Source organism: Silurus meridionalis, chromosome 4, assembly GCF_014805685.1.
Source record: "Silurus meridionalis isolate SWU-2019-XX chromosome 4, ASM1480568v1, whole genome shotgun sequence".
Lineage (NCBI taxonomy): Eukaryota > Metazoa > Chordata > Actinopteri > Siluriformes > Siluridae > Silurus > Silurus meridionalis.
The window spans coordinates 26,168,513-26,229,460 of NC_060887.1; the positions used below are offsets into that span (position 1 = coordinate 26,168,513).

General features: G+C 39.2%; 1 protein-coding gene and 1 pseudogene across 1 annotated transcript; one reads left to right on the forward strand and one right to left on the reverse strand.

The window, feature by feature from the left end:
- The first annotated feature begins 1,952 nt into the window (after positions 1 to 1,952).
- LOC124383805 lies at positions 1,953 to 4,956 on the forward strand (annotated as a pseudogene).
- Positions 4,957 to 26,016: 21,060 nt separating this feature from the next.
- emc2 (ER membrane protein complex subunit 2) lies at positions 26,017 to 55,278 on the reverse strand. Its single transcript, XM_046848041.1, has 11 exons — positions 55,184 to 55,278; positions 52,511 to 52,624; positions 48,548 to 48,612; positions 47,003 to 47,088; positions 42,636 to 42,693; positions 36,620 to 36,705; positions 36,399 to 36,458; positions 32,512 to 32,593; positions 32,238 to 32,348; positions 30,788 to 30,892; positions 26,017 to 26,642 (listed from the first exon to the last, which is right to left on the reverse strand). The coding sequence occupies exons 1-11, from the start codon at positions 55,221 to 55,223 to the stop codon at positions 26,556 to 26,558; spliced, it is 894 nt and encodes a 297-aa protein (XP_046703997.1). The 5' UTR covers positions 55,224 to 55,278; the 3' UTR covers positions 26,017 to 26,555.
- Between the last annotated feature and the right edge of the window lie 5,670 nt (positions 55,279 to 60,948).

Genomic DNA, 60,948 nt, shown 5'->3' on the forward strand with positions numbered 1-60,948 from the left:
TTCTAGACTGAGATATTCTTCTCACCTCTTATCATCAATGTAATGGTGCTTTTAGTGTGCATGCCTCAGGCTTAAATGCTATGTTAGCAGCTTTGTTGCCTTGTCATGGTTAGTTTAACAGCAGTGTGGACAAGGCTTGAGCAGCCCCAGCCCCCAACAATGTGTGCACACAGCAGAGGAGGCTGCTTGCGGGAATCACTGGTGAGCTATCGTATCTGAGCCGCTCTCAGGTTTCTCAGCCACATCGAGACCTGATGTACTGTGTTGCTGTTCACCTTGGACTCAATTTTGTGTACCTGACTAGGGAGAGACAGAGAAACAGAAGTGTGGGTACACAATTGTAATGTGAGTTTGAAAGAAGGAGAAAGGGATATGTCCAAACACAACACCACATGAAAAGAGATTTCAGAAGAAAGAAAAAAGAAAGGATTCAAGTGGAATGGCTTCAAGCTTACATCACAAACAAGCTATAGAGTGAAGATGTTCACTGATAGAACTCTCCTAATTGACGCTCTATTTTGACCCATCTGAACAGTCAACCAAGAACATCTGGAGCTGATGGAAAACAGCTGAGGATGCTTTGCCACACAAATCTCGTTCACTTGGGTACATTTCGAGTGTGTGCACTATAAGGTTCTAACAGGACCAGGAAGCATATTCAACTACCAGACTGGAAAGGTTTTAACACTGTTTGTCCAATTGATGTAGGTCACAGGGGTACTGTTATGTACGGGGGAAAAAAACATTACTCTGTGCTGTTATAGGAAAATAATCCACAACGGAATATATATTTACTGTTACCATCACAAAGTGGATTATCTTTTTGTAAGTGTTTTATTCCCTTTGTTCCAGAGAGAATTACCAACAATTACCAGTTTGAATAATTAATGAATGATTTGTCATGCTTTTGGTTCCATTTAATGTTATGGAACATCTGCAAGACAAGTTAGCTCTTTTTATTGCTAATGTTATGGTAGATATAAATAGTCATTCCATCACCAGCCTCTCATTTTTCTGTCTCTCCTCTGCATCAGAAGACTTCTGTTGCAGCAAACTTGGTGACTGTTACAAAGCCTCTGGCACTGGAGACTCATTCCTGAAATAAAACTTTACCAACAAGTTGCGATTTACATCTTATATATAATTATTATCATAGCTGTTATAGAAAAATTTGCCTTCTGCCCAATCCTGAATGAGAGTTCAGTAGTACTGTGGAATAATTCATCTTAACTTCTACAAATCCTATGAGGCAGCTATATTTATTGCATAAAAATGCAGCTTGGACCAAGACTCACCAAAAAGTTCCTCCTGTCTAATCTTATAAATCTTGATTATTATTTGCCTGTCTGACTAAAGGACAGCATTACCTCATCGTAAAACACATTTCTAATTATCAGCAGAATGCAGCCAGACTTTGCATCAAACTACTGATGAAGGACTTCATTTATTATGCAGTGGAATGATATTCATCATATTCCACTATGGCTTTCACTGAATTGAATGCAAGCATAGTCTGAATTATGCCTCTGTACTTTTTGTGCTGCATCTCTAAATATGGTTATCACTAACGGTAGTTATCCTCCAGACACTATGTAATAGTGTCCAAACAAGCCCAGAGGACAGTGAATATACTTGAAGGATGCTGTGCAAGATTGACAGATGTTTAGTATGCAGAACACTGCTCCCTTGGCTTCCTGTCCCCATACTTGGTGGCTCTAGACTCATTTAAATCTATGAGTGAGTCATCGCACAGAAGGCAGAGGCTGAGGTGGCTCCCTCCGAACCCTCTCATTAGATTAATCTGCCATTGCCATGTTTATTGGTATAAATAAAAAGACTCATCCTTCTGATTCTTCCGGGAGGAGGTTCATCTACATCCAGTTCTGGCAGGCCTCAAGGTTAGCCTGAGTCGTGCCAGAAAGAAAGCTATGAGCTGGATGGCTGGTTGGGGGATGTCTAAACAAATCTCTGTCCTGACAGGTGTCCTCTTTGCCAAGGGTTGTCTGGGGCTGCTGGTGAAACAGGGTGCACGGAGAGGGAAGAAGGTATGGGGGGAGTGTTAGGGCTGTGAATAAGGATGACGTGATCCTTTTTTGCCCAGCCAATAAAACAGAGTGCCCAGCAAGACCTAGCTCTGTACGTGCTGTCAAATTCAATAAGGTAGTGCTTTAATGTTTTCGTTTAATCAACTAAATTGCATTATACACAGTGGCCTGAGAGGAGAGGAAGAAGAGAAAGAAGAGGAGAGGAGAAAAATGAGGGTAGAGAAGAGATGAGAGGAGAGGAGATAAAAGGAGAGGAGAGGAGAGAGGAGAGGAAGGAGAGAAAGTAGAGGTGGAGACAAGATGAGAGGAGAGCAAGGAGAGAGAGAGGAAGAGAGAGGAGGAAAGAAGAGGAGGTGACAAAACAAGACAAAAGGAGATGAGAGGAGAGGAGAGTTGAGGAGAGAAGAAAGGAGGAGAGAAGAGAAGAGGAAAGCTGCGAAGAGAAGAGGAAAGAGGAGAAGAGAGGAGAGGAAGGAGAGAGAGGAAGAGAGAGAGGAAGGAGAGAAAGTAAAGGAGAGGAGATGATAAGAGAAAGGAGAGGAAAAGAACACAATGAGGGTAGAGAAGAGATGAGAGGAGAGGAGAGGAGAGGAGAGAAAGAAGAGGGAGGAGTGGAGATGAGGTGAGCTGAGAGGAGAAGAGAAGAGGAAGAAGGGATAGGAAAGGAGAAGAGGAAAGGAAGGAGAGAAAGGAGAGGAGACGAGAGGAGACGAGACGCAAGGTGGGAAGAGAAAATAGAGAAGGCGAGAGGATGGAGAGAAGGAGAGGATCGAAAAGGAAGGAGAGGAGAGGAAATGAAGAAGAGGAATGGAAGGAAAAGAAAGGAGGCTAAGTAGAGAAGAGGAGAAAAGAGGAGACTTGCTAACTTTTGCAATTTTGCATGTGAGGAGAGGAAGGAGAGAGAGGAGAAAAGATAAGAGGATATCTGAGAAGAAGAGGCGTGAAAAGGAAGGAGATGAGAGGAAATTAAGTAGAGGAAAGGGAGGAAGAGAGAGGAGAGAAGAGGAAAGGAGGAGAGCAATTAGAGGTGAGGAAAGGAAGGAGAGGAGAGGAGAGGAGAGAAGAAAGGAGGAGAGAGAGGAAAGGAAGGAGGAGAGGAGAGGAGAAAGGAGAGGAGAGGTGAGGAGAGGAGAAAGGAGGAGGAGAGAAAGGAGGGAAGAGGAGAAAAGAGTAGAGGTGAGGAAGGAAGGAGAGGAGAATAGAGGAGAGAGAGAAGAGGAAAGCTGCGAAGAGAAGAGGAAAGAGAGGAGAAGAGATGAGATGAAAGGAGAGAAGATAAGAGGAGAGGAAGGAGAGAAAGTAAAGGAGAGGAGATGATAAGAGAGAAAGGAGAGGAAAAGAACACAATGATGAGGAGAGGAGGAGAGAAAGAAGAGGGAGGAGTGGAGATGAGGTGAGCTGAGAGGAGAAGAGAGAAGAGGAAGAAGGGATAGGAAAGGAGAGAAGAGGAAAGGAAGGAGAGAAAGGAGAGGAGACGAGAGGAGACGAGACGCAAGGTGGGAAGAGAAAATAGAGAAGGCGAGAGGATGGAGAGAAGGAGAGGATCGAAAAGGAAGGAGGAGAGGAAATGAAGAAGAGGAATGGAAGGAAAAGAAAGGAGAGGCTAAGTAGAGAAGAGGAGAAAAGAGGAGACTTGCTAACTTTTGCAATTTTGCATGTGAGGAGAGGAAGGAGAGGAGAGGAGAAAAGATAAGAGGATATCTGAGAAGAGAAGAGGCGTGAAAAGGAAGGAGATGAGAGGAAATTAAGTAGAGGAAAGGGAGGAAAGAGAAGAGGAGAGAAGAGGAAAGGGAGGAGAGCAATTAGAGGTGAGGAAAGGAAGGAGAGGAGAGGATAGGATAAAGAAGGAGAGGAGAGAGAGGAAAGGAAGGAGGGAGATGAGAGGATAAAAGAAGAGAGGTGAGGAGAGGAGAAAGGAGGAGAGGAGAGAAAGGAGGGAAGAGGAGAAAAGAGTAGAGGTGAGGAAGGAAGGAGAGGAGAATAGAGGAGAGGAGAGAAGAAAAGAGGAGAGTTGAGGAGAGAAGAAAGGAGGAGAGGAGAGGAAAATAGAGGAGAAAAGAGTAAGGGAATGAGAACAGAGGAGAAGAGAGGAGAAAAGAGGAGAGGAGAAAGCAGGAGAGGATAGGAGAAAAGAGGAGAAGAGTTGAGGAGAGGAAAAAGAAGTGAGGAAAGGCGAGAAGAAAAGATGTGAAGAGAGGAGGATATCTAAGAAGAGGAGCAAAAGGAAGGAGAGGAGAGGAAAGGAAGGATAGGGAGGATAGGGAAGGAGGGGAAGAAGAAAAGATGGAAAGGTGGAGAGGAGAGGAGGAGAGGAGAGGTGAGGTGAGGAGAGGAGAGGAGAGTTGATGATAGGAGAAAGGAAGGAGAGGAGCAGAAAAGGAGGAGAGAAGAGGAGAAGAGAGGAGAGGAAGGAGGGAGAAAAGAAAGAAGAGAGGTGAGGAAAGGAAAAAGGAGGAGAGGAGGAGAGGAAAGGAGAGAGGAGAGGAGAAAGGAGGAGAGGAGAGTAAAGGTGAGGAGAGGAGGAGAGGAGAGGAGAGGAGAGGAGAGGAGAGGAGAGGAGAGGGGAGGGAGGGAGGAAAGGAAGAAGGTGGGAAGAGGAGAGCAAAGGAAGGAGAGGATAGGAGAGGGTGGGAGAAAGGAGGTGAGGAATGAGAGGTAAGGAGAGTAGAGCAAAGGAAGGAGAGGGAAGGAAGGAGAGGTGAGGAGAGGGGATGAGAGGAGAGGAAAGGAAGGAGGAGAGAGAGAAGAGGAGAGGAGAGAGGAGAGGAAGGAGAGGAGAAGAGATCAAAGGAAGGAGAGAGAGGAGAGGAGAGGATAGGAGAGGAGATCAAAGGAAGGAGAGGAGAGGAGAGGAGGAGAGGAGAGGAGAGAGGAGAGGAGAGAGGAGGAGAGAGGAAGGAGGAGAGGATAGGAGAGGAAGGAGGATAGAAGAGGATAAGAGAGGAAGAATGTGAGGAATGGAGACAGTAGGAGAGGAGAGCAAAGGAAGGAGAGGAGGAGAGGAGAGGAGAGGAGAGAGAGGAGAGGAGAGGAAGGGATAGGAGAGGAGGAGAGAATAAGAGAGGAAGAATGTGAGGAATGGAGACAGTAGGAGAGGAGAGCAAAGGAAGGAGAGGTGAGGATAGAAAAGGAAGGAGAGGAAAGGAGAGGAGAGAAGAGGAAAGAAAGGAGAGGGAAGGAGGAGGGATAGAAAGGGGCAGGAGAGGAAAGAAAGGAAGAGAAGAAATGAGGAGAGGAGAGGAGAGGAGAGGAGAGGAGAGGAGAGGAGAGGAAAAGAAATAAAAGAAAAGGAAGGAGAGGTGATATCCACCACTGGCAGGAAAACTGGGAAGTTCAGTTAAACATATCTAAATATAAAACAAAAGTAAAACTGCAGCTTTTCTCTACAATAAGTAACTGGCAGTATAAGAAACTTTAGAATTACATGGATATAAACATGATGAGATTTTTCACAAGTGAAACAGACATGTTGATTTTATAAATGTTACCTCTCACCACATTTTCACATGTAATGCAGTTGGTTTGATTTTCACAATTTGTGTTTATTCACGTTTCATTTGTTTTCATGTGTTTATTTTCACATAAATGGTATTTAAATTTTTCACATGAATGATTCTTTTTCATATATGATCACGTTATTCTCACGATTCGTAGTGTTCAAGTTGACATGTAAGATGCACAGTCTTGCAATCTGCTCCTTTTTCTATTAGTAATGTAGGTCTGTACTGTTACGGTGATCAACTCATTGGCCTTCATTGAATGCTGCTGTAAATAATTATTCTTACTCTATTAAATCCAGCTTCACAATAGTTTGACAACTCCATTGTCAATCACAATAACCTTTGGTTTGGTGATCTTACCACTAAGCACGGCTCTACAGGAATGCTCTGAAGAACCTTCTAGAAAAGTTCCATAAACAGTAATAGATGAGGGAAAAAATGAACATCACACTGCAGTATGTTTGAGTCACTGAGAGCACAAAAATTTTCCACATAAGTTGTGTGTGGGTTTGCCATTTTGAAATAAGATATATGGAAGATTAAATTATTCTGTGACTGTACTGTTCTGGTTTGAAGATAAGCAAGAAAAGGAGAAAGCGAGAAAACGATGACCAGAGATGGATGCTTGTTCTTAAAAACTTACTCTTAACTGACTCTGGCATAGCCTGGACAACTCTAACTGCATGGCATATCGGTCAACATTGAGATGATGGAGCAAATGTTCAGTCCCGCAGACAGTGTTAAAACATTTGAGATCACACTCCACGCTCAGCAAAAACATCTGAGCCCCACAGAAGATGCAAAGAAGAGGAGAAACTAAAGGGATGACTTCAGCCACAAAGTCACTTTGACACAGCCAATGAGGAATCAGGTAACGGGATCAGGCTTCATTATGTGACTTCAGGCGAGCTGGCAGGCGGCCAGGTGAGCTGGACGCACAAATGGACATTGATTTTTCAATAAGGGCTTTCGGAGCTGTCAGCCAACCACAGCACACTGATATCTTCCCCCTGAGGAGAGAACCTCTGCTGCCCAAAGCCAGGGCCTAACAGGGCATCCAGATTCAGCCTCTGCTAAGAAACTCACTCTTAACCTTTACCTACAGCGCTTGCAGGTGTGTAAGCAAATGTTGGTACCATAAAAAAACAGAAAGCCATGGGAAAGTCAATTTGTTCATCAGTCAGCAGGACACAGCCCAGTGGTTAGGCTGTAGGTACAAGCATGCTTGTGTTTAGAGTGAGCGAGGTTATAATATTCTCTCTCTGACAGCTCGGTCATATTTCCCAGCTCCCTGTAGGCTGGGGTATGGGCCCCCTGCTCCATGGCCAGACACATTTAGTGCTCCCCATCCATCAGAGCACTGAAGGCCAGCACACACAACGCTGCCCTGCTCCTGAACCCCCTCAAACCAGCCACTGGTCTGAGGGGACAACAAATACAGGATCTAAAACATGTGGCAAATACACACAAATACATATTTTCTGTTGAGTCGATTCCCACACTTGGCTAATATCCCTACTGCTAAGTGCTTGCCAAGTCATTATTATTTGATAGATCCACTTATCTTTTGTTAGGGACAGCCAGTAATATGCCAGTGGAGTTAGCAGATGAGAAAGTCGATATTTGCAGTGTTGCGAAAGGATCATACAAATACATGTAGTTATCAGGTTTCGAAGCCATTGTCTTCGACACCAATTTAAGAGACTGAGTAGGTGTCTGCTGTGTTAAATAATCCATATTCAGCCCTGCCATTTCATGGTAAAATGAATGGAAAAACAGCTAGATTTTCTTAAAAATAATTTTTTTTGAAAATGCACATATAAGCCAAGCAGTAAAACTCGACTAACGAGTTGCTAAGCAGTTGTTATTAACAAAAGGACACTCGTCAACAAAGAACTTCAAATGGTATTACCCAGTTGTAAAAGCAAAAACATGATAGTCTAGGCTCTAGAAAAAGTTTAGGGTGGTGACATTAATAGGGGGATTGTGGGTCTTTCTAAAGGTATAGACAAAGCTCACAATCTATTTAGCATGGCTTTTGATCATATACACACACACACACACACACACACACACACAATCAAACATCATACACCACCCCCTTTTACTTAGCAAGAAGCAGTTGTGTAAATTTGACATATGTACCCTTGTGGTTTCAATGCCTCTCCAAGTGCCATAAGTATGTCTCTCTCATGGCTTCATATACAGTCTGGCTACATTACAAACAGTGTTTTATGACAAAACATAACAGGAAGCATCAATCATCAGCTCTTGCTATGCATGTTTTAGGAATGCAGAGTTTCCTTTTGTGTTTATTTTAGCCATTTCGTGTATTCTGAATGAGAAGCGAGGAAAAGCACTAAACAAAGTGAAACTTAATAGTAGTGAACGGGTGTAAATCCTGCACCCCTACTGACACTCTAGATACACAGCTTCTCGTATAGGAAATGAGCAGGCTTGTGTCAACAGTCTTCTGTTCGTAAAAACTGCAAACTCGCATTAGATGTCAGGTCATAAACGAATCACCTGCAGGCTTTTGGAACCAATCGAGGCTCTGACATCAACGAAATGCACAGTGTATGATACTGCTTTAGTCCGACTAAAGAGTGTTTCACCACATTTTATTTGAATAGGATTTGCCAAGATAAAGCAAAAGCAAGCAATCATTTTCCCCTTTCATTACCCATTCTTTCCAGTAAACTCATTGAAATAGCCATAGCAAACCGCACCTGCCTTTTACTGTATTTATGAATCAAACGTTTTATGACCAAATGCTGTATTCCTTTTACTTCATGGAGTCAATACCATATGACTTTGAATGCCAGTTCTACTCTTTGCTGTCCTATCCTCTGTCAAAGCTGGGCTTTATGCATAATTCATTCAGGCATGTCCCCAGAGAGCAGACAGATCAAACTAACCTACCGTTTCACTGCAAGCAAACGCTATGCAACACAATCTCCAAAAGTGATCTCAACCCATCAGAAGGCAAACAAATGCAGTTCAGTGGGTTCAGAGCTAGGAGAATGCTCTTCACTGGATCCCTGAACTGTTCATTTTAGAATTAGCAAAGCATTCTGATGTGTTCTGCTGAGCTCCCAGCACATGTGCACGCACTCAGGATAAAGACAGCCCAATTCCATTAGGTTGCTGGATAGAGCCCATTTGCCTCGCCTTGTCTTGTTAACCACACATTTCTCATACGCGTCAACCCTTAAACTGTCTAGATTCCTCGAGCAATTAAATTGTTTCTCTCTTTCCTTGTCTGCTTTCTTCCCTTTCTCTTTGGCAGGAGAGGTGACCATGTTGGTCAAGTTGTCTCAAAGCTTGCATTACAAAACTTCCAGAGTCGATTTGCAGACACTGGTGTGATTTGTCAAACAAAAGGAGTGGCGTCTTATTGTGAGGGGAATGTCTGGGATTCGGTGGGTGTCAAGAATCACAAAATCACAACAGGGCATGCCATTGTTTCCCAAACCCCAATGCTTTACAGGCAGCTCTGTCAGCCCCGTTTTTTTTCTGCGAAAGCAGTTAGTCAGTTTGTCAAAATACTCACAGAGAGGACATGAATGGAAAATAAGAAGCATTTGTGTCCTTTGGGGGATGTTAAATAAAGTGACAGCCAATGATGAGGTTGTACATAGAATAAGTGTAAGGGATTCTCTCCACATCACATATAACTCAGACTTCTATCTGAATGACAAAGTAGCCAAGACATGAATACCAGAGAATCATTCAGTCTCTTTCTGGGTGAAAGGGGGTGTTTCTTTAATTGGTTGAATTATCTAAACATGCATAAAGGCCACACTTAACTACATCTGGTGTATTATTCCGCTCATAAAATTTTGTAGTTTATAACAAAAAGATTTGCACTAATACAGGATATGGGCTTTATATGGTACATGCATTCGAACCTTTCGAGCTGGTAGTCACAAATCAGTTTGGTTAAAATAATAATAAAAGTTTTATTTAGGGTTATTTAACTTTTTTCATGTGCCAATGGAGAATGCTGAACATAACAGAAGAACATATAGCTTGACCCTAGCATTCTGTGTTACGTTACAAATGCTAATTATTATTTTTATGGCTAATACTGGGCAAAATGATGATTACATCATACCTGCTTACACTCGAGTAAAATAAACTTTTAGCACCAGCCGCACAACCTAAACAATATTCCTTATGCTCAGTAATGTACTTCCTCAAGACATAGCCTTTCGTGTATTTTCTATGTTACTGTTTCTCCTGGGAAAGCTGAAATGGCCAAAAGACTTACAAACGACCTTGCCTTAATGTTTGAGTAAATATCGAATGATGTTATCCTGGAAATCATAATGTTATGAAAGCAGTTAAAAAAGCAATCACGACAAAGATAGATATTTGCTAAGAGATATTGTGAAACTGGGCTGAAGATACAATATATTCTTGTAAATTGTTGAAAAGTGGAAACACAGACGATGCCAACCCAACACAAAATGTGTTTTAACATCTTCCAAACCCATGTGCTCAAGTGAATTGGGTCATGTGAGCTATGATTGGGTTTAGCTTTTATTTTACAGTTGGGTCTGGTAAATGTAAGTATCTGTAGCTTCTGTAACTTGATGTAGCTACACATATTCATTCATCTATTCATTATGCACTGTAGTAATCATTTAATAACATGAATTATAGAGACAGCTCCTGATAAATAAAGACAAAAATGGGACCAGGAGGACAGTATGCAGAGTAATCAGGATTTGTTATGTCATACATCTGTTCTTCCATAATCTGCTCTGACTCCAGTTTATTTTATTGAGTTAAATATATGACTACATTTCCAGGATGTTACTGCTTCTATGTGGAATTTGAAAACTGGATATTCTATATAGGAGATACAATAAAACACCTTTTGCTGTGTTTCAGATGCCTGTGTCCTCAGTTGCAGTCATGTGTGCATGTAAAAAGAACTTTTATATGACAGCTATATCACTTAATGTTTTATTATTTTGATACTTACAACTTATTGATCGCAAGATTAGAAGTTTAAAGCACACAAAACTACCATGCCTTCAGATTCTGTTCTCATGCTTTATTCCTGCTGCCTGGTTATACAAGAAGCACAATGCGGCTGCATTTCTGGCTTCACATGCTCCTTCTGGACTCCATAATCCTCTGTTAATTCTGGAAGGCATCATGGACAGGAAGAGTCACCCGAAAACACTATTAGTCCACAATCCAATATGTGGGTATGACTATGACAGCTAATATCTTGGCCCTTTGCCCCGGACCACAACACCCACAGAAGGACGGAGGTGACTGTGTGCTCTCACACAATCCAGCTGAATAAGCTTCCACTGAGGTAAAGTCATGGATCAGTAAAAGGCCATCAATGTGGGCCACAAAAAATTGCTCTCCTCCTGTAACAATTTGCCAACACAGATACCCTTTAAACACCCGGGGTACTAATTAATTATATTTACAAGTGAACTTGGAGGAAAACTTAATATTTGTCTCTTTTAGCATTTGTTTCTAGTTGGAAGCTGCATTGTTTTCCTTTGATATCATTTTAAGTATGTTCTTTTTAGGTTCCCACTGGGATTTAAACATTTATGATATGAGCTCCTATTCTCAGAACATTGGATTAATGGCTATACAGGAGTCTCATGGCAATAGCTCTGAGTTAAGGTTTCGTGTAGGAGATGTGTGCAAATAAAACGTCCTTTCACAAAGTCATCACTGATGTCAGACTGATGTTTACAAGGACATTTATGGGAAAGCAAACAGTCCTTCCTAATCTATTCCACTTTCAGTAGGACAAGTGCATTGAAGAAAACACTTATCAAACCAAAGGTAAAAGCCACAGAGGATTCAAAATATACACAATAAAAAAATAGACAATTAGATTCTAAACAGTTAAATGGGCACATCAATAGGCACATAACTATATGGTTCAAATCCCTGCCACACCAAACTGCCACTCCTGAGCCTATGAACAAGGCCCTTAACCCCATAACCTGCTCTGCTCTGTTGTATGAATAAGATAAATGTCACAAATCAGTTTGGTTAAAATAATAATAAAAGTTTAAGGGTTATTTAACTTTTTTTAATGTGCCAATGAAGAATGCTGAACATAACGGAAGAACATATTGTTTGACCCTAGCATTCTTTGTTACATTACCAATGCTAATTATTATTTTAATGGCTAATACTGGGCAAATGGTGATTACATCATACCTGCTTACACTCGAGTAAAATAAACTTTTAGCACCAGCCGCACAACCACAGTGGGTTCAAAATATACACAATAAACAAATTAGACAATTAGATTCTAAACAGTTAAATGGGCACATCAATAGGCACATAACTATATGGTTCAAATCCCTGCCACACCAAACTCCCACTCCTGAGCCCATAAACAAGGCCCTTAACCCCATAACCTGCTGTTATATAATATATAATATAATAATATAATATATAATAAATGTAAGTCGCTCTGGATAAGGGCGCCTACCAAATGCCATAAATGTAAATATATCATATGTTCCAAGCAGCTTAACATTACTAGAATTATTTTAATTACTGTATGGAAGTCATACTCATGTACTCAGGAGTTTGTAGAGCTAATTTCCTGTAGACACACACTGGCGACTTTAACTGGATCACTTATACACCTGCTCATTTAAAAACGGCTGATCTTCTAGGGGTTTCACAGAAAAAAGTCTCACACCAAACGATGGGAAAAAACAAAAAATCTATTGAGTGACAGTTTTATGGGGAGAAATGCGTTGATAATGAGAGAGGTCAGAGGTGAATGAATAGACTGGTCACTTTAATAACCACACTTTACAACTGTAGTGAGTAAAAGTCTACCAAAACCGAGCAGTGGAAAACCAGCCTGTCTATTCTCCTCTGATCTCTTTCTTTCTGCTGAAATTCCACATGCTGTGTGAACTCTAGAGATCTAAAGTTTGTCTGTGATTCCCTGGAGATCAGCAGTTTCTGAAATTCTTAAAAAAGCCTATAGGGCACCAACAATCACATAAAAATCCCTGAGATCACATTTTTCCCCCATACTGATGAGCATGATAATTGTTGATAATTGTATTTTTTGCATTGCACTAGTGGCCTGTGATTGTCTGATTGAATAAAACATGGTTGTATAGGTCTGCAGAGGTTTTTAATAAAGTAAACAGTAAATAAATACACTAAGTGATAATGAAGTTGCATAAGCACAGATACTGAACTAGAAATAAAAATGAAAAGGTCCAAATACATGATTATTTTGGCTTGTCATTATTTGTGGTTTTCTTCCTGTAGCTTATTAAATTTAAAAATGTTGACATTTTTATGTTTTCTAGTGTGTGTCTTATATAAACATGGAGGCCATGCAAGATCTTGGGAGAGCACACAAATTTTTGATCATCGCCATCTTTTTGCCCTTTGGCTTTACTATGTAACACTTATCCACAGTCAGCAGCAGTGACAAAACAAACATTCTTATCATATTTTTTGACTATACTGAGTAAGAGTGAAAAATACATTTACCTCCTCCTATCTGGAAACTCCTGAACACTATTACATAGTGTGCGCAGTTTGACTTGGAATTTCCCATCTGCAGTCGGCTCAGTGGCAGGGAGAGAGAGGAAACATAAATAACAAGAAGCCAGAAGCTATGGAAAAAAATTGATCTTCCTATGTTCAACTTCCCCAGTGTCAATCATAGCCCACAGGCATTTATGTATTCATTCTTTATTTAGATTTAGAAAGTGTAAGGGGATATTAGCTTTCACCTCCAAACTACGCAAAAGAAAAAAAAGTTTGATCGTTAGAACGTCACAACAACATATTCAAATGTGCTTGGATTTCCCATGTAAGGACCAGAATCTAAACATTTCAGCAAGTAATGTGCATAAACTATGATGTGCTCTATAATTCATGGGTGCAACCACTGAATCAGCATTGTGTTGTACTCGCAGAACTGTTATGCTGGGTAACCAGCAACACAGCTGGGCAAGAAGTCATCAAAGTGACCTCACTTTAAAGTGACAATTCGACGAGCCACAGCAGCTCATTTTCTTGTCCAATTCTCTACAACACTCATTCCAACCTTTCTTTGAAGCTTAAGCTTAGATGTAAGAATGGGAAGTGATGAAAACACAGTTTAAGTGGTCAGTGAGAATGCTATATGGACAAAAGTATTAAGACACCTTAAATTTTACCTTCACTTGAACTAGGAGATGCAAATCCTGTTCCGGCATAACAGTGCCACTGAGCACAAAGCCAGTTCCCTGAAGATCCTGAGTAGCCTGCTATAGAGCTCTGACCTCAACCCTACTGATCACCTTTAGGATAATTTGGAACACTGACTGCACCCCAGGCCTTCTCACCCTACATCTGTACCAGACTTTACCAAAACCCCTGTGTCTGAATGAACAAAAATCTCCACAAACACACTACAAAAACTGGTGGAGCATCTTCCCAGAAGATGAGCAGCAATTAGAGACTAAATGTGGAATAGAATTTTCAGAAAGCACATACAAATCTTAAGCTCAGGTCTCCATAAACCTTTGTCTATGTAGTGTATGTCTCTAGGTGGTGCTGAGGAGTTTTTATGTATAAGGGGCCTCAGCTTTCAGTATCAGTAAACAGTAATTAGTACTGCAAAATCCAGCCTAATAGTTCTTGTTCTGCAGAAAAAAAAGACAATCTGGAACAATCTAAAAATAGAACCTGGATCATCAAATGGAAATGCTACTATAGTTACTGAGTTAAAAATTCCTAAATTCCTGAAAATGTTTCTGTGGTAGAAATGTTAACAAAATGATGGACTTGTCTAAATAGGGATATAATCATGAACACCACACACATTACATTGGCCTAGACAGTGGCAGTACCTTAGTCATACAGTTCACCTCGTGCACAGCAAAGCATTTAGACAAAACCACATCCCAATGAATAATATATTGTATGTTTCCACATGTATATATGTGGTAGGGGTTCATCTAAAATAGACCAGGATCATGAACAAGGGATTTTAGTGTATTAATTTGTTTCTGAGTTGCAAGCCATTATCATGGGATTACAAATCATTACAGTTGTACAGAGGAAAATGCAATAAATATGTTGAAAGAATACAAAAAGGTTGATGATCAAATTGTGAATAGTGAGTCCTGAGATGACCCGCTTTATGATTAAAGCAGCAGCTCTTAGGAAGCGCATGTCTCTGTTGTATTGAGATGAGATTATCCACTTAAGCAGGAAGATAAGTCATATGCATAACTCTCTGGAGCAACAGGAGGCGAGTCATAATGCAGAGAGTGGAACAGATTAAGAATATTTATGAATTATGAGACGGGAGCGAGTCTTACACGATGCCAAAAAGAAAATGTATTGCATTATCATGTTAGCAAAAGTGCAACAAGCCAAGGAAATATTCTCAGGTGCCATACATTGAGAATTGCTTTGCTGCCTGAATCTCTAAAAATGGCTGTATAAAAATAAAAGCTATCATTAACCAAAAAGTGGCAAAGCATTTCAACAACTGTTGGTGGAATCCTTTGCTCCATGCAGTAAGGAAAAAAAAAACACGTCATTTGCGGAATATATCTGGAGAAATCTGAGGAACAGACATGGCCACTGTGTGCATGGTGATGACTAGGTCCAAGTCTGTTAATATTTGGATGAAACAACTCACTACAGTGGCTTTGACTGTAGGCCATTTGAGAAGTCTTCAGATGAAACCCAGGTCAGAATGGCCTATTACCATGATTGGGTATTATGTGGCCTGACCATTTGGAAAGCTGTGTACAATAAAATTTTATTGAGTTCATAAACCTCTCATGGATGTAAGAATTGCTCTACTCCATAATTGGAAGGTGTTAAAGGCAAAGCCATAAAGTCAAAGCAGTAGAGCAAGGATATCAGTGAAGGAATAGGATGCCTGTAAACCACTCACAGCTGAGTAAAATTAGCTGTAATGGTCATGTATATATCAATTCTTGTGTGTCAGATACATCTTTTAATGACTTTCAACAATTATATTAGTCTTCGTTAATTTTAATCTTACATCATTGCATTTTACTCACACCAATGAAACCCATTTTACTAATTTTTTTTCCCTATCACACTAACGTTTTGGTTGTGTCTTTGGCTAATGCCCTACTTGCCGAATAGAATTAGATGTACTCACTGTGTACCATATTCATTCTATTTTGTTTATTTTTTGGTGCTCAGTGTGATATTCAGAGCTTGGGATATTATATATACATGGTCAAAACCTTTGATGATGATTTTCCAGAACTTTATTCTCTAACAAATTTCACAACCTCCAACGATTTATATCATTTATATCAATTCAACAAATTGCACCAGTATGAATGTAGGATTTTCATAGCAATGAATGCAAATACTTATGCCATCACAATCTTTAACTCTTTTAATTGTAAATTCATTTTCATTGTCAATATTTACTTGTGTGGGCTATTTTGTGCACATTCAAGATATATAACCCCTATTAAACCCAGTTCGGTTCCAGGTTTTAACTGCGAACATGTGGAAAAGTTCAAGGGGGTGAATACTAATGCAAAGCACTGTACAGAGGCTAAATTCTCTGGCCTGCTAGAACTGCATTTGCTTAGAGTACAAACCACAAAAAGTAAAAGCACCCCTTCATGTATCATGAGCTTTTAAATCACCCCAAAGCTGATTGGGCTCAGATCCAGACTGGTCACAAAAACTGCAAGAAACATTTTTACTGTGTTAAAGGAAATATTTGCTGCTGTGACTGATACATACATACCAGTATTACATGAATTCAACTGGTGCTGCTCTGCAAATAATGGTCTCTCATACAAATAATTCAGATCAGTGATGCCTTTCTCTTAATGGATGAAGTAAAGTAGCACAAACAAAAGAGACAAAGATCTTCTTGAGCTTGGTCATATTGGTTGGACAGAGTGGTTGCACTATGATGTTTACATCTCTCCAGGCTTTGGCTGGTGTATTGAAGGACATTCAGATACTTATGCCAAAACTGCGAGTCTCCCTCACTGTGTGCCTCACTCTGACATAAAAATGAAACTATTTTAAATGAGCTTTTTAATATAACAAAACAAAGGTAACATTTTAAATTTAATCTATTAAAAGGTGCTCTATATAGTGCAGACTAATGTGGATTTCATGGCAGAACTTCAGTTTGTAAAATGCTTTTTTCTAAGGCCAATATTAACATTGCATAATCTGGGGTAATCTGCCCAAAATATGGACTTAATGATGTTTCTGGTCATATGACAGAAAGACAATGATAGCAGTAATAAATACTGCTATTCATATGTTGTGACCCCTAATGGAAGAAGCCGAAAGAAGAGGCAGAAGAAGAAGAGGAAGAAGAAGAAGATATTAGTCATTGAATAGAGTATAAGAACATTGAATTTTGTCTATAAAGAAAATGCACAATAAGACAATTTTTATAAAACAAAAAGACCAATAAAGACCCTATAGTCTTACATTTATATCATTCATTTGAAATGATACACTGCATATGGTTATAGATATTTTTAGATATTGAGTATTTTTTTAAATAGAAGACACTTGTTACACTAGTCCAGTCAAACTAGCAAAGCTAATTGTGTGCACTCCTTTGTAAATAAAAATTACAAATGTGGTTAAAAGTGGTTCAATTAAATCTGCAAGTTGATAGATAAAAAAGTGCTTATAATAGCTGTTTTCCAGTAGCATGCAATTTAAACTGAAGACTTTGAAGTGCATTCTACACTCACCAGGCCAGTCATACAATTTTGCAAAGTAATATTTGTTCAGTTGTGATACATAATATGCAAACATGCATAAACAGAATGTATTTTTGTATTGCAATGTGTAACTGAAATTGTTTCTGATATTGGTACCATTTCCATATTTCTAGATAATAATGAATATAAGTATCTATAGTTAAACTGTCCATAAAATAACATAATAACAATAAGCTACAGTACTGGAATTGACACCAGGGCAATAAACACCACCGTCAGCAGGTTTACAATTGCTGGTTGGTTCTGCCTTTTTAAAAAAATAAAAAATAAATCAGTGTGTATTGAGTGTGGCTGTTGCAAGAATTGCATTTTACAAAGCAAAAATACAAAACAAATCTAATAACTTCAGTGTATTGTGTGTATAGATTTGCTGTACTTCTAGCTACCACATGTGTCTTAACTCTAACACTACTGTTCTAAAATTTCTTATTGTCACCAAGCCTACAAGTGTCTTTTACTGCTTCCATCACTTCCATCACCATGGAGAGCCAAGTGTTAAGACAAGCAATGTGAAAAATGTCAGCGCTTGATCTGTCAGAGGTGAAAAATGGCAGGGCTGTCTCCAAGACGTTTGGGGTTATAAAGCCAAGCTCATAAATCTCTTCTGATAGCATCTCATGCTGAGCCAGGGGTAAGTGGTCAATCTAAACCCAGCACACATGTAACCGGAATAAACTTCCTGAGCATAGCAAGACCCTGTGCTCTTCACATTCCCATACCAACAGGCCCCAAAGGACCATGGTCCCCACGTCCAAGATGGTCCCCACATTTCTCTTCAGAACAAAACCAAAGCATCCATATGGAGCTCATACCACAGACAGAATCCCAATCCAAAATATAACTTGTAAAGTAAAAGTTGAAACTCATTCCAAGTAGTTGGGTTTAACATGAATGTAATATTTTAATGGTTTTCCAACTCTTTGATTTTGTTTCAACAGAGTAAGAAGAAGAAAAAAAAGACAGTGGTAAGGTTTACATTTACACATCGTCAACTCTCTCATACCTTTCTTACTGGAGCTAGGAGAATAAAGTTTCATTTAAGTGCACTGAAATTTGGTTACCTTAACCAATTCATTAATCTTAAATGGCCAGTTAAACCTGAGCATTTTTTTGTGATGAATCCAGAACCTGTCCTGGGAAAACTGGAAGGAATACATCCTGGATCAGATTGTAAAAGGAACTATATACACACTCATGTATGCACACATTCACACCTCATTACAGTCAGTTCATCAGCTGGCATGTTTTTGGTAGGTGGGAGGAAACTGGAGAACCAGGGGGTAAGCTATCATACTATCATAATTTCACAAATATTTGAGTATGCTTATGGAGATTTGTGCTCATTCAGCCACAAGGGTATTAGTAAAATCAGGTACTGACGTAGTGTGATCAGGCCTGGGGTAAGGATCTTCCACCCCAACCCATACAAATGAAGGTGTCAAGCACCTTCATTATGGATCTCCACAATGATTTCAAAACAGTGACCTTTGAGCTGGATCTTCATCTTCAGGTAGAGGGCAAAGTCCACAGGAGCCAAATCTGGCAAGTAGGGTGAGTGAAGAAGTGAGATCATGTGGATTGCTCTCTAACAATTATCATGCACAAGTTGCCAAATGATTTTGACATTTTCGTGGGTTGTGCTCGTTGAAGGTCTTTCTGATCTCTCGTCGTCGTCTAGTAAAGTTCTTCCATTCTTGAAGCATGTGTGTAACTCAAAACACCTCGAATGACTAATTGCACCATGATCTAACTTTGTTTTAACTTGCTGTCCAGACGTGGTAACGCACGTGGTCATAACAGCACCAGTTAGCACTTTTAGTCTTGAAACGTTTTGATATCACCTCGTTTGCATCCAAAACTAACTGAAAATACTTTAATAATACCTACTCCATCCCTGATAAGCATAAAGCAGTTTCTGAAGATATAGGACTGAATGAAAAACAATGTAAACAACTTTAACCTGAAAAGTGTATTATTATTTAAAACTACAAGACAATTTTGAGTCACAAATTGTCAAAGCATGTCATGTCATGTAATGTTGTCTCACAGCTTCAGGCTTCCATGTTTAATCTTAAACTCAGGCTATCATCTGTGTTCTCCTCATGTTTGTTTGTTTTCCTATCACTGTCTAAAAGAAACAGGGTGAATTAGCTAAACTCAATTGCCTCTAAGTGTGTATGAGTGTGTACCCACTTCTGACATCCCATCCAGATGTAAATCTACCGCATGGCAGTGAATGTTCCTATGATAGGCTCTCGAATCCATCATGACCCTGACCAGGATAAAACTAATGAATTAAAAAAAGGAGAAGGCCTAGAAGCTTAAACCGATTCTCATTTTAATCCACTTTCTAGAATTAATGTTTTGGATTAAACTTGTTTTAAATGTTTAAGATTTTTTTTCTGCCTACTGCCTTGCATAAATCTAAGCATACACCTAAAACGTAATAGTGGCTTTTTGTCTGGCAAATCATCATGAAAACTGTTTAAAACGTTTGGTCCGATACCAGTTAGGTCTCGCCTAAAATGGTAACAGAGAGAAAGAGAGAGACAGAGAGAGAGACACAGAGAGAGACACAGAGAAAGTGAGAGAGAATGTGGCCATTAGCCCAGCTGAGATGGTATTTAACCCAGCTGAAGGATAATTGTGACAGTAATTTCTCCAGTGAGCCACGTGTTGCTGCTGATTGTGAGGAAGATAGAGACTCAGTGGAACCCATCACGATTACCTTGCCTTTTTGCGGTCACCACTCTGCCTTTTCTCTCTCACCACAAACAGATGGTAGCCACTGTAGCCTGCCAACTATTTAGGCATAGCAGAAGCCGCAGTGCGTTTTCTGCACCAGTGTTTTAACATTAATCTGTTAAACTCACATCTCCATGGAAATAGTGCCTGCCTTCCTTTCCCTGCAGCTGTAATGCTCCATGTCAGCTGCGTTGGGTAAAATGATAAAGAATAAAGACAGAAAAGAATAAAGCTCTGCTGTGAAATACAGGGGTTTCAAAATCCAAAGCATGGGAATTAAATAAAAAGAATATCAATTTGAGATGTTATCACAGAACAGCACTGAATGACGCATGAGTTTTACCAATCCTCGATGTTGTGATGTCACATTCTTGTTCTAAAAGGCACTCACACAGTGAGCATTCAGATTCAACATGACCACGCTGTCAGCCTGACTGCTGTATGCCCTACAGATGTGCAGGAGAATTCGCCACAGGGAACAATCTCAGACAAAACAAGGACAGAATGGGCTACAGTTGTTTAGATCTTATCTTTAGGAACTCTTAACCCTTTCCACATCTCCCAATTATCATTTCTGCTTAAATGATCAGTGGCCAATTACTGTAAGTTTCTGTGCACAGACTGAACCTCTTTTGTGAGGAAATCTGAACAGCCTACTGGTAAAGCAAACCATGCGCATCCACGGTTATCTTCAGAACATGTGGAGGCCATCAATAATGTGGTTGTTAGTTTAAATGCAGAAAAGCACTTGCATGCACACACACACACTTTGCACAATGAACTGACCCCAGTAAAAAATGTCTAGTTCTAGTCTCAATCTGGTCTAGACAAATAAGAAAAAAATGACATGGTTTTTGATGAACATATTCGAAAGCTGTTCTGATTCACTCATAAGATTGGACAAGCAGAGTTTTGAAGGTGCTTATATTTAACTGCAGTTTGTATCACTTTGATTGTCTGTGTTCACCAAACGATACATATGTCATGAATGTAATTCCAGACTTACAATACGAAAGCTTATCAGATGAAGCTGAAAAGAATGATGTTAAAAATGATACCTTTAACAGGAATCGTTTTTATTTATTTTTTATTTTAATATTACATAAAAAAGTCATAACTGGTATTTATTTATTATTTACAAACCTATAAAATAAACATAATGCACTTCCAATCATGCTATGAAAAATTTGTCATGACATAAATGGTATATGTATGACAAGACTGTGGTTGGGAACTTGTGGACTATCCCATAGAAAAGGGTAGACATGAGCTGCCAAAATGAAAGTAGTATTGTAGGATAGAATAAAACATTGCAAAAAGAACTTAAAGAAGAATGATGGGAAATGGTAGATTGAACACCATTCCTCAACAACTAACATGGTTTTGGGGCCTGGAAAGCGAAACAGGAATAAAACACGGGGTGAGGCATAAAAAAGAGATGAAGAGTGTGTAGAATTCACTGTTTAAAACCCAGTGGCATGGTTTTTGGCACAGCTGCACGAAAATATTTGAGTAAGCAAGGCCAAATCACTTATTTTGTTTAATATCGAAGGGGAAAAACTAAACCTCTGCAACAAAGCCTTTAAAATAATAGTACTAGTAGTAGACTTTCCATTTATTAATCACTCAGCTTAGAGCAATTGTTTCCAAAATACATCTGGCTTATCTAGATATTGATTTGCATACTTTAGATGTTGGTTTTGATAAGGGTTTTTTTTCTGTTGACTCTTCACACTCCTACAGATCATATTTGCGGGGTAAAACAGTTTTGTAATCCTGTGCCAGATGAAACTTCCAATCATATGGGAGTTGTTCCTTGCTTTACTTCTCAGCATACCGGCAGTTCTTTCTTTGTCTTTCAGTCTTTCCAGTCAGTAGAAACTTTTTTTTTTTAAAGCCTTTCCCTGCTTTGTAGGTATCATTTCGATTTAAATTAACATCATCTTTCACCAGCTTATGAGAGCCCATGTTTCTTCATTGTTAGCAAAAGTGTCAAAAAATTTGCTTCGTTCTAGATTTTTTTTTTTTAGTAGTAATGACAGTGGCAGAGTTTAATGAACAGCTATAAGAAGTTATAACTGTTCATTAAGTTAACTAGTCTTATAACTTATAAAAGTTATAAGACTAGAAAACTGGTATGATATCCAAACGTTTGCTCATGAAATAATCATCATTCAGTTGTTTCTATATTTGATTCTTAAATACAAAGTTGACCTAAAATTATATGAAAACTGTTTGTAAAAATTTTCCATTTAATTATTTCAAAAAGGAGATTAAACTGTTCTGCAGAGGTAGTGTTTACTTCTGTTCACTTAAAAATATAAAAAAGTCATATGTGATTGTATGCCCAGAAATGGGATTCTTACTTATTTAACCTAGGAGACAGCATCTCTGAATGACAACACAAAGCCTCAGAGCCCCACCGCAGAGCTCAGCATGCTTTACCCTGAGCACCAAGCATAGGGCTACTCCTATATTAAACCCATCTTGTGCTTACCAATATCATTAATTCAGGAAGCTCAATAAAAAGACAGGCTGACTTTTTCTTCTGCTTTTAAGCTTCATGGAGGCAAGCTGCATGCCTTTGAGGCAAAATGATGGTCAATGAGAAAACTTGTGGTTTAAAGTATTTTGGTGGACGTCACAACAGCGTACTGTGCAGCACGTCTCTCTTTCCCCTCTTATAATTGAACACATCATGCATGCAGGGGAGTTTTTCAGCGTACCGGCTATTGTGCAGAAACAATAGAAATATACAAAGTGTTGGGTATTGCTAAGAAGCATACTGTTGTATTATAGGTTAGAACAATTTTGCATACACCAAAACACAGATGTGTTACATTTCAGTTGTGCCCTATGCACACAATTAAGGCATTATACATTTCTCTATATCCAAGGTTATATCCAGCGTACTGTATAAAAATAATACCTGCATGTATCGTTAAACTATTCTTGCTTTAGCTTCCAAACTTTGTTAGTTTTAAACTTCATTTAGCGTCACATAATATCTGGTACATTGAGCAAATTAAATTTCCATATATTAGCATGAGAAATGGTTTTCGGGTTGGTATACATTATTTTGAAGAATAATTAGAATCAGAGGAATACTTTCAATACATCCCCAGAGTTCTGAACTGCTTTGTGTAATTGCCATTTTAAAACAAGTCCAGAAATAAATCAGTTAGGTCTGGAATAAACAAAGTATTGAATATGTTTCGGTATTGCTTAAATGCTTGGACAGTTCAGTAAATGACAGGTAAACTCAAGAAGGCAAGCTTCTGGTCAAAAGCATCTGGGCTGTTTATCATGGCCTGCTCTGTTCTTGGAAGATGATCGCTTGTGGGAACACATTGTTCCAGGAAATTTCATTTAGTGCATTGCACTTCGAACAGGAGAGTCAAAAGTCAATAAGTTAATCAAATTAAAATGGTTTTGACTGGAGTTATTTTCACTTTCCAAACAGTACTTTATAACTGCATGTTTAGCAAGGACTGTATGCAGTATATTAAATAAAAGTACCTGATCAAACATTAGTGCTCCTGTCCTTTGCCTTGAAGCAGCAATAGGTGTACGATATCTACTAAATAGTCCTACACTTTCACTGTTAAAGGTATTCACTCTTGTTCCAGAGAGACCTGCATGCTCTCATCAGCTTTTTACAGTTTTTCCTCTCAGTGAAAAATCCTACTGGAGCACAGAGACACTCTCTCACATTCACCAGCTCTCCGCAAGAAGCTGGTCAGTGTGGTGATGACATATGGAGTACCAGTGATTAATATCACTGTTGAGTCTTCCACTGATGTGAATCTGCAGGGGTTTAAGTGTATAATGCGAAGCAGACATCCATTCTTTTCTACCAGCTTACAGTCACCTGCTTTCCATGAATACACTTTCCAGGCCATACAGCTTGCCTTAAGAACGTTTGGCCATGATTAAATGTGAAATGACTAATAAGAGTGAAATCCTGTTACTAGTACAAGCAAACTGCTGACACCAGATTAATACATGATCCATTGTTCAAATATAAAAACTAAAACCCACTTCATTCCTCTGTTTAGTAAGGCAGATAAGACCTAGACAACATGCACTACTATTAAATGTATTTTGACATTAAATGGGCAACATGGATGCACACATTGGGTAAAACTGCTGCCTCAAATCTTCATAGTTCCAAAGTTTAAGCCTGAGCTTGGATTAGTATCTGTGAAAATATTTGAGTGTCTCTGGGTTTTTCCAGTGTCTAATAACATGCTGGTCTGTGCATTCGTTGGACTAAATTGCCCCTGGATGTATGTGGATGTATGTTTGCATGGTTCAGTGAATAAAATTGTGCAAATTGTATAAACAAACTGCTTGTGTGTGGACACCCGGCCACAACTCCCATATGTATGCATTTTTATCTTTGGATGCCATCGTAGAAGGAGTTCCCTTCTTTAAAATAAACAGCCCAAACTCAAACTTTTACCAAGACAATCTATAAAAAGTTTGATACGCTCTATAAAAACATTGTTTGCCATGGTCGATTAGGAAGCATTTAATAGGTCAAAGCGCTGACCACAACCTCACTAAACACCTATGGAATGAACTGGAAATCTGACAGGGGCAAAGGTGGACTATTGCTGTTGTGGCAGAACTTAAAGCAACGTTTCAAAATCTAGTGGAATGTAATTACTTTCGGGGTCACGCACACCATATCAATGCTATAGCCACAAATCATGTAACAGGTGACCACATACTTTTGGCTCATTTATGTACTTTGGAATCAAACACAGGCCTTTGTATTCTTAGTGCACATTATTTTCTTTCAGTATTTGCAGCGAGATATTTGCTTTACTTGAAATTCCTTTGGTTTTTTTCGCAATATTATCCGCGACAAATCAACATTTTGGAAACACCCTCCCACCCCTTGACTACAGATGGCACTATTGCGTTAACTTTAGCTAGGTGTCGAAGTCTTTAACATATCATTCACACATCAAAGTGATTGACATGCTCTTTTACAAACCACTTACAAGCATTTAATGACTTTTACAAGAGAAGCCATTTACTTCCTCATCCCTCAGTTGCCTAGGAGACAGGATCCACATGTAAATGATAGTGTCTCAAGTCCCCCATCCTGGATGGTTCTTCAAAAGGCGCACTTCGGCTCAGTGGTTCGTGTAAAAATAACCACTCTGTCAGTCTCTGGGCTTTCATTGGCTCGGGTAGGGTGGAATGTGGAGTTAAACGCAGACACATCCACTGACCAAAGTATTAAATCTGACGTGTATATGGGTTTCACCGCTGCTACTTTGGGCTCTCGACCCCTTTACAACAACTTTGGCTTGCTGCGTGACAAAAAATAAGAAGCCATAAAGTCAACGCTCAACTTTTCCACCAGACTGAATGTAAAATTATGAGACAATTGCTGTGACCTAATAAACAAAAAAAAAGATGGAAGTAGCAGCTGACCTTGTATGGGTGAGCGAGAAAAGAAGACCCTCGTTCCGCCCAATGCAATGCAGCAATCACACCGAACCTGTTCACTGAACTAGGAAATCAAACCCGCTTTTCACAGCACCTCTCACACGCTGTCTCTCTTTATGTACTGAATAAGTCGTTGTGGCAGTTCTTTGGTGCTTTCTGATTTCCACAGCCTAAGCCATTTTGCCTCTGTAGAAGTAAGCTGGGGGTGGATTATATGAACATGGTAATGGTGATTATTATTCTCTTTTTTACCATTTGCACCTCAGTGGTCTGGTGTGAAAAGTCGTCTGGAACACAGGGCACTGTGTTCAGACTCTTTAGCGGCTGCTCCCACATTAGTGGAAAGATGATGATCAGGGAGCAGCTGGTCAACCCAAAACAACTTGCCAAGCAACCTTTAAAAGATGGAGAAGACATACACACTTTACCAGTCACTTCTTACATTGAACTGAACATTAAAACAATGAATGCATGTCGTTCAAATAGTGACGATTTTTTATTAGAAGGACAGGCAACCAAAATGGACACAAGTCATATTACAAATGGCAGAGTGCATACTCATTTTCATCTACTCATCTAAACCACACCTGCTCTTTCTATACACATCATTCACAGTCTTTTTTAACATTAGCACACCTGATCTTATATTAAATCATCTACATGTGCTGTCAAAAACATTAATAGCACACCCAGACACTGCTCATGTATTAGCATACCACCTATATACACCTGCGCATGTTATTTTTCGGCAGTTCATGTCCTTTCAGGCAGATTTATAACAAAATTAATATGTGGAATAGGGGGCCTTGAAAACTGGACTGTTGGACAAGTAAGGACTGTAGGGGTGGGAAAAAAAAAGAAAACAAAAAGCAAAACACAAGTGAGTGTGAGAATGTGGTGGGGGCGGCCAGGGTGGTCCACGCCGCTCTGCTTTGTGGGTGGTGCTGGGCTGCAGTGTGCAGGGAGCGCTGCCATGCTGTTGTGGTGACCGAGGCTAAGGAGAAGAGAATTGAGGCTTAGGACATGGTGATCTGCATGGACTCCAACATCTCCTCTACTGCCTTCATCGAACACTTGTTTTCCTTCTTCCCACGGCCAGCGAGCTGAGAGACAGGAGAAGGGGAGAGAGGGGGCAGGGATTGACAGAGAATAAAAGGGTTGAGGCGAGGACATTGCCTAATTCATAATGGTTCTCTAGAGATCATGGTTCAACCCAAACTTTGTGGTTTATTTGATTCAACAGGAAAGAGATATTACCTTACAAATAGGTTATGTTAAATGATAGGTATTTAAACAACAATATTCCATATCACATACTGGATCCAAGCTTCGAAGGATGAATAATGCGTAAAATGAATTCAGTTAACTGGAAGCGTAAACTTGCAATAAGAAATGAAACAGGTTTGGTGCCAACTCTTTGACCCCTGAGGATTGAGCTCTGACGTCACCTAATTGAGTTGCTAATTGAGTCTCGAAGGGCAGCGTTTCTCTCTTCTTTTGCCCTGTGTAAGGAACAATGTATGAAAGGAACAAATATTAATGAGTCAGACGCTTATTGGTCTATGGTTATTTGCCCAAACATGCCACCGCTCACATACACAATTTCTCCATCCAGTATGACTCATCCCAAGAAACCCTAAGCACTTCTCTGCCCTATTAAAAAAAATGACCACTTCAGCCATGCCACAAGCTTCCACATCCCTCCACCCAGCCATACTACAGACCTGTATAAATTAGGTGAAAGGCCCTGCACTCAGTTTCTCCTCATTAGCCTTTCTAAGAAGCATACATAGAAACAGAACATATGCCCATTGCTTAGCACAGTGTTCTCTCCAATTGAAGTGTGTGTGTATCGCACACTGGCACTAGCCAAAGAAGGGAGCATGTAGTTAAAGTGAACTCACTCTGTAAACAGGGCTAGAAACAGACAGAGCATAGCTGAGTATACTGCAGTGCTGTTTCTGGATGGACACACGCATTTGTCTGCATTCCCACTAGCCACGTTTAAATGTACACTGTTTTGTCATTCTGATTAAAATCATTCTCACTGAAAGGTTTAGTGGACTGTTTACATGAGACATGCGCATATGTTGTTGTTCCATTATTTCTTAAGCACGCTATTTTTATGTAAAGTGTTGATCGTGATCAAGCAACAGCGTGAATCTGTATTCAAACTACTGCTGAAGTTAAGATTTTTGGTGGCTGTGCATCTCTAAGGAGCATCTCAATACTACCCCTTTCCTCCGCTGAAAATCAGAAGCGTGTGGATGAAGGTCCATAGTAAGGACTGGTGGGTGCGGGTTTAGTGCTAGAATTTAGTGACCTGGAATGGAAACTAAACGTGCGCATGAGTCGCCGGTCATTCACACGTTTGTGTGGACTGGTAGAGGGATTTATAGCCCCAGAAGAAGAGACCGTCAGAAATCCAATCCCTGTTATTATTCGTGTGGTTTTATAAAAACTCTGAATACCGTGTTGTGGCAAATCAAGTGTTCACAAGAGCACAGTAATAAAACATTTTTAAAAAAGTGTGTATCTTGTACAAGGAAATGATGAATGGGCCAAAAGGCAGAAATCGCACAGAGATTTGAGGAAGCGCATTTTGTCCCTTAAGCAAATGGGCCTCATCAACAGCAGTAATAGGTTTACATGGCAGAATTTGTATTTTCTCAAAACGATTACAATTTCATTTAGTTTAGGCCTTTTTATTCCTAATGAGGTAGCCCCAGAGGAATAGGAGGCCTTCACTCATCACGCACACTATGAAAAATGTAAAAGATGATTTCAGTTGTAAAGAGGGTTTTTACGGTGTCATGGATCTTAAGCCCTATTTGGACTGGACTAGTTTACGGAGCTGGGGTAATGTACTTATTACTAAAGTGTCTCTGCGATTTTAGACCCGTCTATCAGTTCTAGCATATTAAAACAAACTAAATTTAAAAAGACTTGTCAGAGACTTGAGATGTTTTAGGCAAGGGTTATCCTTTTTAACATCAGATACGTTCTTCACAGGCTTTTTTTTTAATAACCCTGATATTATGAAATTAGAGTATCACCCCTGTGAAAATGTCAAACCATGGTATACTGAGCTCCAAAATTCAATTCCAGAATTCAATTCTTCGAAGGCTCAGTGATGCCTTATGATGTCTGGTTTGCCATAAATATTATTTCTGGTGTCTTTTTTTTTTTTTGTAACATGACCTTTAAAACTACTTTCAAACAATTCTAACTAATTACTTTTTTTTTGTTCAGATGATATGGTCTTCATAAATGAATATCATGTACACTAAACCCATTTAAAAGAACATGTCCATCTCTGGGCCATACATTTCACTTGGGTGACGACCTCTCCAAAACGGCATTTCACTTTCGGTGAGACGGCTTCAGTGTGTAGAACAATTTTAACACCAACCACCATTTATTGCATTGAAGTCTTTTAAAGTGCAAATAAAGTATTTCAAAAATGTTGTTCCATGGAATATACTGCCTTTCACAGTAAAACTCTTTATAACCCTTAGCCATGGAAAGCTTATTGAAGTGTGCTGCAATTATATCCAGGCAATACTCTCCCTCTCCCTTATATTACTGTACTGAGAAAAGCGCTGAAAAGGTATTCGAATCACAGAAGCCGTCTCACAACAGTTTTCATTGACCTCTTAACAACTGTGGTAAGTGGTGCTAAGATGTCATTTGTGTGACATACTGCCCCGACTCTCCCATCACATAAAGGCAGGTCAAGTACCAGGTAGGCGACCTTGCAAACTTCTTGACGGTGCCACACCTTAAAACATCCATCAGACTGACATAAACTGCTTAATGGCAAGATGCCATTTAACTTCTTTTTCAAAGAGACATCAAAGCATGATGGACTATCCTTCTCTTCAAAAGAGTGTGGAGGCTAGGAAAAGCTCAGCTCTCTGACTGCAAAATGACATGGAAAAACGCACCTGACCGTAAAGTGCAGGCAGCATGTGCCGCGAGCGGATTCTTCGGAAAGGTTGAGCGACCGCATCCTATGATTCACACCTCGCCTAATTCATGAGGTAATGTGGACAACTAGAACAGTGAAGTAGTGTGGTTGTTACTCTTATGAAATAAACAACTAAGTATTACCTTCACCACCACAATCAGTGCCTGGGGCACATCAGCTTTCAATATGTTTAGCTTTCTAAAAGCAACACAAAGGGTGACGTAAAAAAAAAAAAAGAAAATTCTCACACAAGTTTACTGTGAAGTTGTTTTGTATTAGCCAAAGTTCATGCTAGCTTAGGAGAAGATTCTAACGAATCTCAGGGTACGTTAAGAATTTAAGGACGGAACTTTTTTCCCCAACTGTCCTCCTAAACCAGTGCCCTTTTCTTTAAATCCAGGACTTCTATCAGATTCAAATAAATGCTTTCAATTGACAATGCACTGATGAGGAGCATAGAGAAATTAGATTGATATCCGTTGTTTTTAGTGAAGACATTCTACCTGCCAGCCGTCAACACTTTAATCTTAATATATTGAGATGAATGATACATTTGGGAAACGCAAAGCCCAATCGAAAACAAGCAATATGCTTAAAGAGCACAGAAAAACTAGCCTTACTAGTCTGATCCACATCTGTATACAAGTAAAAGACTGATATCTAAAATAATTACTAAATGTTCTTCATTTACAGGCTCTAATGGGTTGTCTGACTCACAATGTAAAAGTCAGATATCACTGAACCTCCCACTAACAGCATGAAAATTCAGGATGGGGATTTTCAACAGGAGTCCTTTTAAAACAGGAGGTACATTACAAGTGTGTGTGGTCTAAATAAGAGCCACTTTATAACACTTTTAACTGTCAAAGCTTAAATTAAGCAGCGTATGTTGTCCTGATGGCAGTTCCTATTTCTATAAAGTGTACATTTATGCTCTTTGTGCCATAGCAACATCATAAACCATTTTAGTGATACCATCTGAGCAGCACTTCAGTTTTTCCTTTCCTAGAATCCCTACTCTTGTCTGTTATTTACTGATGTTAGTGGTGCATATTTTCCTCTCACCGGGACCTGACACCAGAATTTGGCACAGGCTGGTATGATTCATTCTAAGAAGGAATCGATAGCAGTGCTTTAACAAACAAAAAACAGCTGTGTAACAAAAAGTTGGGCTGTGTGGGCTTAAGTCAACACATTAGTTGAGCCCGGCCTGGGCAGGAGTGCAGAGAGAGGATCCAGTGTGTAGGCAGAGCAGACAGAGATATGCATGTGTCTCACCTGATAGGCTCTGTTGATCTGAGTGGCAGCCCAGGCAGCGTACTTCACGTTGTCTTTTTTAACCTTTGCGCTCACTTTAGGGCTGCTGGCTATGTGACTTGCTGACTACAAAGATAAAGAGCAAATCAGAATCACTTTCAGTACTCGTGTGTGTGTGTGTGTAAATCAAAATATCAAAAATAATTATGTGCATGGTTATAGGGGAGAGAGAGAGAGAGAGAGAGAGAGAAGGACTGCACAGTTTATACAAGCTGTAAAAATGTGGAAAGATGTCACAGCATTTAGAGAGAGGGAAAAAATGAGCTTCCCTGCTGATTGCATTAAAAGCCCTGGTGCGGCATGTCCTTTAATGCAGCCTCATTTCTCCAAACGTAGAGATAAATGGTGCTGACAGGGACATGAATGTTTGGGAAGCGGCGTGTGGCTCGTGCAGTGCACCGTGAATCATACACTCCATGCCACCCAAAGCTCTCTCCTTGACAACCACAAAGCCCATATCGATACCATGTTAACTTTACTCAGTCGCACACGGCAAAAGCCAGCACAGGCGAACGGGCTGGACATGAAAGTCCTCTTTGTGGATATGCTGAAATTTTAACTGCACACTAAACAAATACTCCTCTAGTTCTGGCACGGTATGTTATGATTTTTAACCGCAAATATCACCTTTAGGCATGATTACAAGACACTATGTCTAGAAAATGTCCCTCAATGCTGCTGTGTGTCTGCTACTAATATTAGATACAGCATTTAAGCTTCTAAGAAATCGGGGACTGGGACTATCCGAGTATCTCAACATAAAATAACAGTATGGAAGCCAGCTGGATGGGCAAAATACAGCAAGTGCCAACAGCAAAGACCTATTCCTTGTTCGTTCTACATCAAAGCATTGTGACTGCCGGACTGCCATGTCTGGACTCTTGTGAGAGTCATGCGTGTTTGTGTGTACATGCGTGTAAGAGAACAGTGCACGCCTGTGTGTGGTGCCCCATACCCTCCTCTGCCTCGCTTCTACTCCCAGCTGGCTATTTGTGTTCCTATGTCAGGAGTCACTTACAAATGATGCATTGGTGTTAATAGACAACTTCCTGTTTAAATAAATACGCAGATGAAAGGCTTATTCAGCGCAGATACGTCCTAAACTACGCAGCTGGACCACGTTGGACAGAGCGACAACCGGCTCTCTTCCATTGTTTTATTGCTGGGAGTTTATTTATCGTCGTCATAAACATGAAAATGCCCCGCAAAAAAAAGTCTGCGGCGTTCCATTTCAGAAATGATGCAGATCGTGGCTTTTTTGAGGTAAGAGGCAGGAACACGGTCTGAGTCAGCACTGACCAGTCGTTTCTGAGGCGTAAAACGTCTCTGCTCCTCCTGCAGAACCTCAATATGCCAGGAGGAGAAGAGGAGGTGTTTGTTTTCTTTAGCTTTGGTGCAAGTTGTGACTCACCATATAGAGGCCAAACAAGGCCCTCATGTTTCTGTTGTTCAGCTTGAGTGCCTGCGCAAAATACTTCCTAGCCAGCTCCAGGTTGTCCGGGCCGCCCTGAGTGTATTTCACCTAGGAGCGAAAACAACGCAGATGCCCTCAGAAGACCATCCTGACAGTGGCAAAATAGCTGAAGAGTCTCGTGCAATGGAGAAGAGCACAATATGACTCGGTTAAACTAAGAAACATACTGACAGACACCCACAAGGTTAAAACAAGCTGTCAGTTACGGTACCTCTGCATACTGCTCACAGTACAGGTGATTGTGTGGGTTGGTCATCATCAGCTCCTCCAGACAAAAAGCTGCTTTGGCATAACTAAAAGTGTACACAAACAAGCAAACAAAGTAATTAATGATCGGGATGTTTCATAAGCATCTTCCTACACAAAAATGAACTGCTGTATACTGGTGTAGCTTAGTGGCTGCTAGAGTCGAGGGGGTTTAGACGTGCTGACAGCGAGAAAACGACTCTACCCAAGATCTTCCTTTTATCAGCTTTTATAAGAACTGATGGAAAAGTGTGTGCGAACATCCATATGGCGAAATGATGAATGTAGCTTTGCATTAGCATTGGCAATTCTGGCCTATTTTCCCCGTCTCATATGTTCTTGGAAACTGATGAGGAGAAAGGAGAGAGAGTGTGAGATCTACCACATTTCTAGGCACATAGTATCAATCTGTCTGCCTTTTCCCTCCAGGCTTAATACTGTTTCTTGAGGTCACTGCTGAGCAGCAACACACTGTCACTTTTCAGATGAGATCACTTCTTTCTGCGAGTTGCTGAGCTATGAACTCCAGGCTAATCTGCAACCACTTCGTGTCTTACAGACACTTTCCCCTTCATGGGCTGAATCAGAGAAGACGATGGAATTCTCACATACATAGACACACTCTTTCCAACTGTTCCCTCCCACAAATAATCAAATAATTTTGCGGCACAAAGCTCCACAAAGACTATCATGACAAATCCGCAATGCACAAATTGAGCTAAGACTGTGTCCAAAACCTGCAGATGATTTTAAAGGGCTGGTTAAAGGCTCCGCAACCTCACGAGTCCCTTGTATGAGAATTTTTCATCTTGCTTTTTTCAGGGACACGTCATTTTATCAAACCATACCAATCATAACCAAGTGCTACAGAGTTTCAGTCAGAAGGCTACAGCATGGTTCTTTTTGTAATCAATTTTACCAAACAAAATAAACGTACAATTATTTTACAAAGTAGCTCTGCCATATCTAATTCAAATGTCATAAAAGATCATTGAAAATAATTTACATACTGCTTTGTATGGAAATTATAGACAAGTGAAACTGCACAGAATAAAGAAGAGCTCATTTTCCGAAAATCCTGGAGCAGCTTTACACCTCTAAGTGCAAAAATGCATAGTGAAATCTTGACCAAGGATATTTCTAATTATACAAACATAACAAACATATGACCAAATGTATTTTTGGAAGTTGCTCAAGGTCTTTACCAAATTATCAGTGTCCTGATTTACTTGTTATAAGAAAAGAAGAAAAAAATTCCACTGCTCCAAAGCACTAGAATTATACTTTTACTGGTAACTGAAGCCTGTTCTTCTGTAAATGGCTAAATTCCTTTAAAATATTTTGACATTCTTTACTGATACGTAGCTATTTCAATAATCATTTCAATAATAATTGTGGAGAACCTTCTCTCTGCTCAGCATTTAAACGGAGAAGTTTGTGTATTTTACAGCCGTCTAACTAAAATCTCTGGGAAAAAATTTTACCCACCAGCAAGAAAGTCTTATTCAGATCCTAATCAACATGGTACAAAACCAGATTGTCTGGTGTTGGTCAGACCCTAATGCTGACTATTGTCCTACTCCTATTGAAGGGTGCCAGCTGTAGATTACCTCTGTATGAAACACTAAAACACAGTGTGATCATCGCATGGTATAAGAGAAGGTCACCAAAATGTCAGCGCTAGAAGGGCTAAAAAAGCTAAATCTGGCAGGAACTAGTGCATGTTAATTCACTGAAGGCATGTTTACCCATCAGTTCTGGTTATTAAATTATAACCAAGTAATGAGAGAGAAAAAATACCACACAGCATGTTTTGCTCACACTATAAGAAATGTTAAAAATCCACAGATCAGACCATTAGTGTCAAGTTTGTAAAATATAATTGAAATGCAACAAAGCAATCTAATGCTGGCTTGTGGTATGGTACTCTGAATCAAAAAAATAAATAAAGTCCTTTGGCGGGAATCATTCTGGCATTACTTCCTCTCACGACATGAACAGTCTATCAGATGATTTGGAGTAAGTTTAAGAGACATCAAAGATCAGGGAAGGAGGCAGACAGTGAAAGAGGGAGAACGAAAGAGAAAAAAGGAGAGAGAGAGAGAGAGAGAGAGAGAGAGAGAGAGAGAGAGAGAGAGTGTGTGTGTGTGTTTGTGTGTGTCTGGGGGTTAAGAAAGAAGTGGTGAACAGGCCATTCAGAAGGTTGCAGGCTGCTTGCAATTACCACTTCCTTTCCATAAAGACTTTCAGATGTGCTCCTGCCATTGCCCAGGCTGCAGAAGAGTGAAGAGAGGCAGGGAGGAGTTGGAGGAGGAAAAGTGATCAGCACAAGCCACACAGCTACAGAGCTCAATTTACCCCACCTGAGCTTCAGCATAGTCAATGCCAATTTTATACTACAGGACTTTAAAAACACAAATAATAATTCTAGCATGCCAAGCACTTATGGGCTTCATTAGAGGGGGTTAATTCCATCAACTTAAAATTAACATTTTTGGCAGGCGAGTCCTTACCCCGAGCATCTTACAGAAGTGCTTTACAGATTCCATCAAACACAAATCGTCCTGATGCTGGCACAAATATTTTCCTGAGATTCTGAACCATCAATCTTAAACCTTGCTGAAGATAAAGTAGTACAGTACAAATAAAAAGGTTCTGAAAATGCTAAAGTTTATACCGGACTCATGATCCTGTACCACAAGGAGCACAAAGGAATGTGTCAAAATGTGGAAAACCTCGATATATTTCTAGGCAATAAATCTAAGAATGCCGAGCTGCCAAGGAAACATAAACCTCAACTGCATATATAGTCAGCTGGCAGGGTGGCGCTAAAGAGATATTGCAACAGCTTATTTCTCATCATCTTAACTCACAGGTCTTGTTTTTATTGACAGAGCAAGAGCCACCACACCTCCTGGGAATCTCTCCCTTGTCTCTCTCGCACTCTCTAAACAGCATGGAAAGAAAGGTGATAATGCACTGCTTGCTGGAAAAGGATGGGGAAAAAGGGAAAGGAAAAAAAAACCGGTGAACTAAAATAAAGAAAAGAAAGAGAACTGAGGTCAAAAGAAAGAAAACCGTGGGGTCAAAAGAGAGAAATTGACACACATGTAGACAGGGGGTTGTCAAAGTGAATGGTGGGATATTATAAAACTAAGCGAGACAGTAATCCTCTCAATAAAGCCCCTAACACAAAAACACAAGCCAGCCAATATACAGCTCCCTCACAGGGCTCCTGCATTCCTATAGGGTGCACCCTTCAACCACGGTGACCATCTCTCTCACACCCACCCAAAAAAAAATAAATAAATAAAAAACACAATTAAAGAGGGATAGAGAAGAAGTGACACAAACAAAACTATTTTCCTACAATGTTTATGTCTGGCAGACACAAACCCCTGGCAACACAGATATCAGTGCTTATTATCCTAAGAGTATAAAAGAGGGCTTAAGGAGAAAATCTTATTAAAGCCCTACTCCATGTGACAAACAAATCCTGAGCTCAATGCAGGACTCTGACTGAGACTGGCATTTCTCTGGATTTCCCCTCAGGCTGTCCCACAACCCCTACAGGATTCCCCCAGACAGACAGCCTGACGGTCCATCTTTAACCTTGCGCAGACGATGTGTGATGCTTGGATATCTAAGCGGCTTACCGGTTTCAAATTAATTCCAATCTACACCATGATTTGGAGACAGGATGCGTCAGTTTGGTCTAATTCCTGAAATTTCATTAACAGCTTTGCTGACCTCTATGAACAGTGCGAAATCACAATGAAATAAGCCTTGTTTTCTTATGCTAAAACGAATACCGACCGAACCAACTACACATAAGAGATCAATTGTCATTACTCGTGTTCGTTGATGTAGAGTTCTGACAGCTCATGCCATGCTTCCTGGTCTCCCACAAACCTGCAAGACAAAGTGACAGTTAGGTTCTTCTGCAGACAAAAGCGGGGTTAAGGAAGGGCTCAGGGGCCAGCTCAATCAAAAGGCAAAGCCCCTTTTAATTAAAAAAGTGGAGGGGAAGGGAAGGAGAAAGCGGGGCCCAAATCCGCTTGTAAAACACTCACTGGTCCAGATATTCATTGAGCGCCCGAATGGCTTCAGTGCTCTTGCCCTGCGCTCGTAGAATAGCGATCTTGCGCTTCCTCGCTGCCTGTGGAGAGACATCAACAGAGGATTAGTGCTCTGAAGCTTCAAGTGCTTGACAGAGTGAGAAAAAGACAAGAACGTAAGCAAGGAGATGTGTAAATGATCAGGGTGCCGCTGAAGTGACCTGCTGGAATGTGCACTTTCACCTCCATGTCTGTGCTACATTCTGACCAGTCTTATTCACAGCACCCAAACAAACACGATGTTTCATTGTATTTTATTGATGATGATGAAGCTCCTTCCATGCTGATTATGGAGATACTCAGACTTTGACATCATGTGCTTGCTACTTAGCAGTGGTGACCATTTATCCAGACCAGATAAGTGGTGACTCATCATGATTATGTGGAGAAATTAATATAGTAATCTAAAGCTCAAGCCAGCATGAACCCAGAAGGTCCTTCAGCTCAGCTTGCAAAAGCCCCATATCACGTTCCCTTTTTAATTCAGAAGCGACCTTCTGGCGGATAAGACTCTCATCAATCTAAATCATAATGTATTACGAATGCTTCGACTTTTCCAGAAGTTTATATATATATATATATATATATATATATATATATATATATATATATATATATATATATATATATGTGTGTGTGTGTGTGTGTGTGTGTGTGTGTGTGTGTGTGTGTGTGTGTGTGTGTGTGTGTGCGTGTGCGTGTGTGTGTGTGCGTGTGCGCGCAAGTGCAGCTTTAACCATAGAAGTGTGCAGTCTTGCCACATAGATTATTTATGGACTGGCATTTGATAGAGTGGCTCTTCCTCACTCCCACACTGCAGACCAAACCCTGTTGTGCGGGGCATGAGTCACATCTGAGTGGCCATAAATCTGAAACTGTTCCGACACCGTTCCCACTCCAAATCCACTTATCCATCACACAGGCAGGCACAGCCACCAGCTCTGCTGAGTGCACCCAGCTGAGACACAGCACTGACACACACATACACACACACACACACTTCAAAAGAACTTCATACAGCTACACAAACCCAAACTGAAACCTAATACCTAATTAGGCCATCAAAAAACAGACAGCAGCAGATGATCTATATGGAACACTGACATGTTGTTAGTACAACAAATCTGTGGGTTCCTGGTAATGTTGGCAATACATAAAGTTTTAATGAACTGTAAATATTTGTACAAAGAACAAAATGAGCCACTGTGCTGTATTTTAAACTTCTTCCTTCCAGAATGAGGGGAGACTGATTGGAGCATGTAAAGACATGTTAAACACATCACTCTCCCAGAGGTAGCAATTTCAAGAAGGCTGACCATATCATTGTCAGCACTCTTTCTTTCTGAATTAGCACTTGAAAGCCTTCACACTGAGGAGATGGGTGTTTATGGCTGTACTCCTGTTTCTACATGCCCACAGGCCGAAGGGATTACACAGCCATTTTCATCCTCACTTACGGAATACTACTTTATATGAATGAAAACGAAACTAGGGTTTTCAAATGTTGCTCTTGCACACGCTCTCTCTCTCACTCTCAAATATATATTTAAAACTTAACTGTCCACCTTAGCTACACTCCAGACCATAATGTTTCTTTCAGCGGGAATTAAGGAATGAATTAAGGAATTAAAGAATGGATTTATGTTAATACAGTGCATAGGCAAAAGATTTATTGGAGAACACAATCTCCTGAACCAATGTCCCTGACGTCCATCAACTTTAGTGCTTTTTAATCACCACAAGGATGAGAAGCGCCCACACATTATTGACAACCATCTAGATTTAACTCTGAACGAACCCTAACATAGAAAACCTGAACTTGCAAATGATGAATCATTCTACAGAACTGTACGATTTAATATTACGGGAATTTGACCTCATATGATTTTCAGTTACTGTTCGAACGAGAGCACAGATGTTAAGCAATCTGGACCGTTACTCAATCCTTAAATGCTAGTTCAATTACATTAGAATGTACTGAAGTCATAACACCAAGCAATCAAGATGAGTGTGTAGAGAAGGGAACCAAAAGTAAACGGCATACATGAGCAATGGAGAATATTCTCTAGATCGTTGCTGTAGGTATTGGAACACAATAAATGGTGGAAGAGCTAACACATAGTTCTGACATATTTTAGACACCGCCATGGCACAGAAGCCTTGAGCAATTCTTTGCTGATTCAACAGTTTTGGTTAATGGGTACCGCATCCATTCTACAGCCTATAATTACAACAGCTCAGTTTCCAATCTCAGCTCTGCATGTTGGGATGCCTCACAAGTCTTCAACCTAGTCGCCAATTTTCCTCCATTTTCTTGGATCGTCCTCTCCCTTCTCACATTCCACGATGAGAAAATAGTGTCCAGATAAGTCTAACCCAAACCAACAAAGACAGGTAGCCTGGATGAGGTCATCTACTCCCATACCACAACCTCTGCTGCCCATCTGCTAGCCAGAGTTTTGGATTGTGGGAAAAAAATATATAGCCTGGTGGACATCACAGATTTGTTCCATTCCCGCCCACAGGTTTGAGCACACTAAATCTAATGGGAGGTGGCAGCTGCTTGGACATCAGGAAATAAGCTGATCCTATCACTGAAATTTGGGCTGGACTTTAGTTTGTCAAAAGAGTTCACGTCACCTGCTGATTAACACGACGTTTCCATAAGTGGGTGATTCTCGCCCAGCCCATTGCAGACATGAAGGACGGAAATACGTTTTTTGCTCATGGGGAGAGTAAAACACGGCCCTATCCTAAGAGACCAAAAGATGAAAAAAGTTTCTACCAAAGTATGGTTGAATTCTCCAGGCAGAATGTGTTGATTATTTATTTTATAAAAGCTTTTCCATAAAAGTTCTTACCATAGTGTACAGCTACGATCATTCAAATCAAAGGGTTTATATTAAAATGACGATTCAAATATAGCACCTTTTTTGGGGTTTCAAGGATAATAATAAATGGAAAGATAAAAGTACAGATCAATAATTTGGTAAAGCAATTAATGAAACATTTATGGAAGGAGTTTTCTGGGTCAGTGCTCAGTAAATTTTAAACACGGGAGAAAAGAATTTCAGGACAGAAGACTTTTGTCATGTTTAATTCAAGAGAAAATTAAGAGCGAGGTTGTTAAGGAAACAACCGTAATAACAGAAGCTATACTGTTCCACATTTAACTACAAATTAGGTACAAGTGGAATAAAACACATTAAAAGCGCACACTTTTTATCGTAAAATAAGCATGATCGTGATAGCTGTTCTGCACTCAGCTTCACGCCACCTTGTCACTGATGATTTTGCTACAACAGCGACCCCCCCTATTAAGTTTTATTCCAAACATATGTGGTATTTTTTTGTTTTAAAGAATATTCACCTATATCTTTGGCAGAGGGGAAAAAAAAAATCATTTGTGAATATTTGAGACTCTTTATATAATAAAAAAAAAAAAAAAAAAAAAAAAAAAAAACCTGCGCCCTTTTTAGTGCTTAAGAGTTTTGCTTAACAGGTTTAATGCCATTATTATTTTTTTGGTCAAGTTAGTCCCTGAGAAACCAGGTGACTGAGTAAGCCATTCTATTTCACTAAAATATAATGAAAAAAGAATATGTAAATTATAAAAAAAAGGAATTATAATAAAATAGTATTGTTGTCTTTTCTTGACCAGTGGGTCCATTTGAATTGCTTTAAAATGACGTTCCATTACTAGATTAATTCTTAAATTACATCTAGAAACTTTTACAGAAATAAATCTTTTATCAGAATAAAACATTTTATAAATCCATTTAAAAAACTTTTTTTTTTTTAACCACATACTCTGGCTGTATCTATTTCCATGTAAATCTCCAAATGTTTTAATAATTACCCAACACAATATCTCCTTATTTTTATCAAGTCAAGCATGGCTCAGAAAGACGATGTCTTTAGAGAGTTCATTAGTAAATATGATAGTGTAATGCACATTACATCACCTGTAAAACTATGTGAATACAAGAAAAACAGGTTTCCCTCAGGGAATGCATTATTTTAATGCCTTTAAATGTTTGCAGAGGTACCAAAAAAAAAAAAAAAAAAAAAAAAAGCATACAAAAGCCAGATTGAAGAGGGGAAAATAAGTTGACACTATCCATTTAGCATTAGTAAATCTCAAACTCCCGTTTGTTCAACGTGTTTGCAATTGAATCATGGGAATCAGAACAGTGTCTCGGTTGACTAGCCTGAAAAACAAACAAAAAAGTTCTGTTTTTAAATGGAGAAATAGTGATGGGGTCTCTGTGGGCCAAAATAAATACCAACTGAAAGGATATAATGGATGCGAGAGTGATCGAGAACAGGCAGTGAGCGAGTAGAGGAGGATGATAAAGTTGGAGAGTAAGAGAGAAATCACTGCTCGATGCACGTAAGGGTTTATTGACTGTCGGCAGCCCTCATGGGTCTGACACAGACTGACGCTTGGGTGTGGAATCCTCTCAATTAAGTCCAAAGACTTTGTGTCTACTGTGCTTCGTTTTGCACATTTGCCAGCTCAGAGAAAATTTTTAGTATTTCTTAGCAAGTCCATGTGTGAAAAATTGTGTTGCACTACTTCACGAGGGAGCCAAAACAAACAGATTCTTCAGAGAATCCATTAAACCTTTTTTTTTTTAATTGGCCACACGTTCTGTTAGAATAAACAGCAACAGCAATTAAGTGTTTGGTGATGGCAGGATAGGGTGATGTGACAGATTGGCAAAACATGGGCATACTTGGTTGCTGTATGTGAAATGAAATTCAGCATAAATCAAGTTTAAACAAAAAAAGGATGATGTGACTAGTAATAAAATTCCTGCATATTCACTTATGTACAGATAGAAAATGGTTGGTAAAACTAGTAAGGACACCAGAGTTTGGCCTTAAATTTGATGGGGTGGAGCGAAATTAGTTAGCCGTGAGTGGTCCTGCAGTAATGTGTTAGTGAGACAGTGGTTCTGTGGAAATCTAATCTAATCTACCTGTGGGGTTGGACATTTGTGCTTATTCAGACATATGGGCATTAGTAACATCAGATACTGATATAGGGTGAAGAGGCCTGGGGGGCTGTCAGCCTTCATATTCACCCCAAAGGTGTTCAGTAGGGCTAAGGTCAGAGCTTTATAGCAGGCTACTCAAGATCTTCCTCTCCAACCCATGTAAACTATATATTCATGGAGCTCACCTTGTGTACAAAGGAATTGCCATGCTGGAACCGGTTTGGGTCTCCTAGTTTAAGTAAAAGCTTAATTCTCCTGCAATTAAAGACATCCTATACAATTGTGTACCTCCATCTTTGTAGTAACCGTTTAGAGAACAACCACATGTGACTGAAAATGTCAGGTGTCCCAATACTTTTGTTCAATGTATTATGTTAACTGAAGAGCACAATAATAAAATCATGTAAACCACGAAGATTTCCATGTTCTGAAAGACTTCACATGAGCCACATGCTGGGGTTTTTATGCCAAGTCTCGAGGGTTTGCAGGGTTAAAGTTCAACTGGATGAACTTATGCAAGGCAAAAAAGACAAAAACAAATTCTTCTAAGCACCCTGCATTCTCTTCCATTAAAGAGCAAATTTGATACACAAAAAAAAAAAAACCATATTAAACCTGACCAGAATGTGGGGATTAAAGAGAGAGAGAAAGGAATGTCTTGAAACACTTATATTTGCATTCATTTTTGTTGAAATGTGTATAATACTACTGAAAGAGCAGACACTCCCTTTCCCCTTTGCATATAGGGTGTGTGTGTGTGTGTGTGTGTGTGTGTGTGTGTGTGTGTGTGTGTGTGTGTGTGTGTGAGATAGATAGAGGAATCAAACATAGGAAAGATATCTTTAAATTAAAGACATTTACCAAACACCACTAACGTAGAATAAAATTCAGCATGACTTGCACCAAATTTCACTCGATTTGACATGGAACACTAAGCACATCAGCCTGATCTTTATTTCTTTACTCACCGTATTAGTAGGATCGTCTTGCAGTATTGAATCGTACAACTTGTTGGCATCATCATACCTTTAAAAGTGAAAAATGGTGTCATAATTTGTTAGGCAGCAGAGGAATCAACAAAGCTCAAGGCAATCATTATCTTATATAAAGGGCAGCTCAAGTCCATGCACAGCACTAGCACAGATTAGGGGTATGTCTAAGGAAGGAAATAAACAGTCATCAAGCTTGTCCTGAGTAGATCTCTGCATCTTAAAAATGAACTGCACAAATGAATACAAACATCTGAATCTGCAATAATTGCTTGAGCTTTTATCTGTATTTGCAAAGACTGTTGCACCTGTAAACAGACCAATTTACTTTAAAGAAGAAATAATAGCTGCTTGATATTTACACAGACAATATACAGGCGTTGTTCACACTATTATGAACACCTTTCGATTCATACAGTTATCTTATCGGCCAAAGATGTGGTAACAGCGCAGCAGCTAAAACAAAAATGTGATCAATTTTATTTTATTTATATAGCACTTTTTACAATATACATTGTCCCAAAGCAGCTTTGCAGAATTAAATAGATTACGAATAAAACAAGTCAGCGGCAACAGTGGCAGGAAAAAACTCAAAATCTAAAGAGAACCCATCGTCATGTGGGTGACAGAAAGGCCATTCATCGTTTGAGGTGGTATCAAAAAGTTTTTTGAGACGAGCTCTGTTTAAAAGAAAGTACTAAAATAGTCCCCTTGCACAGCAATACAGCACTCCCAGCGTTCCTGCCACTTCTGGAATATGTCCTGGAAGTCTTCTTTTTCGAAGCATGTCAAGTACCTTCTGCTTTTCGAGAGCTTGACCTCTGCTTTGAGCTGGACCTTCGGCCTCTGATGAAGATGAAGTTCGCACGAGCCAAATCTGGTGAGTAGGGTCAGTGGGAAGTGAGATCTTGTTGTTTCCAGTGAGAGACTCTTCTCGTGGGAGAAGAGCTCATTGACAGGGTGCACACCTGATCAGAATAGCAAGCGTGGTACCGCTTGTGGTCAGAATAGTACCAGTTGCACAGCTCCCAACGTACACAGGACAATGTCTCATTAAGGTCGGTGCTCCTGTAACTGTGCGTGCAGCCTTGTGCTGCCATCTGTTACAAACCTAGTCTCGAAACTTTTAGATACCACCTCAAAAGTTCCATCATGGTTGCGGTTATCAGCCGTTCCCTGATGGACATTTGAATGCAAAAAAATGTTTTCATTGCAACTACATTGAAACATTATGGCTTAGGCCTTAGTCCTAAGCCATTGTAGCAAAAAGAGCTGCAGGTTTTGGGGAAAAATGGCATGTTGCTATTATTGTGGTCAAAATTGCAATTGCGATATAATAAATGCTGAAATGTGTATTTGTAACAGTATAAAGGTTTTCAAAATTAATAATTGTTTACAAAATGAAAACATTTGCATTAAATGTAAAAAAAAAAAAAATATTATTTTCCAGGGTAGAGCAGAATAAAATAAACAATATATACAAACATACATTTTCACAAAAATAAGTTATTTGGAACTTTTTAGCGAAACAAACAGGAAACGCCCAGCCGCTGCCCAGTTTAATTATTTACCCGTTTTTCTGCTAAAGTTTAAGATACAGTACGTGTTAAAATACTTGAATTCATGCAATTTTGCAATCATTAAAATGTGTTTAACCTTTTTTTTTTAATGGAAGACGGCTAATGATTTGCCTGGTGTGGGAGTGGAGCGCGGGGGGGTGACAATAGGAATCTTGCCCAGGGGTTCCAAGAGTCTGGAAACGGCCCTGTTTACGCAGGATGTAACAGACACCCGGAGAGAGCGAGAGCGAGAAAGAGACCAGGCAGAGCTGACGGTGTGTATGGGGATGTGTGTGGGAAAGCAAAGGATGCCAGGTGAAGGTGCGCCAATCCGCGAGCGTGTCCAGGCGTGAGTACAAGAGAGGGAAAGTGGTGGTGCAAAAGTAAATGAAAAATAAAAGAAACCTCTGTCTGTTACAGATTTTTATATTGCTAAATGATGTAGCAACTTTAATTTAGCAAATCCTGCAGTTCCTGTCTCTGCTGGTTATGTTAAAGCTAAAATATCCCCAAATAACAGAGGTAGCGTTTTTTTGCTCGGTCTGCTCGGTCTCCATCTCCACCTGGTCTCCGAGCTGCACACTGGAAAGTCGCGTGACCACACACGTCACACATGCACTGCCTAAACTGAGACCATATGGTCTTTTTGTTTGTTTGTTTTTTAGCAGCGTAAAAAATCTGCAAACTCTTCTCAGAAAGTATGTGTCCACACATGCACTTATTTATTTAATTAAACATTTGGCATCATATAATCGAACAAGCTGATATCACGATTGTGATACAATCAATCGTGCAGCACTAGTAGCAAACTATATAATTTACAGAGCATCTTCGTGGTTTTAAAGTTTAAGCCCTTCACAGTAACTTAATAAATACATTGAAAGCTCATGCAGAAACATCAGATTGGATCTTTAATTAGAGGTACGGGGTCAGGATGAATCAGGCAGGTTCGGAAAGAAAAAAAAAACAATTAACAAATGGTGGCATGGATGTTGATGCTAGATAGGATAGGCTGATCTCCTGGAAATTTCACACACAGCAACCTTAGAAATCTTACACAGAATAGTGTGTAAAAACAAAAAGGCAATCCTGCAGGCTGAAGCACTGCTGAGGCAGATCTGAGGAGAATAATCACATGGATCTAAACTGACAGGATGTCTACAATAACTCAAACAACCAAGATGAGCAGAATAGCATCACAACCTAAAAACATCAAATCTCGAGGTGGATGTGCTACAACCACAGATAACCAACAAGGTTTCACTCCTGTCAACCAAGAAAAGGCATCTAAATCTCAGCTGGTCTTTATCCAGTCTTCAACTGTTCAATTTGGGTGAGCCCATGCCTATGACGGCCTCAGATTCGGATTCTTGGATGACAGGAATGTCTCAAGCTGATAAATGACTAAGCTTTAATGCGCTGTATATACCGAGATGCTTTTCTGCTCACTACAGTTGGACAGAATACTTATTACATTTACTGGTTATTCTGCTTTGATCTCTTTTTTCAACAAGGCATTTCTACTGATGCTCACAGATGTTGGTTTTCCACACAATTCTCTAAAAAAAGTTCAAGGATAAAGTGAAACTGCACCAGTTTCTAAAATACTCAAATGCAGCCCACCTGGCACCAACAACCATGCCACAACAATCATTTATTTTTATTTTTTTTGCATTCTCATGGTTGACATTAACTGAAGCTCTTGAACTGATTTTATGCATTGTGCTGCTACCACATGATATGATTAGATAACTGCATTATTGAGCAGGTGTTTCTAGTAAAGTGGATGGTGAGAATGATTCCTTATCGCAAATTACAATAATTTAATTACCAAAGGAGAGGAATACTAGAAAAATAAGCCTTGAGGGAAAGTGCTAGAATTTTTTTTGTAAGAATGCAGGATGATAAATTTGTGATTGAAGAAAAGAAAAGAAAAAGCGGGGGGAAAAAACAGCCTGTAGACCATGTCCTCATGATTAAGGCTCGATTTGTACTCACAGCTGCCAACAGAAGCGACTCTGGATCCTATTATCAGTGAACAGCTCCACTTCCACTCCACCTCTACCCTAACATGCACTTTATTACTGAACTGCACTCTGGCACGTCTAACACAGCACAGCAATAGGCAAGCACGCCTCCACCACTTGGCTTTATTTATGTAGGGCTCAGGCATGTTGCGTGCGTGTGAACGTGTGCGTGTGTAAGCCTGAGTTTAGGCAGCAGGTCTGATGGCAATTAGACCGAAATTTGCAGTTTATTTAATCTAACAGTGCAGAAGCGATCGGTCTCAATTAAACTGGGAGTGAGAAACAAGTCAATAGGGTGCGCAGCCCGAAAACTGATGACTCAAAATAGAAACATTAACATTGATTCTTATTTCTTCCCTACATGCTGAAATGAAAGACTCTAGTGAAACTAAGTTTTGGAATACTCTAGACCTCTAGAGTCGATTTTGATTTTTTTTAATGCACATAGAGCCTATGCAGCAAAAAAAATAAAAAAATAAAGAGAAGGAAGGGAGGAGGGAGGATGAAACAAAACAGGGCCCCCGGAATAATAGCGAGACCCACCACTTCCTCCCTGGGAATTCCTCACATGAGCAAAACAACCACAAAACTACAAAATCCTGAAACTATCCTTCCCTCTCCCACTTAGTCAGTGGAATAGTGGCTCGCTAAATAAACAGCCTCCCGCCCTACTGCTAAACCTGAATCCTGATCAGACCCTCCAGACCCCAGCATACACTCAAGGACAAGCTTGCTAAATTTGGGTTTTAATTAATCTTACCTCTCTAGGGCCTCGAGCCGCATGCCCGCTAATCGCGTTACTCTGTGACTGTCTGGAAACTGCCTCTTCAGCTCCTGTAGGCAACTCTGTATAAAATATAAAAAGCGGCAGTGTGAGAAAGCACAGATGTACAAAAACAGAAAACGTGTGGGGTCGGGGTTGGATTATGGCAACGTGAAGATCGCACAATATTCACGGGTGATAAAGTCAGAATACCTAGTGCAGTTTAAGGGTTCCTAATAACCGGTTGCAAGAAAAAAACTTTCAGTCTTGCATTATGGGTACCCACAAGGATTTTCCTCTCTACACTCTTACTTCACACCTGGTAAGATTTCTTGATGCTTAACAAATCTAATGATTCCCTGAACAAAAAGGAAAGGTTATTCAACGGCTTGGCCATCAGTGTCATGTTTATAATTCCTTCATCGTTAGATTTCAGAATAGTATCTCGTCTCCACATCCCATGAAGTGAATGCTGAGTCTGCTAAAAGTAACGCTGGTATACAGGCGGTATATATTTTTGATTTTTAAATGTTCACAAAATCCCTTAAATGAGTTTCAAAAAATGGAATCTGATGAATGTGCGTTTCAGTTGGAGACATGCAGAAAGTACAAGACAAACATTTTTTCTCTCTCTGTTCTATAAAAACGTTTTACATACATGTACATTTATTCATCAGCAAAAATGAGTGACTGAATAATTTTTACAATAATCTAAAATAACCCTATATGAAGTGCACACTGTTTCAATCAGTACTGTTCTGGCGTGTTTTTATAAAAAATTATTTTAGAGTAAACAATTTCTTGTAGGTCTGCTTAATCTTTAAACTTTTACACTCATCAGCCAAAACATCAAACCTTGCTGCTAAAATCTTGGTGTCAGAAAACACAGTGCACAGAGGTCTGGTGGAATCCCTGCCCCTCGACGAGTCACAGCTGGTTTGGTAGCACAAGGGGGAATTTCACAATATGAAGCAGATGGTTTTAATGCTCATCGAAGTACATTAATGTTATTTCACATTAATAAACTCAAACGTTCTCCAGTTTCCGTAACAGAAAGCAAGGCCACATGTTTAAAGAGGGGAAATCAAGTCAAGGCAACAGTACTGAGTGAACTTTCTAACGCGAGATGGCAGGAAGGGCAGGGCGTCCAGGGGATCAGTAAATATTGGAGAGTTCGAAATCTATACAACTGTCACTCATTCTAGATTCATGTCAGCCGGTTCATCTCCTGTTTTTATTGGAAAGTGTGTGTGTGTGTGTGTGTGTGTGTGTGTGTGTGTGTGTGTGTGTGTGTAGAGAGAGAGAGAGAGAGAGAGAGAGAGAGAGAGAGAGAGAGAGAAAATGAAGACCCTTTATGGCAAATATTTAGTGAGAACACAGCAGCGAGTTTGGATGTTAAAATGTGGCGTTCCTAAATGGCAGCTCTGCATTAATCATGGTCCTCTGCGACTCTGTGCCAGTGTATGTTTGCTGGGCACAGAAGCAGCTCGGTGTGTGAGGGATGAGCTTTAGGCTTTGAGAGCATGAAGAAGAAAAACTCACCCAGGCCAAATCATCCCGACTGCAGTCCAGCGCTGCGATCATCACCTGCTCATAAATGATCCAAACTGCAGAGGACAGAGGGAAACACAGAACGACAACATTCAGTAAACTTTGTTTTGAGGTAGATACTAAAAAAAATTAACTACGTATCGGGCAACAAATCTTATGGAAAATGGATATACAAGACTTAACCTTAACCCTAATAGCTTTCTTGTTAATGTTGATGTATTCATGTTCTACTAAACAAAACAATGCTTCTGAGACAGTGAGGAGATTTGCATACAGAATGCTGTAACACAATTCCACACAACTCCAGTACTGTTCGTCCTGAATAAACATCCATGACCTTACCCCATTAGCACAATGGCACAGGAAGCTAAACGAAATAATTATCCACATCCCCATGGATTACAATAAAATACATTTTATGGAGCACAGAAGTGAAAAATATTTCTGCCATGACTCATAAGTTATTATTTCACCAGTCTGAGATTCTTGAGATATTTAGGAAGGTGCCCTGTTGCCAGAACATCAAAATACATTTCCTTGTGTTTCTACAAAGTGCTAATAAGTCACATGCGTTCGCAAAATGACCTTTTCACTTTCAACAATAAAAAAAATAAAAATAAAAAAAATAAAAAGGCTGATTAATGCACTTGGCTAATGGAACCAATTAATGGAATTAATGCTCCATTTCAGTGCGTTTCACTGGCCGTGCATACTTTATCAGCTGAAACCTGTTAATTGAGAAAGCGCAATAAAATCTTACTGAGCGAGAACAAAAGCAAAGTGCCAAAACAAACGCCTGCAGCTCCCTTCTGGCTTTTTTTTTTCCTCTCTTCGGGTTTTTATGATTTCAAGTCTTGCTTTGATAATTACCATCTTGTTTCACAGCCAGTTGCAGAGCTGGTTTCAATAAAACCAGGCAGTGTTAAGTGTTTACCTCTTTCCTTAAATACTGTATGAATCATAATGACGGCAGCAGCCAAAACAGTTAAATAAAGCTCTCCATATGTGCAGCTCATCACACGGCCTTTGCTGTTTCCGAACGAACGCGTTTCGCATTTGAGTTGCAGAAAGATTCAAAGGTAACCGATAAAACAAAAACTGGATTTGGTAAGTAAAAAAAGTTTGCTGTGAAGTTAAATGTATGTGAATCAGTAAGGAAGCACGAAAAAAAAAAATGTATTTCCTTGTCACATTCATTTACTGAAATTTTTCATGAGAGCGACACATTTTGGCGTATGTTCTCCGACTGCTTGTTTATCATGTCAGAAAACCTTCATAAGAGCTGAAAGTAACACATTCGTTAGTAAATGAAGGAAGAAAAAGACAAAAAAGAGACAGAAAGGTTATGATAATTACACTCTTTCACATAAGAAGCATATTGCAAATATTACGCATGTTATAAAGAATAAAATCTGAAAGGAAAATTCTACTCTTTATATTTACAAATTTCTGTTTACAAAATTCAATTCAGAATATTTACCATTTGTTACAGGATTCTGTTTATTTTATCTGAGATACGATCAGTGCCATCTCTACTTATTAATTAAATACTTCTTATTTATTATTAATATTTAAGCCTATTAATAATTTTGGTAGCCTATTATTATCATCTGCATAGTGTTTTCAAAACTTTATATTTCAAAAACAGACCAAAATATTTTTTAATTTTTTTAATGAAATAGAGAACTGGTCATCCTGAATAAACATCCATGACCTTACCCCAAAATGCTTATACAAAAATGCTTCTATGCTTCGTTTAGCCCATTTAACTACACACGGCGCATTGTGTTTCCCCACGGACCAATATTACTGACGCGCCATCTTATAAACTCTGGAGCGCTCTGGACAAGTAACAGAAGATGCTGCAGACTGAAAAATGGAGGAACAAGGAGAAAACAGCGAGGGGCGACTAGAAGATTTACGATCAGGGATCATTTTAAACTAAAACACAACAAAAAAACGTACAGATTTTATGGTATGTATGTATTGATTTTTTTATAATTGTATTTATGGTTTTATTTTTATTTACAGTGCATCTGGAAAGTATTCACAGTGCTTCACTTTTTCCACATTTTGTCATATTATAGCCTTATTCCAAAATGAATTCAATTAATTATTTTCCTCAAAATTCAAAAAAACAATAATCCATAATGACAATGTGAAAGAGGTTTCCTTTAAATCTTATATATACAGTGGAACCTCGACAGTTTATGACTTTATTCGGAACCGGACTAAGAGTAACTTTCGAAAAATCCGATAGTCTGAAAGCCGCGAGTGGCTCGAAGATTCGAAGTAACATTTCAAAACAGAGTTTGTACGAATAAATTACATAAGTGTTTGAAAAATATTTTATTATTGTATTATCCATTTAAAGTAGTAAATAAAACATTTGACAAGTAATTCACAATTTTTGTTGAGTTTACAGTACAGTAGAATTCCCCTTGAAAAAGGAATACTCGCGAGGGGTCATTGAACGCGAGTATCGAGGTTGCACTGTATACAAAACATTTTCTAAGCGTTCATAAGTTTTTACAGCTTTTGCAATGACACTCATAATTGAGCTCAGGTGCATCCTGTTTCCACTGATCATCCTTGAGATGTTTCTATAACTTGACTGAAGTCAACCTGTGGTATATTCAGTTGATAGAACATAAGGTCCCACAGTTAACAGTGCATGTCAGAGCACAAAGCCATGAAGTCCAAGAAATGTAGACTGAGAATGTAGGATCGAGGGAAAGATGAATGCAGCAATGTATAGAGACATCCTTGATGAAAACCTGCTCCAGAGCGCTCTGGACCCCAAACTAGGATGCAGGTCCATCTTCCAACAGCACAACGACCCTAAGCACAGAGCCAAGATAAACTGGGCTACAGGACGACTCTGTGAATGTCCTTAAGTGTCCCAGATTTGAAACTGATTGGAGAGAACTGAAAATGACTGTGTACTGATGCTCCCCATCCAACCTGATGGAGCTTAAGAGGTTCTGCGAAGAAGATGCTTGTAGCATCACACTCAAAAAGCCTTGAGGCTGTAATTAAGCCAAGGTGCTCCAACAGAGTATTGAGCTGTTAATGTACATGTGATTTTTTTTTTTTTCTTTTAATAAATTTGCAAAGATTTCAAACAAACTTCTTTCACATTGTAATAATGGTGTATTGTATAATTTTTTAAAGAAAATAATTAATGTAATCTTGAAAAAATTGTAAAAACTGGCAGTGTATCAAATACTGTGTATGTACTCTCTCTCTCTCTCTCTCTCTCTCTCTCTCTCTCTCTCTCTCTCTCTCACACACACACACACACACACACACACACACACACACACACACACACACACACATATATTACATACACACACACGTATATTATGTGATATATATATTCAAACTAAAATGTCTGCATTTAAGTTATCCATGTTACACAGAGTACAAGGCTAAACACACGAACAAGTAGAGGTTCTGTCCTTAGTAGTAAGTACTACAAAAATGAATTATTTCAGTACCAAATTTGAAAGAGAAGCATAGCACTTACCATCAGACATTTAAAACTTAATTCCACTTAAATAAGAGAAGAGAACCCAAGAGTAAAAGTGGTTTTAAAGAGCAGTAATTACTCATCACTAAACCCAATGAGAGAGCTAAAGCTGCACTGAGGCTTTTTTCTGGAAGCCCGAGAACATCTGAGCACGTTTCGGATTCTGAAGTGAAAACATGGTATCGCACAAATCGAACACCAATCGAAGTCCTTTTAGCTCATAGTCGCGTGTGAAAAACGCAATACAAGCAGCACATTAAATATGATTAATCTAATAACATCATTCGCATCTTTGTAGTTGACTATGATATCTCTTGTAACATCAGGGAGAAATGTTCCATAATAAACCCCCATCACATCCACAGATATGGAACAGGAGGAGATGTAGACAAACTGGGGGGGCTGGAGTTTAAACTTACTGTCATCTCCAAGCTTTGACGAGTGTTCATTGATGAGTTCCTCGCCCACGTCCACTATTTGCTCACTATTCCTGTAATTCTCCTCTCGCCACTTTCGCAGTTTGTCACGCATTTCTGCAAGATATGAAATCAAAAACTGTAAACTTTTACACTGATAATTACTTCAATTTATTACATTTTAGACTAAGAGAAAAGACATAGAATTAGACTATGTTTTCAGGTTTAAATTTACTTTACAAATGATGAAACTGAAAATCCATCAGTATGTCCAGGATCGTGTGCACATCCAGATCCCCCCAATGCTGCTGCAAGTGCGACCAGAACAAAATTTACCTTCTGGACATTTTACTGCAAGACTTACACACAGCCTTGACTGGGTCAGTCATGTCTGCTGCATAATCTCTCACTCAATTACCTCCTCTATGAGGCCAAGCTCTTTTATAGTCTCACTAAAGTACTGCTGAATGATTGATCTTTTGACTTTTCGGCTGTAAACCTTTTTTCCCCACATAGACGGCTTTTCAGTTTCTCAGTAATACAATATGATGCTGAGTTTTGTTTCTTAATAAAAGACTGGTACAACGCTTATTAACGATGACCACCTTGCTTTACTGACATTCCATAACATTACAAGCAACCACAAGTGGATAAAAAAAAAAACATCATGTTTGGTTCTTCAGTAAACAAAACAATAGTAAATTGGTTTGGTATGAGTAGAACAAAAATGTTAACAGCATCACTATCATGGGTTATTAGAACCCATATGTAAACAGTTTCCTTATACAATTAAGCAGAAAATAACTAACACTAAAACACATGTATATCAAGCTTTGGCCTTTGTATGAATGGGCTATAAAACTGATCTATTTTTTATAAATCTGATTTAGTCATTTTAATATCAATAAGTATCTACAGGGCTGCTTATCGTAATTATATCTATGATTACTCTTATTTTCTGTGAGTTATCATCAGATTTTCAGAATGAATCGACACAAGGATTATATGTTATATCACATTTCTAAACAAGGTTGCAAAGCCTGAACGTGTTAGAATTAGTAATGACTAACAGATCTCTATGTATCGACTGATACAATATACTGTTCCCACAATGACACCCACAGTGACAATGAGGTTTAGGACAAGTTGCGTCCCGTGATCATGTGTCCGAATTGGTTTATGGCGAGATCATGAATGTTCATTCGTTGACAATGAATTTTGTTATCGATTATTAGCGATTTTATCGATTGGTTGTTGCAGTCCTTTAAATCATTTAATTAATTGCGTTCCTTTAATCAGAAATGAAATAAAATGTTACAGTTTTAATAAGCAGATCCCCCAACGTGTCTACATACACGAACTTTGTAGTTCCAATAATTTTTCAACTGCACAGCGAATATGGGAGTCACGCGACAAAAGAACGAATGACTCGGATAAGAGGACTCATAAGATTAACTATTCAATTCTGTTTCCTGTGTATTGCACTGCATAGCGTCTATGGGAGTCATTTTTGTAAAAATAAAATAAAAAAACCAAAGGACTTGGGCTAGAAGATTCGAGAGGTAAACTACTCAATTCTGTTTTTCCTGTACATAACCTACAAAGATTTTGCGATGCTTTGCTCAAACATGTCCAGTGGAAAATAAACAAATCACTCTATGAGACTATTCATTATTCTGGGTCACAATAAAGGCTTTTTTCACATTAATTAATCGTTCATGATTGAACCATCACTATAACAAAGTTACCACTCTTGGCCCTTAACCCTCTGTGCCCCAAAGGCGTTGTATGGCTAACCCTGTGCTTGAGGCGTTGTATGGCTAACCCTGACGTCGCTGGGATATGCAAAGAATGAACTTCACTGTGCTGTAATGTACAGGTGACAAGTAAAAGCCTCTTTAACTACTAACTCCAGCAACAATAGCCTTTATTTGTCACATATACATTACAGCACGGTGAAATTCTTTCTTCGCATATCCCAGCTTGCTCAGAGGCTGGGGTCAGAACGCAGGGTCGGCCATGATACGGCGCCCCTGGAGCACAGAGGATTAAGGGCCTTGCTCAAGGGCCCAAAAGTGGCAGCTTGGCGATACCGGGGCTTGAACCCACGACCATCTGATCAGTAACCCAGCACCTTAACCACTGAGCTACCACTCCAAACAGACTGTCATCTGTTTGACTTTGTGCAATCTAATAATATGTAACGCTGGTTTCTTTTTTTTAACCTTTGCTACTGTTGCGTATGTTTCGAAGTTAAATAAATGAAAAACATCGCGTTCATTTAAACCCGGACAGTTAGCTCGCATCATAAACACTTAAGTAAAGAGAGAGCTAAGCTCACTACAGGGCTGTAACGGACAGGACAGCGCTCTTTATTCTGCATATACGGTTCTTCACACAAATCTCAAAGAACCCCACGTAGTTCTTGTAACAATATCAGGATTCGTTACGCGGTCAGCATACATTTAAGTAGCTTGTTAGGCAGTTATTTAGCACTCTGCTAGCTAGCTATTAGCACGCTAGCGTTTACCGCTCATTTGACCAACTAACGTTAACTAAATATAGTAACGACACACCTGGATATATCAGATTTTGGAAATACGTTTTACATTCGTTCAGGTCACGTATGAAAGTTATATCGACAAAGTCAATACAATTAAAATAAAAGCAATTTACCTTCCCAAGTAACATCGTACAGCTCCGAGACCGACGCCATTTTTACTGTGACCGGTATGATCACTGGCGCACAACTATGACGTCATCCCGGTGTGCTAAAGATGTAGCTGAAGTTAGAATAATTCTCCAAAAATGATTTAATCATTGATTCTTGAGGATATTTAATGTGGTATTAAAAAAACGTTATGGATGTTTGATTTTTTTGTAATTATTTATGTCAAATATTATTGTATATTAATATATAATAAAACTATCTAATTCCATTACTAAGCTGCCATGTTGCCTTCTATAAACCGATCACGTTATTAATTCACATATGAAGGTACATTAGTATATTCATATATATATTCATATATAGTATATAGTATATTAAATATATATTCAAATGCGTTATTTCGATTGACCAGATAATGCACCTATATGCAACTTTAAAAATACTGCAGTGCAACTATAAAAATACTGATATGATTTGTCATCGTAGACAAGATGTCTGCTGGGATCCTGAAGCTGGGTACAGTCTACTTTCTTTAATGTGCTGTTTGAAATGACAGCTCAGAAAAAAAAATTGCACCCTAAATACAACAAACTTGTGCAAAATGTTTGGAAAAAGGAAAAGCTAGAGAAACTTTTATTTTCCTTTTGAACATTGGTGCACATATTTTTGATTGGTATGCATTACACAGTCATTTAAACAGGGACAGCAAAGCAAACGGAAAAGTGTGAATAGCAATTAGATTAGTAGCTACATTGAGTAATTTCATAGCGAAATGTAAATACCTCTATATGTACATTATATAGCCAAAATTTTCCAACTTTACCATGGCAATGTCTGTATTTTTTGAACATGCAATTCCAAAAACATTTGTATAATATATGGAGTTGGTCACTCCTTTGCACCTATAACTCAAGATTCCATTGTCAAGTCAAGAGTCAAGTCAAGAGGCTTTTATTGTCATTTCTACTATGCAGTGGTACACAGTACACAGTAATAACTAGACAATGTTCCTCCAGAACCCTTGTGCTACACTAAACAACATAGAGCTACAACACACAACATAAAGCTACATAACACAAAGCTACTGCTACATAACATAAAGCACTGATTGGTGGACAAAGTACACAAACCATGCATTTAAGTTAAAGTACCATGCACTTTAGTTATGTAAAAAGATTAAATTGAACTGTTGAACTGACGCTGGACTGTATGTTCGTGCTAAGTAGATACCACCAAGTTGCAATCAAAACATGTTTAAAACAGAGCACACACTCTACCCTGATTGGTGGCTTGCTGCATGTTTGACCAGCTACATTTTTATCCACTCATAAATAAAAAGGAACGACTACATTTGCATAATGTAGTTGAGTTATTTAAGATATTAAGATATTTGACTTTAAAATGTAGTAAAGTTAAAGTCTCCCCAAATGAAAATCCTTCAGTAAAGTACAGATACACAAAAAAGCTACTTAAGTACTGTAACGAATTACATTTGCTGTCCACCACTGAAAGATTTACATCCTTTCAGCCACAAAAACATTAGTAATTTTGAGGACAGATGTGAGGTGAGTAGGTCTGTTATACTGTTGATGCAATAAATTATCTAAAATATGTTTAGTGCGGGTTGAGGTCAGGGCGCAGTTCAGGTCATTTGAGTCTTTCCGCATCAGATTTGGCAAACTACGTCATTATGAACTGCATTTTGTTCACACGAGGTCTCTTATGTTGCTTTAGGCTTCTAAGCTCCAGAAAAAAATGAAAAGTAATACTAGAGCATATAGAATACAATTGAATTGAATACAATTGATTTTTTTCCATTGTTTTTGGAGCGGTCCTACAAATGGTTTGCAGATAAGGTGTCCTCATACTTCTGGGCATTTAGTGCAGGTTTACAAAAGTAAATTTAAACATTAAAAATGTTACATTTCAATTCAGTCTCTTCAACTCTTTAATTCATTTCATGATTACCAGTCATTCCAATACCCCAGCTATACAGTTTACTATTCTGTGTACTCTGTGTACTTGAACATTTTATTTACAGAGATTTTATGGTCACAGTGGACTTTCTGAAGGTGACTGTCTGTACGTGGTTCATTTATTATTATTAAACATCAAAATTTCATGTGTTTTTTGCATCAGGTAAAACTCACTTTTACATCCTCATTTCCTATGTCTATACTCCAGGCCAGGTATTGTTTGCTTGATTGTTCAATTACTTAACAAATTCCTTGACCACTCTGGCCACTGTGACCATAGAGAATCATCGGGGAACATTTACTGTGGTTACGTGTGTTGGGTCTATTTGTCTTCTCTGTGGGTTTAACTTGTCTCCCAGGGGCTGTGTATCTGGCACTGTATCCAACACAATCACTGAAGTGGACTCAGCACAAACCGGCCCAAACCTGATGTCATACCACTTATAGAACTAACTGGACTGCCTGTGGATTTCACGAGTCTGGTCTTTTCTAAAAGGGCAGCGTTAGTGTTAACACGTAAAAGTACTATAAAACATCATCATCTCTACGGTTATACAAAAAATACACAATGTGCGGTTTATCTTACATGAACTTCTAGCGATTCATGGACAAGTAATTTCCCAGACTGCAGATGGCAGTGAGTTGATATGTGGTCAGGCTTTTGCTGGAAACACAAACAGTGCTGCAACCACATTAAAACAAGCAAATGCTGCTTTTTGGATGTAAAAGGTTTCTCTTGGACTGAAAGGGCATTGGGGAAAAGGCAACACTTTCTGGACTGAAGTGAAACTTACCTGAGTCAAGGTGAGGTCAAGATATAAGAAAAAATTCCCCTTCCACCTATAGTGACTTGAGATAGAGATGTGTCTGTATGCAATGAGAAACCATAATAGAGTTGTGTTTCACTTGAGACTTAACTAGCTTGTATTACTGTCATTTTGTGGAGAGATCAGCTTCCATTTGAAATGCGTATATGGGCTTTTGGATTTTCATGTATTGGTGTTTGAAACGAAAACTGTTTTAATTTCTGTCCAAAGCAATCAAAGATGGTGTGTAACTATGGAATAGAAGTGTATGAATCAGTGTTAGATTCCTTGTGGTTTTAAGGTCTATATACTAGTGTCTTGTAATTGCCGAAAATGAAGGCTGATATGTTTCGCTTTGAGGCTTGATTTCAACCTTGGTCTCACAGGAGCATTTTTGCTCTCCGACAATATGTACTCCGCTTTTCATTTCTGCCGATCTGGGCCTGTAAGGAAAAAAACTGGTTGAGCAGCACCATGCACACCAGATTCAATCGGTCAAGGTCAGGAAATTCTGCTACATCTCAATTAATTATCCCGTCGCTCTACCCACACATATCTTGTGTTCCAAGAACAATATTCAATTCACGGTTGATGTGCACTTGCTCAGAACTGACGTTGTTTAAATGATTCAGAACCAGAGATGTGCAGTTGCAGTTGCAGAACTGGTGTAATAGTATAATAGCTCAGGGTAGTGTTGAGGAGTGCCACGTGCGCTGCATTACCTTCTGCTGGATTAGGTTTAATGGCAGCGGTTCCTTCTCATTAAATTCAGTTTAAACAGGAGCTTTAACAACACCATGCTTGAGATGACTTTCAAAGTCATGGCCGCTCGTGCCTTACATGTCTGCAGATGTGTAGGCACTTGCAAGTAATCTCCTGAAATTACGCTACCCAAGCATTAACAGAGAACTTTGCACTACACACGAAATAGAGGATGTTTAGCTGTCATAGCTAACTATAAAAGGCATCGCTAGGTAGAGGCAAGGAGGTTTGTACAATAATGCGATTCTGTATATATGTTATTTATATAATGAAGTCTGTTTGAGCAGTGATAATAAACAGAAATATAGTGCTTCATCTTTACTCGATAAAGAGTTGAAATTTGGCCAACATTAAATAACTTTGTAAGGTAGTAGTACAAAAAGGTTTATTTTACAGGTGAAAAAAATGCTTTGGGGTTTATTGCGAATGAATGAAGCTGAGCTATAACATTGTCTCTTTAAACTCTGCCATGTGCTCGAAAGATGTAAGACCGCAACCCAAAAAGCAGCTCATTTATGCTGACAGGCTGAAGACCTTTTTCCTGTTGTGAAACCCTTTTTCTCTTCTCAGGATACTCAACATTAGTTCTTGTCTTCCCTTGGAACGCACTTTGTTTTGTGAAACGTTCTGAGACTGAATGGGACATGCTTTTGTTCCCGTCAATATGTGGGAGCAATAAAGCATGGCCTACAACTCATCCACGGCATTGAAATCACTTTCTGGACTCAATTTGGTCACATCTTTGGCAACGGCTTCCAGCATCAGGAGCTTGATAAGCGGCAACAAAATCCACAAATGCGTTACCACATTGGTGAAAGGTTGTAGGAGTGAAGTGTGCATTACGTGTCATTACGTGTTATCAGACGACTATGAAAAACAAATATTTTTGCAGCTGTGGTTTATATAATGCTGCACTCCAAACAAGAGAAATATAGCAAACACAATATTTCTATCCAGAAATTCCCCTATGTCTTGGTGGTGTGGTCCGCAACTCCCAGCTATTATTGTAACAAAAAACATGGGAAGACATTATGTACTTAAGGGGTCTGCTGCATGCTTGGGTTCCATTACAAAAAAAGCACACACATATATATATATGTGAGAGAGAGAGAGAGAGAGATAGATAGATAGATAGATAGATAGATAGATAGATAGATAGATAGATAGATAGATAGATAGATATAGATATATACATATACATATATATATATATATATATATATATAGAGAGAGAGAGAGAGAGAGAGAGAGAGAGAGAGAGAGAGAGAGATTTACTGCCGTCTCAGTTAAATATTTGGTTATATTAATTTGTAAACCAGGTCACATTTGAAACAAAATTTTGTCTTCTCCTAATCTAACAAGTCCAAAAAATAATAAAAATGTTTTTGTGTTTATGGCCACCAAAGTGCCAAGACTATAATTCTTTATGTGTCTCTTAAGTTCTGTCGAGTTATTAACAGTTTTTACTGTTTGGCTGAATTTTTAATCAAAGCTTCACATCATGCTTATTATAACTACGTTGCTTGTGGTGTCTTTTAGAGTGGACACGTTTAGGGGGACTTGCCCAATAGGTTTACGCAGCCAGGGAACGTCAGACCAAAGCTTTTAAATCATTTAAAGGTTGGAAAAGCAGTTTCGGCTCTTCAGGATGAGGTGTGTACTGTCTCTACGTGCCTTGCTCCATGTGCAGTGCAGATGTCTCTCTGTGTTTGCTGCAGTGAGAGGCCCTGTCTGAGTTTGCATTGTTTGCCTGGGCCACTTGGCTGAAGTGATAACTCGGGACCGTAGACACCCAATATGATGAAGTTAACGCTGCACATAGATTCAGCAGTTTTATGATTTATTGCTTGGCAATAGCCAAGTGAGATGATGCATATATTATGCACTAAAAACAAATGTTTTAGTTTGTAACCCTTGAAGTATCAAGCGAGGAGGCATGTGTCCTGAGACTATTGATATGAATTATTTTTATAATTTTATGTTGGAATAGGAAGTGGTTAGGGAGTGTTTGGCAGTGTCTCTCTTGCTTTTGTCTTCTAAAAGGCGTCTTTAGAATATATTTGTTTTCATAGGTTCTATGTTATCATTTGCTTGTACAATATTTTTTTCTATTACTGTCAATGTTTGGCAAAATACGGCATTCCCCATAAGCCTCTTGATTACCTTTGTGCCACATTTTCTGTTAATTAGCACCCGTCACATCTTGCACCTCACTTATTGTCTAGA

Bases quoted from the DNA above. Each gene is read 5' to 3' on its own strand.
- emc2 (XM_046848041.1), bottom strand. From the start codon at position 55,223: ATGGCGTCGGTCTCGGAGCTGTACGATGTTACTTGGGAAG. The intron at 32,349-32,511 runs GTACCGTAACTG...TTTCGCTCCTAG, and splicing joins ACTGTGAGCAGTATGCAGAG to GTGAAATACACTCAGGGCGG. The intron at 30,893-32,237 runs GTGAGTCACAAC...TTATCTTTGTAG, and splicing joins CCTTGTTTGGCCTCTATATG to TCAGCAAGTCACATAGCCAG.